The sequence below is a fragment of the Lacerta agilis genome, chromosome 17 (genome assembly GCF_009819535.1).
Source record: "Lacerta agilis isolate rLacAgi1 chromosome 17, rLacAgi1.pri, whole genome shotgun sequence".
NCBI lineage: Eukaryota > Metazoa > Chordata > Lepidosauria > Squamata > Lacertidae > Lacerta > Lacerta agilis.
This window is the reverse complement of record NC_046328.1, coordinates 26,853,168-26,922,948: the sequence shown is the minus strand read 5'-3', so window position 1 is coordinate 26,922,948 and position 69,781 is coordinate 26,853,168. Positions and strand designations below refer to the sequence as shown.

Genomic DNA, 69,781 nt, shown 5'->3' with positions numbered 1-69,781 from the left:
CTTCTTCGTACCCCCCCCGTGGTGTTTGTTTGTTTTTTTTGTAGGGGGGGGGAAATAACTGTGCCTAAAATAAAACTTGTGAAAAACAAACAGAAAGGAAGATGTCTGGTTTCCAGGCCCTAGCCTGGATTATCTACAAACTTCCCGATTTTGTCTTCAGCAGACCAGGCAGGTCACTTTGGTGCTGCTAATGCAGCGATTTGACTTCACCTCCAGAGGTGCGCTCCAGTGTCTCTTGAGACAGATGGGTGCCTATGACAAAAGACTGAAAAATAAATTTGGCGTTTTGAGAGCAGCTTTGAAAAGTCATGCAATAACCATGCCTGGCCTGCAGAGGACAGCAGAGCCCACTTTTTGACTGCTGCATGAGCTCATCTTCCCTGCCTGTCATTCTCAAGAGCAACGGATTCTTCCAATTTCTAATTAAGTTACCATGACAATTATAATTGGAGGGCAAGGGGAGGAGCTTAATCAGAACATGCACACTCCTACTTCTTTGGTAGAAATGCTTTGCCCTGTGTTTTATCCATATATATGCACCTCACACAAACAAGGGCACTGATGAGTTATTTTCCAAAATTACAAGCTTCTCCTACTCTCAAACCTTCTTCTTAATTACAGCCTCTTAGCTTAAAGCCCCGCCCAGGTAGAGACAATAAAAACAATTAAAAAATTGTTTTAAAATATATATCAAGGGCCACATTCCCTCTGGGATAATCTGTTAGGGGCCACATGCTAGCCATGGGTGGAGGCAGAGATGAAAGAGTTTTGGATTTAGTTGGATTAGCTTAACCAACTAAACCATTCTCACCAAAGCTAGCTACTTCAGATTAGAATTTCCAGGCCTACCCAGAAATAGGCTCTCCTGGGTTTGATGGGTTTACTCTCAAGTAAGTATGCAATGGATTTTGTTTTAGAACCAACAGACTGTTACCGCTAGGGATCGGGAATCAAAGAGAAAGCAATAACTTTCTGATTTTCATCAAAACATCCAATATACATAAATATATATAAATATATATTTCTATTATACAGAAGCCTAAGAATTTGCATTTCTTTTCCCTCAAGCCATATTTTTTTTATTGGGGGGTGGCGCCAATCCAATAAAACTCTGCCCCTTCCAGTTGTTGTGAAATTACACAGGAAGAGAGACATGATTAAAATACAGGAAGAATAATCCAACAGGAAAGTCTGTTGGCAGATTGGGGTGGGGCACCTATGCCACACACCCTTGTCCCATCAAGGGAATTATTTGGTGCTGAAGGAACTTTGTGCATGCTCAGAAACACTTTTTAAATGAAAACTGGGTCATCCTCCCTGCCCCCGCCCAGAAAAGCCTGGGTCCTTGTGTGACTCATTTAGAAGTTAAGCTCCGCCTCTACCACTCAGCAAGAGAAAAAAAAAGGATGTGCGTCATCAAGAATAGAAACCAAGAAGAGTTGAGACTCCTTAACCACAAGTTCGCTTTAGGGCAAAGGGATGGGGGTGGGGATTGATCTTTCAAAATGCCTTCCGGAAACTAGTCCCAGTTGAGCAATGTACAGCCATCAATAGCAACTTTCTCTTGAAAGGGTTCTGAACTTTAAAAAGGAGAGATTTGAAATATGTGAAGCTAACAGGAGTGCCTCTGAGCATGTGCAAGCTATCTCCTGTCCACAAACGCCGACAGACACCTAAAACCAAGAATGGGGAACCTGTGGCCCTCCAGATGTTGATGAACTACAACTCCCATCATTCCTAACCATCGGCCATGTCAGCAGGGGGGCTGATGGGAAGGCCGCCTTGGCTTCACCACCCCTGGTCTAAAATGAACACTTGATGGCAGATATTTAACATGCTCATCTCTTACAAATCCCAGTTACCGACAGGTATAAAAGCAACAAAATAAAACCCCCAAGTCATTTCTGCCCTTAAACATCGTACAAATTGCAAGCACTTAGAAACCAGTGCTGCCAGATCAGGCCAAAGGCCCGGCATCCTGTTCTCACAGTGGCCATTCAGATGCCTCTGGGAAGCGTGCAAGAGGCAGGCAAACTCCCAGGCTTCAGTGCCAGAGAGGTAGAAAACCGCCTCGTCGTGAAATTTGCTTTAAAATGAAACTAAAACAAACCACGGTCAGGAGGTGGTGCCGTCAAGGTGGGACTCTGGGCCCGGCGACCAGTGCCTCCCTCAAGAGAGGATCAAGATGTGGCGACATTTTGAAAGAAGTGAAGCAAACCACATCCCCAGCTAATAAAAGGGTGGAAAGGCCATTACAACCGGCCTCTAATAACCATTGCGCCAGTGAGGTGTGACGCTGAGTGCCAGGCTAAGATGGCCCTGGGCCCCACACACTTTCAGACCAGCCACATTCCTCATGGGCCTGCTGTGGGGAATGAAGGACAGAATTTCTCTGGAACATCAGGAAGCTGTTACAGAGCCCAACCACTGGTTCCTCCAGCTCAGGACTGACCAGCAGCCGTTCCACAGAGGCTCAGGTGGGGGACGATGCACACCCCTACTTGGAAATGTCAGGGATCGAACCTGGAGCTTTGTGTAGGCCAGGGGTCAGCAAACTATTTCAGCAGGGGGCCGGTCCACTGTCCCTCAGACCTTGTGGGGGGCCGGACTATATTTTTTTTTGGGGGGGAATGAACGAATTCCTATGCCCCACAAATAACCCAGAGGTGCGTTTTAAATAAAAGGGCACATTCTCCGCCGATTCCCAGACCGTCCGCGGGCCAGATTTGGAAGGCAATTGGGCCGGATCCGGGCCTTAGTTTGCCTACCCATGATGTAGGCCAAGGGGTGCTCTTCCACTGAGCTACAGCCTTTCCCCAGCATTTGAGCAGGAGGCAAAGGAGAATCTTGCACCCGTTCCCCCATGAAGCTTGGGTGCTGTGCTGCCTTTCTGAACCGTGCCCCAAACATCTTTTGGCTGACGCCCAGCTGGGAAGGAGAGACTGAGCAGTGCCAGTATGACTCAGCTTCAGGGATGCTGGAGGCACCGGTGACGGCAGTGAAAGCTGCGAACCCCACCCAGGACTTTGGTCTGCCTTGGCGGAGAGCAGGTAACTGGGCCAGCCACACCCCAAGGCGAGAGCTCTAAGCAGGCAGGTAGGCAGCTGGGCCTGCACTGCAGACAGGGCCTGGAGGCAGCACACACCGAGTTCATACCCCAACAGCAACGTCAGGGAAAGTAAAGGAACTGGGGAGACTCTTCCAGGAGTCTCAATTACTGCAATGTGTTTCAGTGTGCAAAGGGCTTAGGTGGGCACAAAGCCAGAATCCTGCCTCTTAGTGGGATTGGTGCTGTCAAGTGCATACTGCACTAGCCCCACAGGCAGGGGCTGATGGGAGTTGTAGTCGAAAACATCTGGAAGGTATCAGGTTGGGAGAGGCTGCCCTCAAGAGCCAGCAATGGAATTATATAGAGTTGGAAGTGACTACAAGCATCATCTAATCCAACCCCCATAATGCAGGAATATTTTGCCCAATCAGGGACTCGAACCCATGACCCTAAGATTAAGGGTCTCATGCTCTACCAATCAAAAAGAACAAAAAATACCTGCCTGGGGCCAAGTCACAATTTTAGGCAATCCGCTTCGTACAAATCTGATTACCACCAGGAGTTGAAAGGGATCCAAAAGGTCATGGAGCACAACTGGTTGACAATGGAGGCGATCTGCTCCTAGTGTGTGTAGCAGGTGAATATGCACTCTGCATAAAAACACTAAGCAAACAGCCCATCTCCCAATGCAATTCCCCCTCCCCAGAAATAACTACGTAATACCCTCCTGCAAGTTCTTCCCCAAGTTTAGGCAAAATCCCTTCTTGTAACTTGGGTTTGGGGCCTATATAATTCACTTTCCTCCATGAATAGCACCTTCCTGGTGTTATCATTTCTGCATCAGACTCGTCACAAAGCTAGTCCAGTGTGCTTTCACCACACCCTACGGACGGACCAAAGTCCAAGCATCAGACTATTTCAAAAGCCTTCTAGGATAGGCCTATTATAAATGAGGAAGTGCCTGTTTTCTATTCAGCTTCTGTGCAATACACACACACACACACAGAATACTTCCAGCAGGCAAGAAGTTCTGTGAAACGTGATAGAGCATATTTTGAAGGTTACAAGGAGGAGGTTTAAACATTGAAAGTTTCCCCAGCAGTGCTCGGTAAGCTATTAACTTTTTAAGCCAGCAGTGAGGCAAGTCACAAGGAGAGGCGAACATTTCCTTCATTAATTTTTCTCCCATTTCCTCAAGAGAGACTTTGGAAGGAAAGGCGATGTTCCATCCATTCTGCTTTAGGAGTCTTAGATGAGACAGAACCTTTAAGCCAGGGCTGTGTTTGTTCTAGATTCATGATCATCGGGTTTTATTTAAAATGAAACCCAGGTTTCTAGCTCTTGTGGCTAGAGAGATGGGGCGGAAATCATGTGGGCATCACCTGGCTAATGCTGGAAGCAAACAGGTGGTTGAAGGTTTCTAGTACAGATGGGAGGAAAAGGAGGAGGGGTTCTGTCTGTCCTCTGGCAGAGGTAGAATTTTGTCAGAACAACAACAAGCAGATTTAGTGACCTGGTGCAACTCACAGGTTGAATGGGTTGCTTTTCTTGGCAGAGAATTAGGAAAGTTTTAACACCAAGTACACACAGCCTGGTGCTTAACCCCCAAGACTCAGGTGAGTGAGAAAGAAAAGGGAGAGACAGACACACACACACACACACACACACACAGGAGGTAGCATTATTTAATTTTTTTATTGAAGATCATTGGTGCTGCTTCCATATTTTGTTAATTCCACCCCCAACATTGAGATGGGTGCAACTTTCTCCACAATATCTCATTTATACACAGTACTACGGACAAGCACAAAGCCACTATGGCGGTAAAGAGGGAGGGGTTGTGGGTCACTGGGAGGGGGGGCCGGGAACACAGCTGCCATTCCACATTTGTTTTCCAAAAACACACATACAGAGACCAAAAAAGGGGGGAAATTACACATTGGGAATGATGGACTAATTTTGGAATGAGGGGCCCTGGAGACCCCGGCCTTTAGGTGCCCCCTTCCTTTTGCCCTCCCTCCCACACCATATTCAAGCCTTGGCCAGGAGTGGAATCCTGCTTGAGAGTGGTCCCAAAGCTGGAATGGAGGAAACCAATGGTCCCATGGGGTGAAGGAAGCAGCCAAGAAGTGGGGGCCTCAGGGAATGCCACCTTAAGAGTCTAGGCTTGGTGGGGGGGGGAGGATAGAGGAAGGTTTGGGGGGCCAGGGAACAGGGAGAAGGAGTTGGAGCTGGTTTGGCAAGTTTTAACAGCAGCCGCAAGGTTGTGATGCAGCTGCTTTCATGAGAAGGGAGCACCAGAGGGGGTAAAAAGGTGAGAAGGCAGAAAACCGGAACCTAACTAAAACGGAGAACCCACCCCACATCCCACCCACCGAACCCCCCAAAAAATGATAGCACAGGGCCAATAATATGGAAGCTCCGAAGACGCTGGCACGGGGGAGGGGGTGGCTCACAAGGGCTTGCCCTCCAAGCTGATGACAGCACTGCCACCCAATTTCTCCGCAAGGGTGCAGCGATCCTTCACTTCCTCGTAGCAGTTTGCTTGCACCTCGTGCTTGATCCCTGCAAGGGAAGAGGTGGGGACATGAGTGGCTCTTGCCGACATCCATCATGTACTCCTGCCCAGCCAACAGGCCGATCCCCAGATCAGAGAAAACACTACCCCTTCCCCACTAGCAGCTACTAGAGATAGAACAAAAGCTGAACAACAATGCCTCCCCCCACACACTGTGGATAGGAAGGCATTAGACCTGCAGAACAGCAGTTATCTACCCCTTTAATGCCAATCTCTGTATTTGGTCCACCACAACAGCTCCCCAGTCTCAACAACCCACCACCTCTGCAATTTGTAGCAGGCACAAATTGCACTGGCAATTTGCACAGCCAAAGTCATTGGCAGGTGGCAGCTGGCAAAAGCTCCCAAGAACAGCCTCCACCAATGGTACCCTCCAGAAGATTGGAGACGACAGTCCCTGGCCATGCAAGCTGGGGCTGTTGAGAGCTGCAATCCTGAAACGTCTGTGGGATGCCAGGCTAGCAAAGGCTGCCAAAGAAACTTATGAAGAGATAGATTTCCAGTATACCTGAAGGAGCGTCTCCACCCCCATCGTTCTGCCCGGACTGCCGAGGGCCTTCTGGCGGTTCCCTCGCTACAAGAAACCAAGTTACAGGGAACCAGGCAGAGGGCCTTCTCGGTAGTGGCACCTGCCCTGTGGAACACCCTCCCACCAGATGTCAAAGAGGAAACCAACTACCAGACTTTTAGGAGACATCTGAAAGCAGCCCTGTTTAGGGAAGTTTTTAATGTTTAATAGTTATTGTATTTTAACTTTCTGTTGGAAGCCGCCCAGCGTGGCTGAGGAAATCCAGCCAGATGGGTGGGGTATAAATAATAATAATTATTGTCTCAACGCTCCATTTGTAGCATCTGAAAAGTCATTCAGCCTGCTTAGCTGCTATTCAGATGCAGGGAGGGGGGGTCAGATTGGGGAGAGCAGTCAAGTCAACCTCAGGTGGAGGTAAGTGTGGGCCTGTTGCCGGTACAAAGTTGGGAGACAGTTGTGAGAATTAGCATGCTGCTTTCTGACAATGAGAGGGCAACATGGAAGTAGGGTTTCGGCCCAATCAACTGTTTATTCAGGAAGCAAAGGCAGCTCTGTTTAGGGAAGTTTTTAACGTTTAATGCTGTATCTTGTTTTTAATATTTGGTTGGGGAAACCCAGCCAGATGGGCGGGGTATAAATAAATTAGTATTATTAAATTAGTATTTCACCACTACATTGTTAACAGCCACTTTAAGGGCATTTCAAAGATGCATAGGGCTGAATCAATGTCTAAATCTGTCCCACTGATTTCAATGCCAACTTAACTGGATTCAACCCACAATGTTATAACTGAAACATTGCTGGGGAGGCTTAAACCTCTAAATGAAGGATGGAACCTGTTCCTGGACAACTCCCAGCATACCTGACTGTGCTGGCTGGGGCAACGTATTGTGAGGGCCATATCCTGGGCCATCCCTGCTCTATGAGCCTCTGAGCACAGCACTACCAAGCCTTAAACTTTGGGCCCTACCATTTGCCACTTCTGATCATGTGAAGGCCTTGTCTCCATTTTGGGAGAGGGGGGAGCCTTCTTGCAGATGGGACCATGGCACAGGACAGCAGGGGCCAGTGTCCATTTGCTTCTCGCAAGGGCAGTTTCTGCCCCTCCAAGATGGTTGCAGAGAGGCAAGCACAAGACAAAAGCATCTTGCAAAACTAATCGCTACACAGACAGTAAATTACTTGGGAGTTCAAGGCATCACACTGCCCTCTTTTATACTTCTGACTAAGCCAAGGACTGGTTCTCTTAAGTGATGGAGATGCACAGTATGCAAATTGACAGCGGTCAGTGAGCAACGTGAGTATCACATGCTTCTGAGGTGAGCATCAGCTTCAGAACTAAGACACAGACTGGCCTAGGAATAAGCTGCCATATGCAGGGTCAGACTAACTCAATATGGGCTTCACTGACTTGCCGCTCTCCAGTATTTCAGACATGGCTCCCCTCCCAGCTGTACCTGCAGATGCCAGGGATCTAGCGTGGGGCCATCTGCGTAAGAGGCATGTGCTCTACTGCCTAGCTACAGCCCTTCCCCCAGCAGACCAGCCCCCAACTCCTATCCCCCTGGTGTGAAAGAGGCAACCGCACAAGCTCTCACCTGTGAATTTTTTCTTGATGGCATCCTTAGAACTGGCATAGATCATCTTGCTCTTCAGGGGGGCACACTCGGGCGCCCTGCGGGGAGACAAAACAGCAACCTCAACACCAGGAGCGTGACCAGTCCCAATCCCCATGGGAATAACAAATATATATCCTCCCTTCTTAGTCTGAACAGGGTGAAAACAGCTCAAGGAGCGGACAAAGATAGAGAAGGAGGGAAGATGCCTGAGGGCATAGCAGCAGCCACGTCATCCATGTGCCTAATGGAGTCACTTCCTCAAACGGAATCCTGGGACAAAAGTATTTCCCCCCTCACCTGCTGGAACAGAGGGTGGGGGAACTTGTGGTCCTCCAGATGTTGTTGGACTGCCTTTGGTCTCAGCCAGCATGGCCAATGGTGAGGGATGAGTTGAGCCCAGGAACATCATGAGGGCCCAGGGTTCCCCAGTTCTGTGCTACAGATTCCATGACCTACAGCCTTTTAAATTGAAGACTACAACAGGACAGCCCAAATTTCCTTGTGCACTGTGTAGAGCAAGAATTGCCTCTCATTCCTGGGTTGTTTATACCCCCCCCATTACCTGGGATATACAGGGTATTTAAAATGGTTGTGCTGTTGCCATGCCACAATATGATATTGGCACAAACTGAACTGCTTGGCAATGGATTTCTATTCTCCGCATCCCAGGTATATGGGAGGGGAAGGACTTTAACCCCATTTTATCATGCCAACAGTGCCAGGAAGCATTGAAGGTGCCTGAGGTGGCAATCTATCCCTACCCCTAGGATTTCCAGGCAAGCCACATCAAAGCAGCTCTGCCCCCATTGTCAACTCTGAAGAGAACTAAGGTGCCCGGAGTGAAACCAGAGTTCTGCCATGAAAATCCTAGAGCCCTTAGCCAGATTCAGTTTCTTGCTATCTTCTCCAGCGGGTTGTTCTCAACTCTTTCCAAGGCATCAACAGCCCTTGGTTTGACACCCGGGAGGGAGAGTGGCAAGACAGGTCCTGAATAAACCTTTTCATGAGATCTGGAAGCAAGGCTAGACTGGGGGAGGGGGAAGGCTGGAGCAGATAGAATCCGTGTCCAGCTCAGAAATAGTAGCCAGGCTTTTCTGTCACCCAGGAAAGTAGCCTCCAACAAAGGGTTCCAAACACACCAGACTCTTTGCTCTGATCGCATTTGCTTGGTAGCGTTTTTTTCTGGCCAAAGGAACTACTCTTCAACATGATTCTCAGAGTGTGGGAAGGGGGGGGGAGCCTGGGGGCAGGGGATGAGGGGTGGCCTGGCAGTAGCCCCAGAGTGGGCTTTAGTTTGTTTTGTTTTTAGGAGGGAGTCCTCACCAGAAGATGAAGACAAGGTCCTCCTTTTTGCTTTCCTTTGTCTCATAGGTGGCATCGTAAAGGGCATAGCGGCAGTCACGGTCCGGCAGCATCTTGACAAAGTGGAGGTAAGGGTCATCAATTTTGTCCCCCACATCCCCCACGAGGATCTCCTTCCCCTCTTCCAGGATGATGTTCTTCTTATCTTCGCTCAAGCAGAAGAGCACAGCTTTCTTGCGCTTCTTCACCTCTTCTGGGGTGGATGCTTTGCGCACCTTCATGTCATTGAAGACACTGATAACTCCATCGGAGACGGCTACGCCAGATGCCTGCCCAGGGAGGGAGGGAGAAAGGAGTCAGCCAATAGCCACACCAAAGCCTCCACATGTGGGAGAGAGAATAAGATGCATTCCCTCCCACTTTCAAAGTACCGGATCTCTGGGTTATCCAACGAACCAGATGGCAGGAGAATCAGGACGGATAAAGAAAATACTTATTCGTGTGAAGCATAATTCATTTACAGAATTCGCTGCCACTTGATGTGGTGATGTGCACTAGCCCAGATGGCTTTGAAAGGGATTAGACAAGATTACTAGCTTCCCACACATGATGACTATGTGGACCCGCCCATGTTCAGAGGTGCAACTGTGCCTGAATATCAGTTGCTGGAGAGAAACGCCAGGTTGCCCTCATGGCTGATTGGCATGTGGCAACTGCTGAAAAAACAGGATGCTGGGCTGACTGGGCCTTTGGCCTGATCCATAGAATCAGATTTGGAAGGGACCCTGAGGACCATATAGTCTAACCCTCTGCTATGCAGGAATATGCTGGTGTCCCATACGGCATCTGAAACCTGCAATCTTGGCTTTATCAGTACCACGATCTAACCAACTAAACTATCGAGAACAACATCCAGGCTGATCCAGAAGAACTCTTACATTCACCCATGCTAATTTGCAAGGGCTCAAAAAATGGACCCGGCAAACTCACTTGCCATAAGGAAGAATCCTTTCAAACTCTGTAAAGCATGGGCCATCGCTGCCCTCCCCCCTTCTGAGTGCTTCAGAAGTAGAGCATGACACAGACCAGCCCCCACCCTGAGCTCCTGAGCTCAGAACTGGGGAGCAGAGATTTTATCCCAAGCTCAGTGCAATAGAGATAAGCCTCAAACTCCCCATCCCTACAGGAAATGAAGAGGAAAAGATTTAAGGCAACCACAAATTTTGGCTGCCTACTGAGGCCAGGCAGTTACAGACATGATCCCAGAGCCTAAACCTAGGTGCCTTTCCCTATCCTGGTCAAAGCAGGTTCTGTGGAGAAACTGACTCCAACACATTAAGCCGCATAACAACTTTTTTTTTTTACAAGTACTACTTCAAATGACTAGACAGTGAATTTGGGGCAGACCCCCCCTCTCTCTCTCACACACACACAAACAAACACACAAACAGACACAAAGAGGGGCCCCTCCAATTGACCTTTAAAACAGTGTCAGAAATCCCCATCGCTAAAATGAAGACATAGAAGGAAATGGATTCAGGTTAAGGTTAGGATGATGATGGAAGGCAGGATTGGGAGTGGTATGTATGGGCGATTTTAACAGCCAGAATTGAAAATAAACCAACTAGGGAGTGTGTTTTTTTTTAAAGAAAAATCTCCTGCCTGCCCCCAGGAGAGGCCAGGAACAGAGATGCTGGGAATCTGGCACTAGCTTTCTGGGTTGGGAAAAGCACAGAATGCAAGAGCAGAGACAGCAGGTGCCCCAAAGCCGCCAGTCTGGAGGGAGGTGCTTGGCTTCTTGCCTCCAGAACCAGAAAAGGAAGTAGACTTGTGTCGCAGGGGATTGGGGGGGGGGAGGGGGGAAGAGGAGAGAAGGTTAAGTGGCAGCAACCTGGAGGTGTGTGCTCAGGACTGTGGTTTTTCTTAAGAGAGGGAGAGATCTATTGTCACCAGCAGAAGCTGGGAAACAGCACAGGATCTCTTAGGAGGGTTGCAAATCCCAGGCAAGGGAAGCAGCCCGTCCAGTTCAGAGTTTGGGAAGTGAAAAAGGAGGTGCGTTTTTACAACCGGCAATAGAGAGCAATTTTGGCAGGGGGGGGAGGAGAAGAGGAGAAAAAGGTGAGAGGATCAAGAGCCCAGGAATTTCTCGCCAGCACTATTAAGGAGTCTCTTGGCAGGCCAGCTCTTTGCTGCGGGAATAAACCACAAGTCTGAGAGTGTCATTTGATAGACATTTGAGGAGAGGTGCCACATTCAGCCAGTATTTAGAACCTGCTCTTTGGAGAGGGAACAGTTTTATCCAGGCCTTTTGGGTGGGGTGGGGGATGAAAGTGCTGCAATGCCACAGCTACGTGAAAGTCTTGACTCCCTCCCCCCTCCCCGCGCCGGGACCTACACACAATAGGCTCCTCTATATATCCCTCTTCCCTCTCAACCTGCATCTCTGTAGAGGGAAGCTGCTGGGGGGGAAGGGAGGGAGAGAGGGGGGGACGGAGGCGGCAGGGAAAGAACTGAGGTCCGGGAAAGGAAGAGGACAGCGAGTTCCCTCTGCGCAGGTCTTTCAAATTAAGTAATTTTAAGAAGCGAGAAAGAGCAAAGCAGCTTCGGAAGGCACACCCCACACTTATGGGGCTCCTGGGTTCTATCCTCTCCCATCCAGCTCTACAAAATTGGGGGGGGGGAGTAAAAGGAAAAAGAGGATTGCATCCAGCATCACATCCCGTCAGAAGGGTGAAATATAGGTCGAGCGTGGTGGTGGGGTGAGGAGGTTGGGAGGATGAGGGGGTTCCCTTCCCCCTCCCACTACAGAAAATAGCTCCTCCCCATGTGACTGGCCATGTGACTTGCCAGAATGCGACGAGGGGGGAGGACGGCGAGGGGATAAGCAGTAGGGGGGCCCGTTACACAGAGCCACAGAGGCACCTTCGCCGCCAAAGCCAGGTGGGGTTGGGGGGAAAGGGGCCCCCGGGAGCCCCCTCAAAATGGCGGCCGGGAGACAAGATGGCGGCCCGGTGGGGGGGGCGGTGGAGGCGAGGGGCCGCGCCGGGTCTTACCATGGTGCTGCAGGCGACGAAGGGAAAGGTGGAGAGAAGGTGTGCGGGGCGTCGGCGGTGTTCTTCGCGCTCGGAGCTGCTGCTGTTTTTGCGGCGGCGGCGTCGAGTGCTGCTTCCTTCTCCGAGGCGGCGGCTCCAACTCCGTCTGCGCGTCAAGCGAGGCCCGAAAGGAACTGCAGCCCCGCCCCGGCACGCTTCCGCTTTAAGGCGCCTCCCGAGGAGGAGCCGCTTCCGGTCCGGCGGCGCGGTGCGCCATGGGAAACCGAGTCCTCCCCCATTCTCTCACTCTCTTCACTCTCTCCCCAAGAAAGGCCTCATGTCCTTTCCACTGGCCTTTCCCTTTCCCGACACCCCCCACAAGAATCCTGGGAAACGTAGTTCATTGTGACAGGCTGGAGTGGGGAAACCTGCGACCGCCGGCTTCTGTTTGGACTCCAGCTTCCATCATCCATGCCAGCCAGCCTGGGCTGATTGCCGGGGATGCTGGCAGCTGGAGTCTAGTCAACCTCTGGAGGGCCACATTCCGCAAGCAGGTGGCGTTTTGAGCAGGAACTCGCGGGAACTGAGTTCCCTTGCCTTTTAAAAATTAAATATATATTTTTTGTCTGGGGGTGCAGGAACAGATACACACCCAATGGCTATAAAGTTGGGTATCTATAAAGTTGTGGCCATTTCAAATCCAGATCATTGTCTGCTTGACTTTATTAATCACATTTTACATTTAGCCACTGCCTGTGTTGGGGGGTGGGAAATAAATACAGTAAATGGACAAAAGTACAAAGATTCACAAAATGTTTAGGGATATCCATACCCCTGTGTGCTCTGGTCCATGGGGTCACGAAGAGTCTGACACGACTGAACGACTGAACAACAACATACCCCTGCATCCCCCCCCCCCCGAAAAAAAGCACTGAGTAATAATAATAATAATAATAATAAGCAACAGTAAGAGTGTAAAGAAGGAGTGGGGAACCTGTGGCCTTCCAGATGTTACTAAACTCTCACCAGCCCTAGCCACTGTAAGCCAATGCCAGGAATGATGGGAGATTTAGTTCAACAACATATGGAGGCCAACATGCACCCCTTTCTTGGTGTCATAATATTATCTTCAGGTGGCCAACCATGTTAGTCTCCTGTGGCAAAACCAGCAAAGATCATGTGATGTGTTAAATACCAATAAATACACCATGGCACAAACTATTGTGAAGTCCACTGCACCAGGTCGCGTTGAGTGTAATCCTGAGCTACCCATGTGTGCTTAGGTGTGCTTCTATTGCAAACAGTGAGGTCAGAGACACAGATGTAGCTGAAAGGGTGGTGGCTGACCAACTGCAAACATGTCTAGATGAAACAGATTATCTAGACCTGTTTCAATTCGGCTTCAGGCCTGGTTATGGCACTGGAAAACCCTTGGTCACCCTGCCTGATGACCTTTATTGTGAGACTGGAGAGAGCGAGATCCCTGTTGGCTCTCCTCAATCTCTCAGTGCCTTTCAACACCATTGGCTGCACTTTCTTTCTGGAACGATTTGGGGTTGCGACTTGGAGGCCCTGCTCTACAGTGGCTCTGCTCCTACCAGAAAGTAGAGCTCGAATAACTGCAACTTGGCTGCATGGTTTGGGGGCATTGGGATCCCTCAGGGGGTCTGTCTATGCTGCCTCCTATGTTACCGTTGGGAGCAGTCTTCCAGGAACCTGGGAGCTCTATATCTCCATCTAAATCAGGGGAGGCTGTACAAGTGCTGGACCACTTTCTGAAGGTCAACAAACTGCAACTGAATGCCAGCAATAGTGCTAATGACAGGCAATTCCTATATTTGGGAATGAGGAAGACAATAGCTTGGGAATAATCCTGGATCCATTGCTGTCACTGGTGGCTTCAACAGCAAGTGTTTATTTCCAGCTCTGGCTGGTTTGCCTGCTATCCCCATTCCTGGACCAGGACAGCTCCTGTTTCAGCAAGCCTTTCATGACTGGACTACTGCAGTGCATTCTACATGGGGCTACCCTTGAAGATGCCGCTACTAGTCCCACAAGTGGCTACGCTTTAAGTCTTGCCTGGAGGGCCATATTTGCTCCTAAGCCTGAAGTGACTCACCCATACTATCGCTTATGTTTGTCCTTCGCACTGTCAGTATTTTGGCATGCGTTTAAGACACATTTGTTTATCTTGGCCTTTGGAGGACAATTGTTGTCTTTAGCCTGCTATTCCTTTCCTGCTGGAGTAGCAGTTTGACTGATTTAGTTTTAACTTATTTTGTTTTCGGTTATATCTGTTTTCTAATATGTGCTTCCTAGAACTCTTTCAGGAGAAAGGGGAGGGAAGAAATAAGAATTAAAAAGTAATATACAGTGGTAATTCTCAAAACATTTGTTGCTGGATGACCATCTGTCATGGGTGCTCTAGTTGCGATGCCTGCATTGCAACGGGGGGGGGGGGGCACTAGTCAGTGTTGCCCAAACTTGGCTTTCCTGCTGTTTTTGGACTACATTTCCCATTATCCCTAGATAGCAAGACCAGTGGTCAGGGATGATGGGAACTGTAGTCCAAAAGCAGCTGGAGACCCAAGTTTGGGAAACACCAGACTAGCTGATGCTCAGGGCCTCATTCAACTCTACAATTCTATGCTTTTATGGTAACAGAGTCCAACATTGGCAAGCCAATAAAGACATGTAGTGGGATTTTAAAACCGCTTTGTCTCCTCCCCATTCAACCCACATGATAGCATTGAACCTCTTGCAGTTTAATGGTTGCAGTTTCCCTTCAAATTGTTTTAAGTTTAAAAAATGGAAGTTAAGGGCTTTCCCCCCCCAGCCACACTAGGACAGGCTCATAGGTCTCTCACAGGGGTGGATAGGAGATGGAGTCCAAGTGGTCGAATAAAAAAAAAAAGGTGCGTTTGAAAGGATGTTTGGGGGTTTAATAGAATTCAAGGCTTCTTGAACAGTCAAAGATTCTTTTCGAGGCAAATGTCTAGAGATTGTGCACACCTAATCCCTGGCCTCACCCTTCAAGCAACATGTGGCTAGAGTGACTCTGAGCAAGTAGAGAGGGCATTTATTGATTAAAACATTTTCTTGCTACCATTTGGTCCTAACAGGGGCCCCCAAGGAAATTTAACAAAAGCAAAAAAAATTAAAAAATCCATTTAAACAGTAAGAAAATTAAAGCAAAATAAAAAAATTAAAACAAAACAAAACGAGGGGTACAGGAGCATTAAAATCCAGGTGGTAGAGACCTTCCTATTAAATTTTGGAGAGCTGCTGCCGGTCAGTGTAGATAATGCTGGGCTAGATGGACCAATGGGTCTGACTCAGTTCAAGTCTGCTTCCTGTGTTCCTGTTTGACTTGGAAGAGTTGCGGGTCACCGCAGAGCATCTGCTGTGCAGGCAGAAGGCCCCAGAATTTCCTAGAAGGGTCTCTACCAACCCTAACAGGAGATGCAGGGGTTTGAACCCAGGAACTTCAACAGATGCTCTACCACTGAGCTAAGGGACTGGCTGTGAGGTGCCGTGTGTTGATGGGATCAAGACACCCATGGTCAAATTACTTGGCAGCACTAGAATGTGCATAACTCAACCAGCCTCCCACCACAGCAGAGATCCTAGCCACACGCTGAGGCAGGGGGTGTGAGGGAATGAAAGGCTGAGGGAAGCTAAAAGGAACACATTTGTACTGTGCTTTGATTTCCAACCACCCCCACCTCAGCATCTCCAGTTTTAATTTCCCATGGTTTGGTATAAAGAATAAGGGGAAAAGAGAGAGGAGAAAACCGAACTGGAAATTCTGAAGAGATTTTTTGCTCTAGAAATAGAAGGCGAGGGAAATTCTTTGGTCCCCGACGATTGCCGAGCGAGTGAGACAGAGTAGGCACTCATAAATTATATGCCCATTTTAGGAAAACATAAAAAGCCTGGAGAAAAAAGATCCACGTCTGCCAGCAGGAAAACAGCTCAGCTTAAAGAGGAGGTAGTTTGAAGGGCACAACAGCATCAGTGCTGGGGGGGCGGGGGAGAGAGATTCACACAGTTAGATAAACCTGCCTGAAGCACACCCTCCAAAACAATATGGGGGTAAAGTGTGCATGAATTAGTGAAAACAGCGCACAAAAATGCATTGCCTAAAAGGAAAATTCCTTTGTAAAAATTGGGCAAAATTGCCTAGGGCTTGCTGATCAGAAGGTTGGCGGTTTGAATCCCCGCAACGGGGTGAGCTCCCGTTGCTCGGTCCCAGCTCCTGCCCACCTAGCAGTTCGAAAGCATGTCAAAAGTGCAAGTAGATAAATAGGTACCGCTCCGGCAGGAAGGTAAACGGCGTTTCCGTGCGCTGCTCTGGTTCGCCAGAAGCAGCTTAGTCATGCTGGCCACATTACCCAGAAGCGGTACGCCAGCTCCCGCAGCCAGTAACACGAGATGAGCACCACAACACCAGAGTCAGACACGACTGGACATAATGGCCAGGGGTACCTTTACCTTTATGTGTATGTATGGCGCTGTGGGTTAAACCACAGAGCCTACGGCTTGCTGATCAGAAGGTCAGAGGTTCAAATCCCCATTACGGGGTGAGCTCCCGTTGCTCGGTCCCTGCTCCTGCCAACCTAGCAGTTCGAAAGCACGTCAAAGTGCAAGTAGATAAATAGGTACCGCTCTGGCAGGAAGGTAAATGGCGTTTCAATGCGCTGCTCTGGTTTGCCAGAAGTGGCTTAGTCATGCTGGCCACATGACCTGGAAGCTGGACACTAGCTCCCTCAGTCAATAAAGCGAGATGAGCGCCGCAACCCCAGAGTCGTCCGCGACTGGACCTAATGGTCAGGGGTCCCTTTACCTTTATGTGTATGTTAGGAGAAATTCAAACTAAAACATTGTTGAATTTCCATGAGGACTTCAGTAGCCAACAAAATGCTCTGAAGGTGTTGCTGGGACTCCAACTCCCCCCACAGCCAGCATGGCCAGTGGTTAGGGATAATGCTTTCCCCCAGCGAGGCTGGAAATGGCACGGCAGGCCTAATGAGGCCTGGGGGGTGGGGGTGGGGCGCAAAGAGGTTCCCCAGTCCTGCCCTACAATGTACAGGAAATTTTCTTCTTTACAGTCCCATGAACAAAGGGCTCACTTGCACAAAGCTTAGGAAAGTTGTCCCTGGAAAAAGAAATTACATTAAAATGGTAGATTTCGAGCAGATCCACCCCATACATTGAAAGCACATCCAATACACATTGAAAGCAATGGCCTCCACCAAAGAATGGTAGGAACTGTAATTTCTTACAGTTCCTGGGAATTGTAGCTCTGTGAGGCAGGCCCCCAGGATTCTCTGGGGGAAGTGATGTGCTTTATACCTTATTTTCCTATAACATACCTACGGTGTGGGTCTGCCCTATGGTAACTAGACCCTCTCCACAGGATTGCTGACGGAGTAGAGATACTGCTCATTTTACTGCTTCCTGTTCCTGTTTTTACAGTCATTTGATCTGAAAATATTTTGATTTCTGCTTATAAAACCTAATGGCCCATTTTATTTTCTGATCGATTGGCAATCCTACTACAGTGCACAGATGGTGGTGGTTTTAATGCATCATTCATTTATTACTTTGCAGTTTAATCGCTGTTTCTTACTCTGAGAGCCGGTATTTTGGGGCTGGTTGGCAGAATGTTTTGAACCTGTGGTGGGGACAGGCTGTGGGCCTCCAATGATGTAGCTGGACTACACATCCCATCATACCTTACCAACTGACCATGCTGGTTGGGGCTAATGGAAGTTGGGAGCCCAACGACCTACAAAGAGCAAGAGTTTTCCGAATCCTTCCCTTTAAGAGAGGCCCATAGCACTTAATGGGTCTTAATCCCAGGAAATTGCATATTAGTAGGAGCAGAGTGGGTGGTGCTGTGGTCTAAACCACTGAGCCTAGGGCTTGCTGATTGGAAGGTCGGCAGTTTGAATCCCCGCGACGGGGTGAGCTCCTGTTGCTCGGTCCCTGCTCCTGCCCACCTAGCAGTTCGAAAGCACCCCAAAAAGTGCTAGCTGATAAATAGGTACCGCTCTGGCAGGAAGGTAAACGGCGTTTCTGTGTGCTGCTCTGGTTCGCCAGAAGCGGCTTAGTCATGCTGGCCACATGACCCGGAAGCTGTCTGCGGACAAATGCCAGCTCCCTCGGCCTATAGAGCGAGATGAGCGCGCAACCCCCGAGTCATCCGTGACTGGACCTAACAGTCAGGGGTACTTTTACCTTTAGGGGCAGAGAAATCTACTTCAGTTTAAGGGCCACTCCATTGTATACAACCTTCCCAGGGCCAGAAGCAATAATAATAAATAAATATAATAATAATAATAGTAATAATAATAGTAATAATAATAGTAATAATAATAGTAATAATAATAGTAATAATAATAATAATAATAATAATAATAATAATAATAATAATAAACTTTATTCACATAGCCAGCAGCCATTGCGACAAAAGATACACAATGTACAGTTAAAAACAATAATGGATAAAAAGATTGATCAAGTGGTTACGATTGTCGTTCAAATAGTGGCCCTTAATCTCAATGTGCAATGTTTGTTGTTGTCAGCGCATTTTGATCCAATAAGAGAAGGGCCAGAAGCAAAAGTGGTTGCGCAATGGACTCCCATTCTGTTGTTGGCATCCGTCTGTGCTTCCAGGGGTGAAGCCAAGCCGATGCATTAGCAGCATTGATGTGACCCCCCTGGGGCGCAAGCCTTGGCAGTGTGTATGTAGATCCGACAAGACCCTCCTCTCGGCATCACCGATGTGGTTCAAAGGAAAGCAGAGCACTGCATTCCAACCACAGAAGAAGAGTTTGGCTTGGATTTGATATCCCGCTTTTCACTACCCGAAGGAGTCTCAAAGCGGCTAATATTCTCCTTTCCCTTCCTCCCCCACAACAAACACTCTGTGAGGTGAGTGGGGCTGAGAGACTTCAGAGAAGTGTGACTAGCCCAAGGTCACCCAGCAGCTGCATGTGGAGGAGTGGAGACGCGAACCCGGTTCACCAGATAACGAGTCTACCGCTCACACCTCTCCATCCAGGCCAGCAAGAGGCACTGCCACTCTTCACAAGCACATTCCAGGGGTGAAGAAGCAGTCAAAAGATGGGCTAAGGCAGGACTGATAAGGGGTGGGGCCTGGAGAGAGGGTGTGGCTTGGGGAGAGTCCTGAGGGCCAGACAAAGATGCTGGGAGGCACCCATTCCTTTTGCTGGGATTGAGCCTTTTGGGGACTCACATACCCTGGAAGTAAGCCCCATTGGCTTTACTTCTGAGTAGACACATTTGGACACGGACACACACCCAGATCATGTTGCAGCATCTTCATCGCTCTTTCCCCCTATTTCCAAAAAAGGCCTTTAAAAAAGAATCTCAAAGAGAAAGGCGGTTGATTCATTCCGCGTTGCACATTGGAATCAACTTGCCTGGGGTTAAAGCTCACTGAACACGAATAGGCCTTACTTACTTCATAGTAGGCATGCCTCAGTTTGCACTGCCAGAGAGAAGTTTGCTTCCTTATCCTTTGCAAAAATTAATTAAAAAGAGAGAGGTTCTTCATTGAGGGAGAGAGGGCTACAAGGCCTCCCCCACCCGCAGCTATTGACACCACCTTGTTTGTGCCAAAATTGTGTTTTAAGTAGAACCCCCAAGATGAGGCACAGGGACACACAGGGCAGATGCACGCCATACATAAAGTACATGCAAAAAATACAACACACACACAGAATCCCGGGGAAATTTTCTGCCTCAAAGAAATACAATTCCCAGTATCCTTTAACTATCGCAGGATTCTTGGAGGCGGGGGGGTGGGTGGGTAGGCAGGCACTTTAGATGTGCATTGGATGTAGAGCGTGGATCAGATCGCCAGTGCAGCAGCTACCCCTTTCTTGCTGTTTGGGGGGGTGGGGTGGGGGGCGAAGGCACTTGAAACAGAGATCTCAAGGAAGGCTTGGAGGGGGTGAGGAGAGAGAGAAATGAGAGGTACCCCTCCGCATTGCAGCATATCTCCTTCACCCCCACCCTCCATCTCTAGGAAAGAAAGAAGGCTTCAGCATCTTTTGATGGATGCAATTCTAAGCCTCTGCAAAGATGCACCAGAAAGGGACAAAGGGGGACTTGTGTAGCGGCGAGCCGCGCGCGCGTCCCTCCCTCCCCCCACTCCTTTTCCTCTCTGCAACACACACAGGCGCGTGCACGTTGCTGCTGTTGCAGCTTGTCCCTCCGCGCGAACGCGCACCCTGCCAGGGCCGCTCGTTGCTCCCCCGCCCCCTCCTTCCCTTCTCCTCCGCTTCTCTCGCTTCCAAATAAGGCGTCGCGCGAGCCAAACCCTCAAGCGCCTCCCTGATTCTCACAACCTGATTTGCCCTTATTTGGGCATGTGGAGCGGCGGCGAGGAGGGCGCAGCGCCTGGCACGCGGGCGCCCCCCTGCCGCCGTGGCTGGGCATTGCAGGGCTTCCTTTGCCTTCCTCTCCTGGGGAGGAAAAGCCGTGCAAAGAAAAGGAGGGGAGAGGAAGGGAAAGGGAAAGTGGGGGAGGGGAAAGCCCCGGGAGGTTTTCCACACGTGTGTGCGCGCGTGTGTTACCTTCACAATAGGCAACACCCAACAGGGAGATGCAGATAGGATCCCAGTCATTACATCGTCCTCTCCTGTGCCCTATTATTTCCACTGATGTAAGATAAACAGCGGGATTGCTGGCTGGGCTCTGCTAATTGCTGCCATCTGGCTTTCCTTCATTAATTAAATTTACAGCCTCATTCCCACTCACCTGGTGGAAGGACAAATTCTCTGATTGGCACATGTGACGCAAACATCAAGAGGGCTAACTGATCTTCCCAAGCGGCCTAGTAATGTCAAATCATGCAGCTAGTGGTGTGTCGTCCCAACTGCCAAATTTTCTATCTGGAATCCAGCAATTGCTGAACAAGCAACCCATTTATAATATCATAGCATTGTAGAGTTGAGAGGCACCACCCAAGGGTTTTCTGGCCCAGCCTTCTGCAATGCAGGAATTCATTAACATCTTTTGAAGTACTGGTGTGATAGAGGTGGAAGGGTTGCATAAGGGTTCTTCCCAAATGTATACAGTATTAGGTACTTTTGAGAGCCTGCGTTTTGTCCCTATCTGTACTGAAAATGAGGGAGAAGGAGCCTGGAACTTACGCAGGCCCCACTGGTGCTATAAAGCAGTACTGGACCACTTTTAAGCAGGCTTCCCCCAAAGAATCCTGGGAACTGTAGGTGCTTAGATTTGCTAGGAGACCCTATTCCCATCACAGAGCTACAGTTCCCAGAATTCCCTGGGAAGAGGGATTGAAGCTCAGAGGATTTTTAGAAGGTAGTATTCAAATAAATTAGTGGCACCATAGGCCAATGAAGTGGTACATGATACTATTCTGTGTTTGCTACCTGTGTTCTCAGGGGGCAAATCTAATTTACCTTCAAGGGAATTCATTATATTTTGTTAGTAGCAGCCAGACAGGTAATCCCTCAGGGTTGGAAAGATGCAAACATTACCAATAGATTATTACTGCAGTACATATATGTATATTTAATTACCCTGCCAGAAAAATGAATGCATCAGTTGACATTATGTAGGGGGTCAGTGGACCCAGAGTCATTTGTTTTAGTGTGGTGGGATTTTATTTTGTATGAGAACATTAAACGGTAAAATCACTACATTCCAGCCCAATACAAAAATGGTAGGTGGTTTTTTTGGGGGGTGGGGGAGGTTAAGGACTAAAGCAGGGGTAGGTAACCCAAGGCCCAGGGGCTGGATGCGGCCCAATCGCCTTCTAAATCCGGCCTGCAGATGGTCCGGGAATCAGCGTGTTTTTACATCAGTAGAATGTGTCCTTTGTTTAAAATACATCTCTGGGTTATTTGTGGGGCACAGGAATTCGTTCATTTTTATTTTTATTTTCAAAATATAGTTTGGCCTGCCACATGGTCTGAGGGATGGTGGACCGGCCCACGGCTGAAAAAGGCTGCTGACCCCTGGACTAAAGTATGACAATTAGTTTTTTATTTTTTAAAAAAACCTCTCTTCTCTCTCAATTTATGCACCTGTAATGACAGACGCAGGTGGTTTTGTGGGTTAAACCACAGAGCCGAGGGCTTGCTGAGGTCAGCGGTTTGAATCCCCACGATGGGGTGAGCTCCCATTGCTCAGTCCCTGCTCCTGCCAACCTAGCAGTTTGAAAGCACCCTAAAAAGTACAAGTTGATTAATACAGTGTTTTTCAACCTTTTTTGGGCAAAGGCACACTTGTTTCATGAAAAAAATCACGAGGCACACCACCATTAGAAAATGTTAAAAAAATTAACTCTGTGCCTATATTGACTATATATAAAGTAATTCTCTTGAATAGGAATCAAATAAACACAAAGAAAGTATTTTATAATTACTCTATTATGAAATAGTAAGTAAACAGAAATTCTTCTCTCCGCTGCTGCGCACACTGTGCTTTGGCGGGAAGGAAGTCGGAAGATGATGTCAAAAAAACCCCATACCCCCCATACCCAGGACACAGTCCGGTGCCCGCAAAAGAAAAAAGATTTTTTATGGAAAATTCCAAGAAAATACACGTCCTTAATAGTCTTAAGCCAATTTCAGGCTATGTTCACTTCACTTGCCAAACTGCACTCCCACTGAACCGCAAAAGGAGGGCTGCAACCATTATAAACGCAAGTTTCCAGCATCCATGCTGGCAGCTTATGGAGGGGGCGGGGAAGGGCCCACGTCAAAGCGACGGCAAGGAGGAAAATAATACTATTATACCGACACCCTGTATCAACGCAAAAGATTTCGCCTAGTTTTTCTGTCAATCTAATTGGATGTTATAGCCGAGATACTCAAAGCAATTAATTAAAAAAAACCCGCATAGGAAGCGCACTTCACATACTTCGGGGCACAAAAGTTTAAGCAGGCGCGTGTAGAAGGAGAAAGGGGGAGGCCGCCGCTCCCTTTATTAGAGGCTCCTGGAAAGCGCGCCAACGAGCAGGCAGCCGGCAGAGGAAGAGCAAGCAGCGGTAACTGCCCTTCACGCCCTCCGGCGCCGCTTCTCCACCCTCGCACCGCCCTCCCTCCGCCGACGGCTCCGCCAAACGCACCGCCGCGGTGCCGCCCTCGCGGCTTCTTCCCTCGACCAGCCCGCCCATCTCATCGCTGCCGAAGGCGAGCGAAGCAGCCCTGGGCGCCGCCATCTTTGGCGCCGCCTCCATTTTGCCCGCGCAGCGTCAGTAGCGCCGAAGGGCGGGAAAACAAACCCCGCCAGGTCCGGCCACAAGCCCCGTCTGCCGTTACCCCGAGGGGAGTCCCCTCCTAGGCGCCGCGAATTTAGCTAAGCGGGGCCTCGAAAAGAGCCAAAGAGAGGCGTCGCTGCGGTCTCTTCTCCACCCGCGCCACTCACCTCCACCGTAATGGCCATACCGCGACATCTTCACCCGAGTAGGGGGGGAAATCCCAACCGTCTCCACGGCACACTAGGCAACATCTCGCGGCACACTAGTGTGCCGCGGAACAGTGGTTGAAAAACACTGGATTAATAAGTACCACTCTGGCGGGAAGGTAAACGGCGTTTCTGTGCGCTGCTCTGGTTCGCCAGAAGCAGCTTAGTCATGCTGTCTGCGGATAAACGCTGGCTCCCTCAGCCAGTAAAGCGAGATAAGCGCCACAACCTCAATCATCCACAACTGGCCCTAATGGTCTGGGGTTCCTTTACCTTTAATGACAGAAGACGGCTTGGAATGTTACCATTTAATGTTGTTTTGTTCTTGTTACTTATCTGTGAAAATGCAAGAGTAATAATAGAAACCTCAAGTGTTTAACCACATGGGCGTAGCCAAGGGGGGCAGCTGCCTCCCCTAAATCAATAAAAGTACCGGTACTTGAGGTCCTACCCCACTTACAGAAGGTTGCCCCCCAACAAAAATCCTAGCTACGCCCATGTTTCACCATAGTGGGGAACAAGTTTGAAATTGCAGGGGGGGGCAACTTGTGTGCCTGCTCTGATGGGCAACTTCATGCCCCCCCCCGCACTTCTGGTGGTTCTTTCTCTTTAACCAGACTTCGATCAGACAGTCCTACAAACATTAAATTGAGGGAGTGTCCTCTAAAATAGGGCACATGGTTACCCTCATTCCAATGGCTTTGAGGGTCTTTCCGTGCAGTGATGTCTAGATGGATTGGGCACTAGGGTTTTTCCTCCCCTGTAAACTCCCCCACCCCCGATTTTGGCTCCCGCCCCCCACCCTTTTACCATTTTTCCTGGCTAATCTGCAAGGATCTCCATCCATCCATCCGCCTGTCAACACACCAGATAAATTTACTAGCTGACAAATTCCTGGAGTTCATATAGTGGTGGCAAAATTCCTGGCAATAGCAGATTAGACTGCAAAGCAGCTGGTGAGAAGATGGCTTGAGCTTCCGGTCTTGGAAATGAGTCTCCTGTGAGTTATCAGCTGCGATAGTCGCTGGGCTGCCTGGCTTTGCAGCTGGAGGTTAGGACTAGCAAAAATTTAGCTGCAAAATAAAGCTTCTGTGTCCAGAGGCAGTAAACCTAAAGTACTGGTTGCTAGGGATCATAAAGGGGGAGAGTGGGTTATTGCCTAATTTCCTCAGTCACCTGGTTGGCTACTGTGGGGAAACACTATGATGTGAGGCTGTTAAAAGCAGCCTTGAAGAATTGCTTGGATTAAAGTTTGCAATCAGACTTTGCAATCGGTTTCAAGGACTTGGGCTTTTCGGGGGCTCTCCTTTCTGCAATTCACCCCCACACCCTGGTGACATATGAACCTAACCAAATGCCATGTTGGATCAAAAACCTTGCCTCTCTTTTATTTATTTACATTTTATTTTTTACATGCCGTTTGCCATACTGTCCTAGGACAGGTTACAACAATAAAACACACAATTATAAATAAAAACGAAACCATTGCAATAATCTCCCCCTCGGTCTTTTTCTTTTTTTCTTTTGCACAGCTCTAGCTGGGGTCCCCCCCCCCATGTTTGATCCCTACTCAGAACTCACCAGTCACTGAAGCAGGCACTCTGTCCCCCACTGGTGGTACATAATAGAGATAGACCACAGGGAACCCAGCTCTGGGACTTTTTTCAGAGCTGGAGCAATGATGTCATCTGCTGGAGCACCAGGGTGATTGGCAGATGCTCCTTGTTTTGGCAAGTGAGGTGATAACGAGGCTTTCAAGTTTCCCGAGGAGGAGTTAATTAATTTATGCACCACTTCATATTTCAACATAAACCCCCTAAGCAGTTTACACATCCCAACAAAAAGGATTTTTTCGATGTTTTAAAATTTGTCTAAAGTGAGACATAGCATTATCATTGAAAGTGTTAGTGGCATGACTTGCAGCAGCTTTATCGGGGTGATATTTTTCAACAAAACTTTGCACTTCAACCCATTTTGCACACATTTCTTTGATCAGTGCAGTAGGAACACTTTCTCTTCTCTCCTCCTCCTCCTCCGAAGACAATTCCTCAGTTGCCGCCTGTTGCTGCTCCGTCAGAATGTTTTGAAGTTCCTCTGTGGTGAGTTCCGTCTTGTGATCCTGCACTAACTCTTCGACATCATCACTACTCACTTCCAAGCCCATGGACTTTCCCAGGGACACAATATCCTCAATAACAGAAGCATCCTCTTCAACATCCTCAATTACACATTCAGGGACAGCTTCTGGCCACAATGTCTTCCATGCTGACTTCATTGTTCTGTGAGACACGTCCCTCCACGCTTTGTCTATGAGATGTAAGCAATGTAGGATATTGAAATTATTCTTCCAGAACTCTCTGAGGGTTAGCTCTGCGTCCGAGGTAACCTCAAAGCACCTTTGGAACAGTGCTCTGGTGTAAAGCTTCTTAAAATTAGATATGACCTGCTGGTCCATGGGCTGGATGAGAGAAGTTGCGTTGGGGGGCAAAAACATTACATTGATAAAACTGAACTCTTCCATCAACTCCTCCTCCAATCCTGGAGGGTGAGCTGGAGCATTATCCATAACAAGCAGGCACTTCATTGGAAGATTTCTGTTTTGGAGGTATTCTTTTACACTTGGCCCAAACACTTCATGAACCCACTCAATAAAAAACTGCCTGGTTACCCAAGCTTTGCTGTTTGCCCTCCACATCACAGGCAATTTGCTTTTTATGACACTGTTTTTCTTAAATACCCCGGGGTTCTCAGAGTGGTAGACTAGCAAAGGCTTCAACTTAAAATCTCCACTTGCATTCCCACATAATAAAAGGGTTAGCCTGTCTTTCATGGGCTTGTGTCCTGGCAATGATTTCTCCTCCTTTGTTAGGTAGGTATTCTTTGGCATTTTCTTCCAAAAGAGGCCTGTCTCATCACAGTTGAAAACTTGTTGGGGAAGGAAACCCTCTGCCTCTATATAATCTTTAAATGCCAAAACAAATCGGTCAGCGTCTCTTTTGTTGGCACTGGCAACTTCACCAAGTCTCACCACACTGCGTATGCCACTTCTCCTCTTAAAATTATCAAACCACCCTCTACTTGCCTTGAAAATATCACTCTCAGCACTTGTTCCAGGGGTGTTTTTGATGAGGTCAGCATGCAAATGTAAAGCTTTTTTACAAATTATGCTCTCAGAAATGCGGTCACCCACCAACTGTTTTTCATTTATCCATATGAAAAGCAATTTTTCCACTTCTTCAATTGTCTGTGTTCTTTGTCTTGTAAGTGTTTTAACACCTCTTGCAACGTTGGCTCCTTTAATGGCTTCTTTATTTTTTAAGATGCTAGAAACTGTAGATTTGGCAATACCAAACTCCTTTGCCAGATCACGTACACGGACACCACTTTCATGCTTGGAAATAATTTCCTTCTTCACCTCTATTGTTATTCTGTTAAGGATTCTCTTGGCTTTGCAGCTTTTATCCATTTCTCACAGCACGGGGTGACTGGCAGAGGGCTCCTGAGATGAGATGAATACAGATTTATGCACTAGGTTCCACACAGTCACAAAAACAAATTGGTTGCAAGAGAGCTCCTGGGATGAGATGAGCACAGATTGATTGCATACAGTCACCAAATAAACCCAAATATCACCTCTGTGATGCACGGGTACTCAGGACTCAACAGCCGACAGCTAGGCATCAGGATCTTGCACTCAGCGGAAGCTGCGTGGCATGTTCGACTTCCGAGGCGTGTTCGAAAACCGAAGCATTTACTTCCAGGTTTACAGCATTCATAAACCGAAACATTCGTCAATAGAAAACGTTCGAAAACTGAGGTCCCACTGTGTAAGAAACACAATACAATTTCCGCATTCAAAACCGAATACTGTACCAAATAATTAATCATGATTCCACATTCTAATTTAATTCAATAAATGTGCATGTAAGTGAAATAACCAAGTACCACAAAAAACAAATCTTATACAAAACATCCGAATACGGAAGACCCTTCGGAAGCTGCAAGCTGACATGCAGGGTGCATTAGAGCTATGACAAATTGCAGGCAGCTGACTTCACAGCACCTCTCTGTTGCTCACATGGCTTGGCTCTTATTGAATTTAGGTGTAACCACACCTTTAGCACATATAATGCCTCTCCCTGACTGTTGATGAGCAATCTTCAAAGAACACAGGATAACTACACACCTGAGAGCAGGAGCGGAAGGATGACTTCAGTCTTACTCCATCTACTCTCCCCGACCCCGTCTCTTTCATGAACCACCTTGGAGGTTCACTCCTTCAATAAATTTATTGTGCTAGCCAGAGGCCATGACAATCACCTTGGAGATCATATAAAGAGAATCTATTCTGAAAAATAGGAAGCTGCCTTAAACAGAATCAGACCCACTGGTCCATCTAGCTACATTGACTGGCAGCAGCTCTCCAGGTAGGGTTCTCTGCCAACCCTACCTGGAGATGCTGGGGATTGAGCCTCTGGGATCTCCTGAATGCAAAAACGGTGGTCAAACCACTGAGCAATGGCCCTTCCCGGTTCACAGATGTCCTTTTAAATTTGCAAAGCAGAGCAGGGCATATTAAGGTTCTCTTAATAAGGTTAGCAATCTTAATCTGTGGTATGTAAACCTGAAAATGCACTTAGGAGCAGAGTAAAGGATAGGCGTGCCTGGCGTGCTCAGGTCCATGGGGTCACGAAGAGTCGGACACGACTGAACGACTGAACAACAACAAAATATTTGGCAGCTTCAGCTATAAGAATCAAGTAACAGGTGATGGGAAAGAAAGATCCTTCTCTGGTGGAAACCTTGGAGAGTGGCTGCCAGTCAAAGCAGATGCCACTGACCTAGATGGACAAATAATTTGCAGCTTCGCCCCCTTTCATGGGAGGGACTGAAACTCGGTGACAAAGCATCAGCACTGCATGCAGAAGTCCCCACATTCAGTCCTCAGCATCTCCTGTTAGAAAAGGATCAGGCAGTTTGAATGTATCCCAGGTCCAAAGAGAGGAAAGAAGCAGCTCATAGTAAATCCATGGGAAAGCCTAATACAGGCTTCCTCAAACTCGGCCCTCCAGATGTTTTGAGACTACAATTCCCATCATCCCTGACCACTGGTCCTGCTAGCTAGGGATCATGTGAGTTGTAGGCCAAAAACCTCTGGAGGGCCAAGTTTAGGGAAGCCAAGTTTAGTATCAGAGCATCTACTCTGAGTAGGGCTAATACTGGACTGGATACAACTCTTAGTGTGTCCACACACCCCAAAAGAGATCACAGCAAAGAGAGGCGCTTCTGCTCTTTCTACCTCTTTCCTTTTTTTAAAAAAAAGTAGTTTTTCAACATACTCATAAAATAGCCCAACTAATACAAATGCACGTGCATCTCACTATTTCCATGGTGCGGGTTGGAGATTGTACAGTACAGTAGTTGGGAGTGCCTTGCGACAGCCCTGCGGTGCAGTGTCTTCTGTGTACTGCAGAACGGAGGCTTGCCTGAAGCGGAGAGAGTAGTTTGCAAGAACCCTTCAAAATGCACTCCAGTAGTAACTGGCCCTAACGACTGAAACAGCAGCTTGCAACAACCCTGCAGTGTTGCCCGCTATGACACCCCTATTACAGGAGGGGCTCCTAACATTACTAGTGGGAGGCTCAGCTGGGGCTGGTTGGCTTTTGTGAGCAAAGGCGAGCCGTATTTCTTTTTACCTTCCCCAGAGCCAAATCCAGCGCTCGGTTGCCTACGAAAGACTCATCCTCCTGCCCCACCGACTCGCGGGCAAGCCGGCTGTCATTTTTGATTTGCACAGGCGCCTCTCCCACTTTCGCCTCTGGAGGAGAAGGCTGGTTGAGAGCGGGAACGCGGAAGCGGCCGCTCTTCCCTTTTCATGCGTCTACGGTTCCGCCCTTCGGCCACAAGGGGGCGAAGTGCGCGTGCGCAGTCGCTATCTGGCGGGCCGCTCTACTTTCCCCGCTTCATCTCCCCGTCGAGTTCCGGGTCAAAAAAGAAAGGAGAAACTTTCCGGCGCCTTCGGAAGATGCCGAAGCCCGCTCAGGGGGGCCCGAACCCCTTATTTACGCGCTGGCTCCAGGAGTGGCGCGACCAGGCCGCCGAGCGCGGGCGCCTCAGGAGCCAACGCGCCTATGAACGGGTAAGCCACGCCCTTTAGTGGCAGGCAACGCCCTCCGGGGTGTTTTGCTCCGCCCATATCCCCCTTCGCGCTCGTTGGATTCCCCTCAGTACCCAATTTATATAATTTATTAATATACAGTAATACTAACACATAAATATTAAACTTCTTGGACTTTTCTCCCCAGCTGGTCATTAGGATAACTTGCATTTGAAATTGTTTGTTTCCTCCTCTCTCCCAATACATTTTCCTCTAGTGCTATGCCTTAAAACTGTAAGCCTTCGGGCAGGGACCTTATTCTTAGCTATGAGTAAAGCCGCTATGGGAGCTCTGTTTTTGGCTGAACAAGCAGGATTGATAAACGTGCATAAATGATGGGTTGGATCCTGACTTGGAGTCCACCCACATCAGTTACTGATTTCAATGTGTCTCTTCTAAGTTATCACTTACAAAGCAATCCTGTACATATATACTGAGAAATAACCCCCACTGAAATCCTATAATCAAAATAATAAACAAATCCTCTTCCTTGTGTTCAGGCGCTGAGCTCTCTCCGCAAATACCCACTCCCTTTGTGCAGCGGGCGCGAGGCTCGGATCCTCCAGTACTTTGGTGAGCACATCTGCCGCCAGCTAGACGAGCGGCTGGAGAGACACTGCCAAGCCCAGGATGGCACAGTGTTGACAGGTGAGCGGTGAGGCAGCCGTGTGAAGGTCCAGTGTGTGCTCGAGTCTGTTCCTTAAATAGAAAGTAAGATTCCAGTCCTCATGGTACTGAATAAAGGGCTGGTTTAAATAGGAACATAGGAGGCTGCTTTATGCAGAGTCAGACTATCCGTCCATGTAGCACAGTATTGTTTGCCCACGATGCTTTGCAAAAGCTCTCCAGAGTTTCACACAGTCCTACCTGAAGATGCCAGGGATTGACTCTGAGACCTTATGCATGCAAAGAAAGTACCCTTCCACTGTGTTTTGGCTCTGCTCTCTGAAACAAGTAGAGTCTTCTCTTGCCACTTAAGTCATATTCAAGGAGGAGCCTGTTGAGTATCCCCTGGAAGGAAGTTCCACATTTAGATGTTGGCAGAGTGAATGTTGTGCTTTGGGTAGCCAACTCTTGCACATCAGAGGGATGGAATAAAAATGAGGGTCTCAGGTGATGAGGGGAAATTCCAATGGATGCAGGCAGGCCTCACAGTCCAATCCTGTGCATGTCTGTGCAGAAGCCAGCCCTACACTTAACTCCCAGGTAGCTGCATATTGGATTGCAGTCTAAGGTTGCTCCGGGCTATTTAGGGCTGATATGAAAAGGGGAGCATGGGAATTGGCATTGTCTAGGTTGGGCCTTGGGAGCTGTTCATTATCAGTAAAGCAGCACAGGTTTCTAGTCCTTATGGCTATGGTGAAATGTAAACTTGAGAACTGGAAACATTTTACTAAACGAACGAAAGCTAAGCAGGACTTTGGCATTTGGAAAGCCTAGTCTTTTACTGTAATGCATTCACGGCTGCTTGCTCTTTTGCCCCCCCCCCTTCTCTGTCTCTCCCTCTGTGGGGGGGGGCAGGGGGAAGAGAGAAGTGCACATATGAGCAAATCTCCTTCATTGGACTCAGCTGTGGAATTGCATGAGTCTCCGCTAAACATCTATTAAACAGAGTTTATACTGTGAATTCCAGATCTGCATGCCACAGCTTCTTCTCAGAAGGATCAAGAGGATGGTGAGCCGCTTGGCAGCAGAGACACATCTGCTGCGCTCCAGCCTGCTCTCTGTGCCACAGGGCCAGATCAAAACAAAGGACAGCACTTAAAGGTCCGTGTAAATACCTTGCCCTTACTGGCAATTGAACTATTACGGTAGTATGGCCATGTCTCAACTCTCTCTGCCTGGGCGAGTTCCTCCTATACAGTATTCGATAGGCAGCCCAATTCCCCTCTTTTCTTCCTCCCGTCTCTTGGAGTGGGGCTGAGTGGATTTGGGGTAGGGTGACGATGCCGTGATATTTTCCCACGAATCATCCCGGCCACTGCTGTGCTAGCAGCTTACCCAAGTCTGCTCGTCCATCCCTGTGCCGAGCACTTAAAGGTGAGAATGCAACATGTGCATTATCATCAGAATGGGCTGCCAAACATTCATTGAATGATGGTGCAGGTCATAGACTAGAGCAAGGGTTGGGGAAGCTTTTCCAGCCTTCTCTCCTTGGCAACCAGCAGTGGTAGGTGCAGCCAGAGGCACAAGTGGGTGGGGCTAGAGTCAGAAGTGGGAGGACCAATGGCCAGCACTCCTAACCTTTGTATAGCAGGCTACATTCCAGCCATGCAAAAGTCAGTGGTTTCTATATAAATACAACACTTTTCTCCATCCTCCACCAGGCAAGTAAGAGACCTTATTACAGTTTAAAGACACATTCCAGCCAAACTAAAGCACTCATGCTTCTGGTTTTAATTTACACCACCCCCTGCATGGCTTGGATGCCCACCTCAAACCCACCAGGAGCTGTGCACTCAGCATTGTGACTCAAATTTTGACGACGTCTCTCCCATTTGAGATCAGGAAGGCCCCCTCTCTGCTGAATGTCCAGCACTTACTGAAAATATTTCAGCAGGGATTTTGACTGAATTCTGATTTACTTACTGTATTGGTGAGTTACTTGCACACCCCTTAGATGCTGTCATAATTCAGCAGTACAGTATATAAATTCTTTAAATAGATAGATAAATAAGGTGTCGCTTAGAGAGAGGCTCAGAGGAACACATTTGGCTCCCAAGCCTGAGTTTCTCACTCCCTCTTGGGCTACAGCTTCATGGATGGATTAATACCCATTCTTGCTGTCAACCAGAGGAAGTAAAAATTCATCTATTCATAATTTGCTTGAACACTAGCCTGAAACAGAGTCCTTGACAGCTTGCGTTGTGCATTTTAAACCACATAGTGCAAACTTAAAAAGCTAATGCCTTATGGATCTTTGCTGTCCTCCCCCCCCCAAAAAAAACCCCTTTGATTGCCACGAGCTGCTGTGCCACACCTCTGAGAGGTGTGGCTAAGGATCACGTAGTGCCCACGGACAGCTGCCTTTCATATTTCCATAGGTCCCGGGGCAGCCAGCTTTCCCAGCGGATGGTGCCGAAAGCACATTTATCCATTTCGCTTCTTAGCCTGCCCGCCAAAATGCCCTCCTACAAAGAGTGCGCTCTGCTCCTCCCCGAATGGTCAAAGGCCTTGCAGCATAAAAGACCTTTCATCGAATTTTGAAAGAGGCATTGTGGCTGGCAGGGAAGCAGTCAGGGAAGGTAGCCGGCCTGGTTTGCTCATGAAAACATGGAACAGTATTGGGTCAGTTCCCCCACCTCCCACCCCGATTTTACACTTTTATCCCATAGAAGGGCATTGAGAACTAGCTATGAATCAGGAAGGCCCCTGGTTTAACTCTTGCTTCTGTCACATGCTTACCAGGTCACTTTGGGCTAGTGATGGGGAACCTTTTTCAATGGAGAGCCACATTCCTTTCTGGTCCACCTGGCAGGGGGCACATGTTGGTGGTGGGTGGGGCCGGAGGCGAAAGTAGACGGAGCAACAAATAATTTGTACTTTTGTACAGAAGGCTAGTTTTTATACCCCCCCACACACTTCCCTATCTTTCTTTTTTAATCTTTATTTCAAAATATTTTAAAAGAATACATTCACACACAAATATACAACAAAGAAAATGCAAATCATACAATACAAACATCTAGGCAAGCGAGAAACATTATCAGAGTTCAAGGCCACGTTCTGGCCAGGGGGGGAAACCTCAAAGCTTTCAGCTGGGCTGGGGAGGGGTGTGGCCTGGGGAGAGCCCAGAGGGCCAGAGAGACAGACCTGGAGTGTCACATTTGGCCTCCAAGCCTGGAGTCCACACACACCCTGCCCTGCCTTAGGAAAGACCCTCCCACTCAGCTGTTGCGCTCAGGTCCTGCTTGCGGCCTTCCTATTGGGGCACCTGAATGACCACTGAGAACAGGATGCTGGGCTAGATGGGCCCCTTCTGGTCTGACCTAGCAGGGGTTTTCCTTGTGTTCATATGTTCTTAAGACTGGCAGAGTCCCTGAAGAAGACACACCTGGTTTTCCTTTTTCCTTTCAGAAGAAGCAACCAGTATCACGCCAGCGTGGCCGGAGGTACTTCCCGGATCCCCGTTCTGGAGCCTTTGCCATTTTGGTGGCTCTGTACCAGGACAGTGTGGTAAGTTAACAGCTGATGCAGAACACAGTAAGCTCAAAAACATAACATTTGGGGAGGGGGAGAACCTAGAGCCCACATTTCCCAGAAGGCTTGTGGGGAAACCCCAGGTGCATGATGAAGTCCTGAACATTGGGGGGTTGTGGGAGTGGTTTTTGTTTTGGAATCCTCTTTAAGAAGTCAGCAAAGGTGGGGCAGTGTTAAGAGGCGGGAATCCTGGGAGGAAATGTTAAATCTATCCTGCTTTTTTGACCCTTCTTCCAGAATCCTCTCTCCCGGGGTTTCCTGACAAAGCCGGAATTGCAGACAGCAGCTCAGCCGCTGTGCGAGAAATCTTTTTTTCTGGTGAGTTCCTGTATTATCTGTATTATTTTATTGGTACTGTTGTCACTTTGGCTAGAACAATAAACTTTGATTGATTGATTGATTGATTGATTGATGAATTCAGAAAATCTTTGGATATCTCCAGACTCTTAACTGTTTTGCAGGAGGGATTTCAGCGTGTCCCAGAAGTTTATGTTGGTGCAATTGAAATGGATTAGAACCCTTTGTCACCCTTGTACAACAATCCACTCTTTTAAGATTCAAAAGCTGACCTTTTGTGGTTAGAAAAGCGCTGAGCAAATGCATGGAAAAATGGGGGAGGGATGAACGGTTAATGGGAAGACGTATAAAAACCCTGCAAGCAAATTAGGATGAATGACGATTGTCATTTAACCTCTCCGCAAAGAGGTAGGAATGAGTGCTTCAGGATCCCTCCCACCTTGTGGGTTAGTGGGAGGGAGGGGGAAGTTCTGCTTCGGCAGGTCCTGAGGTGGTCTTCCCCAGCCTCCCTGTCTCTCCTGAGATTATGTATATTGTTGCTGCTGCTGCTGCTTCCCCTGACAGGCTGATCCTGGGAGTAAGAACACTGCCTGGTCTGCAATCAGCAATCTGCTTCGCAAGGAGCTGGTCCTCAAGACCAATATCCCAGCCAGGTAAGGATGTTGCACCAGCTACCTGGGAGTTAAGGGAGAATCCATAGATAGCACATAGCTTGTATTGGAGTGAGGTGTGTGAGCTTTTAGCATGAGCCACACATTTGCTTACAGCAGGCATAGGCAAACTCGGCCCTCCAGATGTTTTGAGACTACAATTCCCATCATCCCTGACCACTGGCCCTGTTAGCTAGGGATGATGGGAGTTGAAGTCCCAAAACATCTGGAGGGCCGAGTTTGCTTATGCCTGGCTTACAGGATCCGATCCAACTGTATGAAGTGCTCAAAAGTTTTAAGAGAAGAGAAAGACGGAAGCGGAGGACTTTGGGTCCCAGAAGGGATGCCATCTTTCACACACACACACACACACACACACAGAGAGAGAGAGAGAGAGAGAGAGAGAGATATGGCCAGGGACCCTGCTGCCTACATGCCCCATCAGTGGAAAGCCCTGCTTTGTTCTGTGGTGTCAGCCATTGTCTCTGACCAAAAGGATAACGGAGACATCCCCTGTCTGATATGCATTGGGAAGGAGTTCCAGACAGGAGGTGCTGCCACAATCAAGGCCCAATTCCTGCATTGTGGGGAACAAACCTCCTCATCAGAGGGGACCGGCAGAAGGCCTTCTCCTGCGCAGCCCAATGATCTGTCCAAGTATAGAGCGGGTGGGACCATCTTTAGCATGAACCTGCCTAGGATTGGGAACCTGCCTAGTGAAGCTGAAGCACAGCAGCCTTTTAACTCTGGAAACATCAACTGGACACGGGGATGGGAGAGAGGCTGGAGAGGCCGGGTGGAGGTCATTTTGAGTTACCCTCCTCTGCTCCAGCAGATATTCTTTGACGGACGCAGGGCTCACCTTAGCCCGGGAACTAGCAGCTTTGAACGAGCCAAAGGAGAAGGACTCCAACTCGCTGGCAGCCGAGGCAGCTGACTCTGGAGACCCCTTGCCGCTTTTGGAGGGAGACGATGAAAGCAAGCAATCTTCTGACAGGGACGCCTCACCCAAGTAAGTAACTTCCTTCCTGAGCAGCTACTTTTCTTCTCTCGGGGAGGTGAGTAGCAGAGGCAGTGAAGCTGCCCCAGGTGAGGCTTAGTGTGCAGGCTGCGCTCTGTCCTGGCATGTTTGGTTTTGTTTCACATTCTGCCCATGAGGCACCTCATGATTCCCAATCAGCACCACCGCCCCATACCCCCAAAATTTCACGTGCCAGCCCTGTTCTCTGGCACACCTTGTCAGCAGCACATACAGAGAACAAGGCACCGGAAGGAAGGGAAAGGCAGAGACCTGTCTGTTAGCAGAACCATGGAATCCACTCCCTGCTGGAGCAGGGCACAGCTCACTCCACCAGATAGGATCTTGCTGCGTTATATTATTTGTGTTTTATTGTATCATCTGCTAGAAGGAACAAAATGTAAGCTGCTTTTTATTGTTTAATATTGAATTTTTAATGCTTTGTTGTTTTAATTTTGTGAACCCACGTTAGGATGATTTACTGATTTTGCTGCCAAAGGGGTTTTTTGCTGCTGTTTAGCTGGATCTGTTATATGGGTTTTTGTTACCTTTTTAATTGCAATGTATTGGCATTTTTTGTTGTTGTTGTTACACTTATCTTTTTTAAGAAGCTCTTTTTGAACCTTTGTGAGCTGCCTTGGGGGCCTTTTCGGCTGAAGGGCAGCAAATAAACTCTACAAATAAAGTTCTGTAAGTTGCTTAGAGAATTTTTATGTAGCAAACAGCCAATACGTTGAATGATAGATAGATAGATAGATAGATAACACACGTCAAAATGTAATAACAAAATAAATTTGCTGGTTTTCCAGGTCAAGCTGCAGAGAGCCAAGGGCAGGGCTCTTAAAACCCCAGTTTACTTTTCGCCCTGGGAACTTTGATGTTATCCTTTGCGTGGATTTCATTGAGACCACGGGGTGAGTGGCAGCTGGAGCAGTGAAGCGCACACACACACACACACACACACACTTGGGGGTGGGGACTCTGTTTCTTTCATGTAGGGACGGGGCACTCTCAAGATCACACATGTCTGGATTTATTTAATAAATGCCCCTTTCCCAATTTGGTTCCAATTTGGATGTGTAAAAGACAGAGCAGCAGAGGAACCAGCCATGAGTTTGCATGACAAGAGTATGCTTTGACTGCTTTTCAGCAGGGGTGGGCAACCCCCAGCCCACTGGCAAAAGTGGTGATCCAATCTGGCCTAAGAGGCTTTAATTTCCCCAAACCACGCCAACCTGTCAATCAGCTGTCACTGGCTTGCATCCTTTGGTTCCCTTTCTGGTAACTGCCACCTGCAGCCAAAGCAGCCAGATCTCCTCCCCGTCAGCTGATGGACAGTGGGTTAAATCCTGCTCAGTCCCCTGCAGGAACCAGGCTGAACTCTTTGCTCATCAGCTGATGAGTGAGAGATCAGTCCTGCTTGGTGCTGCTGCTTTGGCTACTCTTGCCCCCACCTCCACCTCCCCAGGTCAACTTAGACAGGTGGGTAGGTCCACCCATCTATCCATCATCTAGTGTCACCTGATGATTGACAGGTGTGTCATCCTGCCCACCTGTCAAAGTTGGCCCATGGGGGCGTTGGGAAATACAGATCTGGCTCACTGGGCCTGTCAGGAAGCTTCTAGAAACCATGCAAGGTATAGGTGCCGATCAGAGGGTTACTGGTGCTGCAAAAGTGGATCTTAATAACCAGCAAATCAGCGCTTGACAGAGCAGATGAAGATGGTAGAAGCTGTCTCCTCGCCTCCGTAGACTGGAAAATCATATTTTCAATAATGAATTACGTTTATCATTAGGACTTTATCAGTAGATACGTTCATCTATTCTGTAGTGCCTTTGTGATTAAAAACAAAAAAATGTAGCTGTGGTTTTTTTTTTTTAAAGGGAAGAGTGCAGTTGAAACCAGGATTGTCATCTCAGGATAGCCACTTCCCTGATTTGTTGCTGTTGTTGTTGACAGTGTAAATGTGCTCTAAAGAGCTGTTCTCCCACCCCTCAATTTCCCCTTTAGTGGTCCCACGTCCCGGAAGCAAGATTTGGTGAGTGAGCTCCAGCGCCACAATGTTCCCTTCAGCATCCGGAAGCTTCACATCGGGGACTTCCTCTGGGTGGCCAGGGAGAGAGTCTTACCTGTGGCAGGTGAGTGTGGCAGGTGGTTTGAGCCATGCGATAAGGGGGTCCATTGGAAGAGCGTACCAGGACTTTGCCTTCCCTCTGAACCTGCCGCTTCACCGATAGCCCACTTAAGTTGATCTATTTTTTACATTTATGTGCCCCCTTTTTCCCCTCCAAGGAGCTCAAGCTGACGTACATGGTTCTCTCCCCCTCCGCATATAACCCTCACAACAACCCTGTGAGGTAGGTTAGACTGAGAGGCAGTGACTGTCCCAAGGTCACCCAGGGAGATTTGTGGCTTGGTGCCCTTGCTTCCCTGTGATGACGTCTTTAGGAAAACAGGGTCTGGTACCTTGAACACTTTTTTGATTACCTAAAACTGCACCAGGGGAGGAATTGCTCTGTTCCCCTTCCAACTCCATCCAGGCGACCATGTAAGCCTCTCAGCGCTCCCTCTGCAGTTCTATACCTCGTATCTCAGGAGCTAAGGGGCAGGTAGTGAAAGGACAGAGGCAGGGAAAGGAGTGACAGTCCTCTGATCATTACAATTCCACCTACCTACCCTTTCCTCCACCCCCACCCCCTGTTCTATTGCCAGAGGCTATGATGGGCATTAGTATAGGCGCCAATTCCTTGGCCAACACAGTGCAGCATCAGTGACAGGCTCCTCCTGAGCATGAGAGTGGAGGAGCTGCAGCCCTTGATGCCGAGTGGCCCTCGGCCCCCTCTCAACGATGTGCGCATGATGCGTGTCGTGCGTGTGAAGTCATGAAGTCACAAGACGCATGATGTGACACTGGGGGCCCCCTCAAGTCTTGTGCCCAAGCTGGCGCCTTTGGGCATTACCCATTTTTTAAAAGTCTAGAAAGTTGCCTTTCGTTGAATCGCATAATTGTCGTCCAACCCCCCCCCCACACACAAAGCAAGATGAGCTTGAGTAACTCAGCCAATGCTTCAGAGAAAGGCTGCGGCTCAGGGGCAGAGGATCTTCCTTGCTTGCAGGGGTTCCCACATTCGCTTTGCACCATTCTTGCAAGTAGGGAGCCTGAAGTCCTGGAGAGCTGCTATGAGCCCTGTATTCCTCTGGTGGGCATTGCTGGCTGATTTGCGCTGTGGGAGGGGGCTCTGGTTGTATCTCTCCCTTGGTTTATCAGGTTGAGGCTAAATCGGCATTCTTTTAAACAGTCGCCCTCCTCCCCGTTCTTTCCTTTTCCAGGACAGCCACAGCCACCTGCCGCTCGGGAGCTGGTGCTGGACTACGTGGTAGAACGGAAACGGATGCCGGATCTGTGCAGCAGCATCATTGATGGCCGCTTTCGTGAGCAGAAGGTGCTGCGCTGCTTCTGGGTGGGGAGAGTAGTTGCCTGGGGCCCCGTGAAGGGAAAGGACCGGGATCAGGCAGCAAAATGCAACGGCCGTGGTTAGGTGGCCGTGATGAGGGAGGAGAGCCACAGGTGGTGGCAGTCTCAGCACAGCTGTAGCAATAGCCCTGTTTGCCTTCTCTGATCTGCAGCCTAATGGAACCGGCCATTGCTCAGTGGCAGATGAGGGAGGAGGAGAGCCCAAGGGAGCTGGTTGCTCAGCAGAGCAAGGTGGAGATGCCCTGCTTCCCTTTCCTCCCTCTGCAACTCTGTGACATTTCAAAAAGTGATTGCACTAGTTCCTCTGAGCATGTGTTGAGAGCCCTGGAAAGCAGCCATTTTGTGTGTGAGAGAGAGCGGGAGAGAGAACATGCACTTGGGGAGCTCTGAAGGCTTCTCCACTCCACACCTGCAGCACCCCCAGCGCATAACTAACCGCTTGCTTCCCCCCAGTTCCGTCTGCGGCAATGTGGCATTTCCCACCCCATCTACCTGGTGGAAGATTCGGGCACCACACAACACCTCAGCTTGCCTGAAAAGACTCTCCAGCAAGCCATGACCAACACCCAGGTAGGGGCTCCCCAGGAGAGTCAGTACTTCAGTCTACCTGGCTGTGTTACCTCGAGCCCAGGTAGGGCTCCCGCTGTGCATGCTTCCCCCAGGCTCTGCTGGCACTCAGCCACCCTGGATCCTGCCTCCATCCCTAACTTGTCCCCTGCCATGGCAACCGCTTCAGGGTTGCATATTTGGGGGGTTAGGGAAGGCTTTAGCTGCCTGCACCTGGGAAGGGGACTGGCAGTTTCCAGCAGCCATAATAACCATCGTCTTTCCAATATGGTTTAACAGAAAGCAGAGAGGATGGACCAAGTGTCTCAATAACCCTTTTCTAATGTAACCAGCGGACAGAAAATCAGAAGTTTCTTTCCCTTTTATTTCTAACATTTCTTATCCCTTTGTTCTTTCCCTCCCTCTTCTTTCCTTTTTTGCTTTCTTTCTTGTCTTTTCGATTCTCTCTGTTATAGATAATATTTTACTGGATTGTGAAAACGAATAAAAATCGATTTTTATTTTTATTTTAAAAGATAACTGTTGTCTTTCCCAGGTGGTGGATGACTTCTTCGTTAAACGCACTCGGGACCTACGGGAATCCGCAGCGTATTTGACCCTGATGACGCGTCAGCTGACCAGACTGTACGAGGCGAGTTTGGAGCGGGGTGAAATGTTGGGGGGGGGGGCTGCTCACCCAGGACAGTGGCACATTTAGTTTGTTTCTCTGCTGTAACTGCCTGCCTCTTCTGTGTATTTTTATCCTTTGGTTTTAAAAGATTTGACTTAAGCTCTTGCCCTGCTTCTTTTCTCCCAAGATGTGCCAAGACTGCTTGGGAGTTACTTAGTGCAGGAACACTTATTATTACTGATTTACTGTTGTGATTGGTTCTTATTTATCCAGGCCTAGGCCTGGCCTCTAGCATGCAGATAATCGGGGCGCAATGTTAAATCATCTAAGGTTAGATTAATTGCTTTTAAATACCTTTCTAACTGAGTGGCAGTTAAAAACAACAACCTCCACTCAGTTAATGGTCAGTTTTTTAAAAAAAAATGCAAGCATTTGGAATCACACAAGTAGGTTGTACCTCTTTTGGGAGGGAGCATCGGCCTCCACATGTACTTGTGCATCACCAGGAAGCAAAGATGAGGCTGGTTTGCCCACCCCCACCCCCTTTAGAACGATTGATCTGTTCTATGGAGATTCAGTTAACTGGTGAAACCTTGTCATATTAAAGTTTCTTTCAAGGAAGGGTCATAGCTCAGTGGTCGAGCATCAGCTTTGCTCACAGATGTCCCCAGGTTCAGTCTCCAGCATCTCTGGGTAGGGCTGGGAAAGAAAGACCCTGTCTGAAACCCTCATAGTTTATTGACAGAGGACATTATTTGCACGGAGAAGGTCCCAGGTTCAATCCCTACAGCAGGACTGCGAGAGAGCACCCTGCCTTAAACCCGGAAAATCCGCTGCTGGTGGTCAGTGTGTAAACCAGCCTTTCTCAGCTTTGGGCCCCCAGATATTTTTTGGACTACAACTCCCATCATCCCTGATCACTGCTGCTAGCCATGGATGATGGGGGTTATAGTCCAAGGTTGGTGTAGGCAGGGTTTTCCAAACTTGGGTTGCCTGCTGTTTTTGGACTACAACTCCCATCACCCCTAGCTAGCAGGACCAGTGGTCAAGGATGATGGGAACTGTAGTCCAAAAGCAGCTGGAGGCCCAAGTTTGTAGACAACGTAGGGCTAAGAGGACCATTGATGTGACTCAGTAAAATAGAGATTCCTCTTAATCCGGCGACAACTTCAGCAGGCAAGTCCATTTAGCTGTCGTGTGAATGAAATGGAAGTTGCTCACTTGAGCTTACTTGGGTTTTCCAGGACCGAAACAAATAGTCTGTGAGTTTATAACAAAAAAGGTGGCCATCCATTCAAGGGTGCTGGAGGCAGGGAGAAGGAGAAAAAAGGTGGTGCTGTGATTCTGAAAGGGGAGAGTGGAGGAGAACGAGGTTGTGAGCCCTGCAGCTGCTAAGGACTGTTCCTCCTTTGTCTTCCCTAGGACAAAACCCTTCTGAGCTGTACCAAGGAGGAACTGGAGCAGGAGCGCCCTCTGCAGCCCAGCGCTGGCTCCTGCCGGCTCCTGACCTTTGCTGAGTTTAACGAAGGGGCCATGAAGAACAAGGTAGTTTCTAATGAACTCCACATACTGCATAAAGCAATGATAGCTTAGTCGGCAGAGCACAAGACTCTTAATCTTAGGGCCATGGGTTTGAGCCCCACGTTAGGGCAAAAGATTCCTGCACTGCAGGGGGTTGGACTAGATGATCTCCATGCCCCCTTCCAACTCTGCAATCCTATGATTCCTCATGTGGTTAAAGGCCACTGCCGTGTCTCCCCTTCATTTTCTCTCCTCGCGGGTTTGATTTGCAAAGTTCTCTCTCATTTGCACCCCCAACAATCCTGAAAGGGTGCTTCTTCTTCCCTTTTCTCTCTGGCTTTCCTTCTTTTAACCTGTGTGTGTGTGTGTGTGTGTGTGTGTGTGGCAGGGGCACCTTTCTTGATCAGCCCAGACACTGAGGTCCAGCTCCAAGGGCCTTCTGGCGGTTCCCTCACTGCGAGAAGTGAGTTTACAGGGAACCAGGCAGAGGGCCTTCTCGGTAGTGGCTTCCCATCAGATGTCAAGGAAATAAACTATCACCTGACTTTTAGAAGACATTTGAAGGCAGCCCTGTTTAGGGAAGTTTTTAATAGTTGATGTTTTATTGTGTTTTTAATATTCTGTTGGGAGCCGCCCAATAAAATTATTATTATTATTATTATTATTATTATTATTATTATTATTATTATTATTATTAATACCCCACCCATCTGGCTTGGTTTCCCCAGCCACTCTGGGCAACTTCCAACATAATATTAAAATACAGTAAATATTAAAAGCTTCCCTAAACAGGGCTGCCTTCAGATGTCTTCTAAAAGTCTGGTAGTTGTTTTTCTCTTTGACATCTGGTGGGAGGGCGTTCCATAGGGCAGGTGCCACTACCGAGAAGGTCCTCTGCCTGGTTCCCTACTACTACTACTATCACCGGTACTACTACTACTACTAATACTATTATTATCAACTCTCTTACCCCTACCTCTCCCAGGCCCAAACAGTGAGTGAGGTCTTTGCACGGCAACTCATGCAGATCAGCGGCATCAGCGGAGACAAGGCAGCTGCCATCCTGGAGAGATACAAAACACCAGCAAGGTGCGGAGACAGGTTATGAAAGACACAAGGTCATTGGCTGGTTGGGGTGGTGGAGGAGGCTGTCCTCTACTCGATTGCCTAGCTCGCCATTTCCCAAACTTGGGTCCCCAGCTGTTTTTGGACTACAACTCCCATCATCCTCAGCTAGCAGGTCCAGTGGTCAGGGATGGTGGGAATTGTAGTCTAAAAGCAGCCAGAGACCCAAGTTTGGGAAACCCTGGCCTAGCTTAATATAGAAACCTAGGAGCCCATCTGGGTCAGCCTAAAGGCCCATCAAGCAGCCTATTCTCACGGGGCAAACCAGATGCCCCAATGGGGAGCCCTAAAGAAGGTCCTGAGCTCAGCGGCAGTCTTCTCACTTGTGTTTCCCAGGTCCTGGAGGGTACAATATAGCCGCTACAACTCATAACTATTGATAGCCTTTTCTTCCTTGAAGCAGCCTACCATCTAATGCCATCCAAGGGGGTGGCCATCACTACCTCTTGTGGGAGCCGGTTCCACAGTTGAACTATGCACTGCGCAAATAAAGCCTTTCTTTTGCCGTTCCTGAATCTCCCACAATGCAGCTGGGCTGATCCAAGTTCTAGTATTACGAGAGAGGCATTCCCCCTATCCATGCACTGCACACTTCTGTGTACCTCCGTCGTGTGTCCCTTCCCCCAGATTCAAGTGGCAGGGGTTGGGGAAGACCTTTTACCATCTGAGACCCCGGAAAGCTTCTGCCAATCAGAGTAAGACAAGGCAGGCTTCTTCGCTCTGAGCCAGGGGATAGCCTACAGCATGGGTAGGCAACCTAATGCCCGGGGGCCGGATCCGGCCCAATTGCCCTCTAAATCTGGCACACGGATAGTCCAGGAATTAGTGTGTTTTTACATGAGTAGAATGTGTCCTTTTATTTAAAATGCATCTCTGGGTTATTTGTGGGGCCTGCCTGGTGCATAGCTGTCAACTTTTCCCTTTTCTTGCAAGGAATCCTATTTGGAATAAGGGAATTTCCCTTAAAAAGGGGAAAAGTTGACAACTATGGCCTGGTGTTTTTACATGAGTAGAATGTGTGCTTTTATTTAAAATGCGTTTCTGGGTTATTTGTGGGGCATAGGAATTTGTTCATATTTTTTTTTTCAAAATATAGTCTAGCCCCCCACAAGGTCAGAGGGACAGTGGACCGGCCCCCTGCTGAAAACGTTTGCTGACCCCTGGCCTACAGCTTTGCAACAGCTGTTGGACTCCACCTCCCATCAGCCCCAGCCAACATGGCTAGTTGTGAGGGGTGATGGGAGTTGTAGTCCAGCACCATCCAGAGGACCTCAAGTTCCCCATCCCTGCTGCAAGCCATCTGAATAGGTTTCAGTTTGCCATCCATGACCCCCTTCACCCGCTTTCTCTCTTTCCCTTCAGCCTCCTGGCTGCTTATGCCGCTTGCCCAACGCCACAGTGCCAAGAGCAGCTGCTGAGCGACGTCAAATGTGGCAAACTGCAGAGGTGAGCAACGGAGCTGCATGTTTCCCCTCCCTCCCCTCCCCAGGCTTGGAGCTTTGGCGTGCAAAAGGCATCTTGTGCAAGAACCACACAGGATGTGGGTTTGGGAGCTCAGGCAACGGACAGAGATCTAGCAGAGAAGGGAGTCAGCAGCCTAGAACGGGCTTTTCGCTGTGGGATTTTGGGAAACGAGGCCAGAAAAAGCACCGAGGGAGGGGCCGGTCGGTCTTAACCACACCCTGAGGGTCCAACCCTGTAGCCTGAACCTCAGAGAGCCCCGTTGCCTTGACATTTGTCCTGCTGTTGGCTTTGCCACATCCTAACCTCTGTCCTTCTGCTCTCTTCCTTCCTCTTTTTGCTTCAGGAACTTGGGCCCTGCCTTGAGCAAGACTTTGGCTCAGTTGTACTGCACATCAGGACCTCTGCCTTGAAATAGCGGGAGGCTGTGGGGGCGCCTGCGTGCCAACGATTCACCAGCCACCGTGGAATACGCCTCCCCACTTCCACCAGAGTTAGAGGAAGGCCTGTTGTGTGATCACAATTACCCTATTTCAGCAGCCAGCAGCTGTGGGATGCTGGCCCCAGAGACACCCAGCACTGTTGTTCCTTGTAAAACACAGGTGCCAAGGAAAGGATGGGTTTGTCCTATTGCCTTATCACAGGGACAGGGAACCCAAGGCTCTCCGGGCCAGTGAGTTTTTTCATTCCGCAACATCTGGTGGGCTGCAGGTTCTCCACCCCTGCTCTAGCGTTATGTGCCAGATGTTTACTAGCCCGAAATGCACTTCCTTGCCACAAGTTTATGAGGGGTCCATGTTGACTCTGTCTGTTACACCACTCTCAAGACTGTTTGAGGAAGAGCACCCCGACTGGGTATTTTGGGCCCCTTTTAGCTGCTAAATTAGGGCCTGCCAAGTCTCATACTTCTTGATTTTTTCTTCCTTTTTTAAAAAAAAAAAAATCTGTTGATATTCTAATAAAATTGTAACATTTCGTTTTGCAAAGGGTCTTCTTATGTCTTCAACCCCTGAGGTGCCCAGAAAAGTACTTTTTCACACCGCACACCTTATTACGGAATTGGCGAGGGACAGCTTTAAAAGGAAATTATAGACAAATCCACAGCTATGTAGGGCAGGGCTGCAACCAGTTAGGAATTGCCGAGAAGCAGAGACCTGCTTAGGAACGTTAGGAGAAGCTTCGTAATGGCAGGAACTCTTCGGAGAGTGGAACCACAGACTGCTCTGCGCAGTGCTGGGCTCTCTCCGGCTGGAGGTATGTAAGCAGAGCCTGACAGGATTGAGTTGCAAGCTGTATTGCGGGTCATGTGCTAATCACTGAGTTGGGGCTTCCAAAATCCCATGATGTCCTATCACACCTAAGGCTGCGTATGCACCAACATGGCTCCCCCCCCAAAGAATCATGGGAACTGTTGTCTGAAGGTGCTGGGAATTTCAGCTTTGTAAACTCCCAGGATCCTTTGGGGAAGGCCCTGTGCTTTAAATATATGGTGTGTATGCAGGCTAAATGGAACCTCGGATCCTAGAAGCAATTAAACTGTTTGCCATTGGAAGTAGGATTTGGTCTTAAGGACTCGTCTTAATTTGTTTCAAGACACGGGTGGGCTCTTGTTTTTTGCTGTAGGTGAGTAAATTGGAAGCAACTGAAAAGGTTTTAAAAGAGATGCTGGGCAAATATTTAAAATGCTCATCCACCCCCCCCTCCCCCAAAATGCCCTGAAAGTGCTCTGTGTGGAAATTAATGGGAGAAAAAGGGGGAAAGAAGCAGTCTCCAGTATTTCCCCTCAGCACAATCATTGGAAGAATTTGTAATATTTAAATACAAATATTATGATTTTCCCTCTTCCAAAGTTCAGAGTCAGAAACAGTCCATTTTTAGACTGCCTGTTCTAATTAAACACAGGGGAGAGGAAATAACATGCGTGTTTTTTGCAGTCTTTGGGTGAATTGCCAAGTTGTGCCCAGTGGCTGGTTTTGCCTGCCTGATAGGAAGGAGCAACATGTCCTGTGGTTCTTTTTTTTGGGGGGGGGGGAGATGGACAGCCATTTGGTTTTAGGAAATTCAGCCTTCGAGACTGCAGTTTGAAGCAGAAGACCAGCATTGGGGGGGGGGGGAGAGGTGCTTTGGCTTTTCTTCTTGTGCCATTTCCCCACTGAAAATTGCCCCACCTTCCAGCTTCTTTATGCCCCCTTATGCCTGCTGCGAGGAGCAGGGAGCCTCCGATGAAGCTGAATATGCTGGAGGATTCAGGAAAGACAAACGAAAGCCCTTCTTTCTGCAGGGCATAGTTTCAACCATGGAATTTGCTCCCACGATATCGGGTAGCTTTAAAAGAGGATTAGAGAAACTCAATGATAAGCCTAGCAATGGCTACGAGCCATTGCAGGTGAGAAAACTGCTGTTGCACTTAGATCCTGTTTGTGTGTTTCCCATCGGGAATGATGCTGAGCTAGACGGGCCTTCGGCCTGATTCACCAGTGTTCTTGTCTTCTTTTACAAGGAAAATATTAAAAAAGACTTGCATACTTCCCAAAGGATGCAGGTGGTTCTGTGGTCTAAACCACTGAGCCTCTTGGGCTTGCTGATCAGTCTGTGGACAAACACCGGCTCCCTCGGCCTGAAAGTGAGATGAGTGCCGCAACCCCATAGTCGCCTTTGACTGGACTTAACTGTCCAGGAGTCCTTTACCTTTTACTTCCCAAAGGTAATTTAAATGTGTGTTTTGGAGGTTGGGGGCAGGTTCAGCAGGGTGCGAAAGCCTTGAAGAAGTCCTTATCCCACTGCAATCTTCTCCTTCCAATTGCACTCCCAGCAGCTATTTCTTCATTTCCAGTGTTGACAGAATACTGTCCACTCACAGAATTCCTTGGGGCGGTTTACGAGTACAAATTTTAACTATAAAATGCAAAAATAACAGGAGCGTCACTTCGCCCGAGCCTCAGTGCCCATAAAGCACAGGGCAAGGCATGTTTGTGTAAAAGCTCCCACGTTGTCGGCCTCTTCACCAAGCGCCTTGTGAGAGGCTCCCACCTGGCAAGTCTGTGGCCGAGGGGAGATTTGAGCCAAATACATGCCAGGTCAAGCTCTTGGCTATTTCACCTTACTTGTGGGGCTTCTCAGTCTGGGTCACCTGGCCTGCCCCCTTCAGAGTTGCAAAGCTGGCCTGATGGGCCCTTGGTTCAGATCAGGAGAGGGGAACCCCAACTTTCTGAGTGGTGGCGTTTCTCCAGGGTCTTAGACTGGGGGTGCTCCCTGCCCTGACTGGAGATGCTGGTGATGGAACCAGGGGGCCTACAAAACAGATGCTCTATCACTCAGCTGCAGTCCTTCCCAACAGCTGTGGCCCATCTAGATGTTCTTGGGTTGCCACCATCCACAACCAGCATAGCCAGTGGTCCAGCAGGGCAGAAGCAGGAAGTCCAACAGCATCAGGAGGGCTACAGGTCACCTGCCCCTGGTTCAAATCCACCCCTGCCCTTTTTGGTGGGAATACAGCTACATAAGAGCCTGACTGCAGGACGAAGCAATAGTCCACCATCCTGTTCTCACAATGGCCAACTAAACATCTCTGGAAAAAGACCTGAGCACAACAGGTGCGCACATTCGCATTTCGCCTGGTTTCTCGGCACATAACTGTATGGAATGTGTGGTCCCTGCTGAAAATTCACGGTGCCTTGAGAGTCACAGAACATTAAGGGTGACAGGTTCCCCAAGGGTCATCTATAGTTCAACCCCCTGCAATGCAGGAATCACAGCTAAGTTGCTACGATTGAGGCTCCAGTTATAGCTCTTTGGCTGCGAGGACTCATTCAGTAGCGCTCTCTCCTGCTTGTGAGAAATGCTGCCTTATGATCTTGGATGGACAGTACAGTCTTGTCCATGAATTTCTCTGATCCCCCCCTCCCTTTTTTTAAAAAAAAGTCTGTGGCCATCACTAGTACTTGTGTAGGCAAATTCCATTGTTTAACTACAGGGTATGTCCATTGCAAAGGACAGCCTTTTGTCTGTCCTAATTCTTGCAACATTCAGCTTCCCTGGATGACCCCCCCATTGGGTTCTAGTATCATGAGAGAATGAGAAAAAACATCTCCCTATTCACTTGCCCAACACCAGGCGTTAAGTATGTGTCTCCAATTACTCACCTTTCTTCTAAGCTAAGAAGCCCAGAATGTTCTAGCCTTTCCTCGTATGGGAGCTGCTCCAACCTTTCCTAGCAGTACAATATCCTTTCGGAGGTGGGGTTAGACCAGCTCCAGCATCTAGGATGGGTGTCAGGCTGGGAAAGCCTTCCTACCTGCTGGGGAGCCTTGAAGAGACTGAAAGGACAAGGCTTATTCCCCAAAGGTTCTGGAGCGCTTGGTCCATTTGGGAAGCACCCAGACACACATTTGAATCATTTCCTTTTTCACACACATAAAAAATCATTTTACTAATTTTTGTTTTGTCTTTCTCTCCCTCACTCTGTTAAGCAGAAAACAAACAAGGAGCCTTGCTGCGAGGTTCTGGAGGCCCCTCTGTGCTCTGAGATGCAGGGAGCAGTGGGAGAAGGGGGCATGAGTTCCACTGCCGGGCAGGGTGGTGGCCCAAAGGGCGGTTCTGGAGGGGGTGGTGCTCATCTTTGAAGCCACAGCTATGGCCCCCCCAGTCGCAGCTCTGGTCCCTCTTCATCCAGTTGTGATGATGGGTGCTTCTTGGGGATCGGGGAAGATGCAAAAGGCCACGACAGATCCCTTCCCTGGCCGCTGCGGTCGTGGCTTCTTGCCTCTTGGTTCCTCTCTTACATACCCCAACCCAGCAGGTGTTTCTGCAATGGAGAGTGGAAGAAGAGAGTGTAACCTTGCATTGCACCTTTCCCTGCAATATAGAAGATCCCAGGGGTGCGGGAGCTGTTTGCCCTCCCCGCCCCCAATGAGAACTGGTTGTTGCTGTGAGCTGGACCCAGCTCTGAACTTTAAAGTACAGAATTTCCTTGCTATTACTGGCTCACATCTGGAATCTCTGAAGTATTATGAAGAGTGCTTTTAAGCAGCAGCTCTGCAGGGTTTCAGGAAGGGGTTAAGACCAGAGAGCTGGGTTCCTAGACTCACTTAAGCTACACACCCTCACCTCTGATGAGGGAAGAAGTGAAGCTTCTTTTCCTTTCCTCACTCTCTTCGTGCCATGTAACCAACCAGGAAGGATGTGCTCCAAGCTCAGACCGCATGCTTGGAAACTATCTTCTGCATTTTGTACGCAACAGTATTCTACATGTGTGTTCCTTGCTGTTGCATGGAACAACACATGAATCAGACCTTTGGATTTTGTAAGTAAAACATTTTAAACTTACTTAGCAGTGTGCGGTCTGTTCATTGCCAGAGGGGTAAAGAGAAGGGCTGTTAGCAAACTGAACAGAATATATAAAAGGGTCTAACAGCCCATTATTCCCATGCTGTACTCCTGATTAATTTTGCGACTCTTCTAAACTCTGCTGGTGGCTCCCTCCCACTAGAGTGTGTGTAAAGCCCCACATTTTTGATTCTAGGGGTCCAGCCGATTATTTCATTACTTACCCACACATGGGCCAGCTCTCTTTCTCCCTACCCTCCCCATTCCTAGGATGGAGGAAGATTCATTCGCCCACTCCAAAAGCCAGACTTACCCCTCCCCTCCTCAGCCAGGCAAGGGGAAGTGCTGCTGCTTAGCTAGAACGAATAGGCTCCCACAAAGACGGTGAGCCTCAACACGGAGCTGGAACGGTAGCTCATCAGGGTGTTCATGGTAACCATCTCCAAGTCCAGGACAAACTCGTGGGGCCCTGTCACTGGCCGGGCCAAGACCAGCATGGCGCTTATGTTGTTGATTTGCTGTGGGGGAGAAAAGGAGGGTGAGCCTTAGGGGGAGAGGGAGGGAGAATGCTGGGCCAGAGTTGGGAGTTTTTTTGAAACGGACATTGCCTTCCCACATACAGGGTCCAGGGCAGGGGTGAGGGACCTCGGGCCCAGGGGCCAAATGGCACTTGTCGTCAGTTTGCATTTCTAGGTACAGAAAGCATTGATCTGATGTGCAGAGATCTTTCCCATTCTACTTCATTCAAGAGGGTTCTGGAAGCTTCTCTGTGTGAAAGAAACAAGCATGATGTTTGGGTTATTCCTTCAGAGAAGCTGAGTACCGCCGGCTTAAACTGGTTCTTTTATCTCTTCTGTCAAGGTCATGCTGACTATAAAAACAGGTGACCTTATGGTGTTGTGTTCTGTATATAGTATGCTTAGTGTTAACGTTTTAGACTTATTGTAAGTTTAAGCTAAGTCTGCTGCAACTGGATTTCTTATGAACAGTGCCAATCCTGAATGTATTGGATCTGTGACCATTATGCTCATTTGCCTTCAGTAGCAGTAAAGTTCTGCTGGATGAAATACAATTGCCTCTGGTCTATTTTGGGGGAATCCTGCAATGAGTTTAGTTTTTTACTCTGCTAACTATACATTGGAATCTACTCTGGATCAATACTGAGTGGAATTTCAGTGGCACTTCTGTCTGCCCCTCTGGACTCTTTCATTGACCACATCCTTCACAAACCGTGATCCAAACCCTCCTTGGGTGGAATGTGCCCATAAATTCTGATCTTCCCACTTGTTTCCCTGGACAGAGAGATTTGTGTGGAGGTGCTGGCTTACTGCACAAAGGAAATGTTGGAATATATATGTAATAACATATCAACGGTTAAGATGGCGGCTGTGGGCAGGGGCCGCTCTGATTGGCTGCTGATGGGAAGCGGGACTCACCCGGATATAGAACTCTCCTTGTTCGTTGCCCGAGCGGATCTGGAACGTGTTATAGGCGCCAGGGTAGACGCTTGTGGCCTGGATCTGGAATATGTCAGAGGGCACAGTTCGGTCAGCCGTGATACTCATGTATCGGTGGACGATGGAGGACGGATTATCGCGGCAGAGTGGGTTCGTGGCTGGGCAGAGGCAGCGGCTACAGCGGAAACAAATTGGGTTATGGGAGGGTGGGTAGAGGACAGTGAGGTGGCCAAGCTTGCTGATGGCACTGAAAACAAGGAGATTGTGAAGAGCTCCAAAAGCACCTCTCCAAACTAAGCGAATGGGCGGTGAAACGACAGGCACAATTCAGTATAAGCAAGTGTAAATTGACGCATGGCAGGGCAAAAAAAAAAATTTAATTTCACATATACATTCATGGGGGTTGAATTGGCAGAGCCACAGAATTGTAGAGTTGGGAGGGACCATGAAGGTCATCCAGTCCAACCCCCTGCAATGCAGGAATCTTTCGCCCAAAATTGGGACTCGAACTCACAGCCCTGAGATTAAGAATCTTACGCTCTTCCCGACTGAGCTACTGTTTGGGAATGGTTCAGAAAAGCGAAAGCAGAATGGTGAAACGGGGAAGGAGCAGCTCCACCAAGAGGAAAAGGTTGCTGCATTTCTGACTTTAGAGAAATGGCAAGTAAGAGTAGACACGGTGGAAGTTTTATGCACGGCATGGAGAAAGCAGATAGAGAAACATTTTCCTCCTCTCGGAACACTTGTGGACCTCCAGGGGAACCAAATGTTGAAAGATTCGGGAGAGACCAAAGGAAGTCCTTCACACACCACATCACTAAACTGTGGAACCTGCTCCACGGGCAGTGATGGCCACCAGCTTGGATAGCTTTAAAAGAGCATCAGAAGAACATTCACAGAGGGTTTCAATGGCTATTGGCTGTGGTGGAGGCTATGCCGCACGGGGGGGGCACTCCATGCCGCTGCAACTTCTTGTCGCAGGCTCCACTTGTGCAAATAAGGAATCCTGCTTTGTTCCTAAGAAAGCAGAGTACAGAAAAATCCCCTCAGTTGCATCCGGGTGGTGACGCTAACCCTGATCTCCTATTTATGGTATGAGGCCAACAGCCTAGCCTTGTAAATTTACCCATACATCTGGTAGACTGCCTCTAGACGTGGAGGCTTAATTTCGCTTTCAAAACCAATAGCTTTTTTTTTTTTTTAAGTATGATACATAATACTTCTTCCCCTCGAACTATACAAGCAAGGGCCGTTTCCCAGGACTTGCTACAGAAGTACATGTTGATTTTCGCTGTTGTTCAGGTCCGGGATGGTCACTATAGCTTTCTCTCTCACTCCCCTCTCCGCCCCACCCCACACACCCCCGCTGACCTGCCCAGACTCACTTTTCAGAGACTTGAACATACGGTTCCTGGCAGCTGTTCTTCTCCACGCAGCGGTACCCACCGTGAAAGTTGATGCAATTCTGGGACTCTGTGCATTCAAAGGCCCCTGTCTCACACTCATTAATGTCTAGGGTTGTAGAGGGGAAGGAGGAGAGAGGGAGCAAATAAATGAATAAGATGGCGCCAGGCATGCTTCTCTAGGGAAATCATTCCACTAGCGGAGAGCCACCGTGGAAAACACGACCAGTTTATCAGTTAACATGTTTTCAATCGAGTGGCACCCCTAGCTAAAGGCACGCAAGGGGCCTGACCAGTGTCTAACATCCTCGCACACACAACTTAGGATTCTATATACAACTGCTCAGGCGCCAGAGGGTGTCCCCACCCCGACCCCGAGGCAGCTATGCCTGCCCCACACTTACCTTGGCAAAGGCGTGTGCTCAGCTGTTGGTAGCCCTGGGGGCAGGCGCAAGAGAAGTGCCCTGGCTCATTGACACACTGGAATTGGCACAGGTAGGTGGAGTAGCTACACTCGTCAATGTCTGGGAAGGAAGGAGAAGATTTAGGACAGGTTCTGGCGTCGCTGGGCTCGTTTTTGCTTTCAGGATTTCTGATGCTGCTACTATATATACCCCCCCCCCCACACACACACACAGGACGCGGGTGGCGCTGTGGTCTAAACCACTGAGCCTAGGGCTTTGCCTATCAGAAGGTCGGCGGTTCAAATCCCCGCAATGGGGTGAGCTCCCGTTGCTTGGTCCCAGCTCCTGCCCACCTAGCAGTTTGAAAGCACGTCAAAGTGCAAGTAGATAAATAGGTACCACTCTGGCGGGAAGGTAAACGGCGTTTCCGTGCGCTGCTCTGGTTCGCCAGAAGCGGCCTTGTCATGCTGGCCACATGACCCAGAAGCTGTACGCCTGCTCCCTCGGCCAGTAAAGCGAGATGAGCGCCGCAACCCCAGAGTCAGACACGACTGGACCTAATGGTCAGGGGTCCCTTTACCTTTACCTTTACACACACACACACACACACACAGAAAATTTAATAAAAATTGTGTGTGTGTGTGTGTGTGTGTGTGTGTGTGTGTGTGTACATATATATATACTGTATATATATATGGATATGGACACACACATATATAATTTTTATTAAATTTTCTGTTTTACAATTTAAAGTACTCATTTTTACATCTTTTAAGATTATCAATGACTTCCCTTCTTCTCTTTCCATGGTTCATTTTACATAACATAAATCCCTGCATATTTTACAAAAACTATACCAATCAGTATTCCATTATTGCCTCCATCAAAACTGATTTACACTGTCGAATTTAACTTAACGCCACGAGCATTTTCAGCTGTACACAGTTATTTCCCATACATTCAAAATAAACATTTTCCAATCTTCTCTCAAAGTATGTTCTTCATGTTCTCTTATTCTATATGTTAAGTCTGCAAGCTGCGCTGCGCATATTCTGTCAACTTTTTAAGTTGCCATTCTTCTTTGGTTGGCACCTCACTTGTTTTCCATTTAGGGGCTAACAAAACACAGGCCGCAGGAGTGGCATACATAAATAACCTTTTCTGACACCTGGGAATTTCAGTCTGAATTATCCCGAACAGAAAGAATTTTTGCTGCCACCTTGTTGCCCTCTTCCTTATCTGCTCTTAATGACGTTCCATAACTGGGCAGTGTGTCAAGTCTCAGGATTTGGGAATCCCTCCTGTGCCAAGATCACTTTGGGTTTCACGCCATCGGAAGCCCAAGACCTAAGACGGCTGTGGATGATGGGAGTTGTAGTCCAACAACATCCGTGGAACCCGAGGTTGGAGAACTCCGGAGCAGAGGGGCAGAGGCGGAGCTAGGGAGAAATGGGGCAGAGAAATGGGGCGGAGACAGAGCCACCTACCTTTGCAGGTGAAGCCATCCTGGTCCAGCTCGTAGCCCTGGTTGCAGCGGCAGATGAACGTCCCGTACGTGTTGAAGCAACGCTGCTTGCAGGGGGCCCCCATCTCACACTCGTTCACATCTGGAGGAGAGGTTTCAAAAGCTTAAGCAGGGTTGAGATGGCATTGTCAGATGGAAACAGTTGGTTGTGCATTTATGGGGCTTACGGGGAACACACACCTTATCCCTGGGATAAGCGTTTTCCTCTTACGGCTCGTCGACAAGCAAGCCCCAGCTATCAGGAGGCCTCCTGTTCCCTTCAAGGGTTCCAGGCCATCTCCCTCACTTCCCTTTTTTACCCCTCAGTCCTGAAACTTCCTCCCAAAACACTGCCTCCTTCAAATCCTTCCTAAAAATCCAGCTTTTCCAAGAAGCCTTTGGCTGACTGCTGGTGCTTGCAAAGAAGAAGAAGAAGAAGAGTTTGGATTTGATATCCCGCTTTATCACTACCCAAAGGAGTCTCAAAGCGGCTAACATTCTCCTTTCCCTTCCTCCCCCACAACAAACACTCTGTGAGGTGAGTGGGGCTGAGAGACTTCAGAGAAGTGTGACTAGCCCAAGGTCACCCAGCAGCTGCATGTGGAGGAGCGGAGACGCGAACCCGGTTCACCAGATTACAAGTCTACCGCTCTTAACCACTACACCACACTGGTGATGCAACCCATGGCAAGTGCCTGCAGAGACCCCTCACGAGGAAGAGGGGTAGCAAGGGGGTAGAACAACTGCTTTGCATGCAGAAGGTCCAGCATTTTTTGGGGGGGTGGACTAGATGACGCTTGAGGACCCCTTCCAACTTTGCGTATCTATTGTTCTGTGACCTTGGAAGGTGGTGGGCTTTCCTTCCTTGGAGGGCTGGGTGACCACCTGCCAGAGCTTCTTGAGCTGCAATTCCTGCATTGCAAGGGGTTGGACTAGAGGGAGAACCTTTGGAAGTCACTTCCAACTCTACAATTCTGTGGTTTTATGGTTCTGTTTCAATCCCCTGCAGCATCTCCAAGAATAGCGGGGTGGGGCGGGGGGAGAGAAGCCCTGCTTGAAATTCTGGAGAGCTGCTGCCAGTCAGTGCAGAGAATACTGAGCTAAATGGAAAAGCTGACTGGATTCCATATAAAGCAATTTGTTTTCTTCTGGCCCTGCTTCATCTTTACCTGCGCAGGTAAGCAGAGCTTGGTCAAAATGATCTGGCAGGCGAAATGGGGAGTCCTAGCAGGCGTAATTCGGTCCTCCACCTTTGCTTAACTCCTTAGCCTGACTGTAGCCAAGGTTAAGCAGTTGGTATAGCCACATTCATTCACATTCATTCCCTCCTTTGCCACTGCCGTTTCCTCTTAGGAACACAGGGAAGATGCCTTTTACCAGGACAGGCAATGTGTCTGTCCAACCCTTATACTGTCTACTCTGACTGGCAGCAGATCTCAAGGTCCCAGGGAGAGAGAGGTCATTCCCATCAGCTGGGTCCTGATCCTTTCTAACTGAATAAGCTGGAGAATGAACTCATCCTTCTGCCAGTGAGCAAAGGCCTTAATCCTTGGAACGTAGAGAGTTGCCTTACACAGAATCAGGCTCTTTGTCCATCTAGCCCAGTGTTTTCTACACCGACTGGCAGCAGCACGCCAGAGTTTCAAGCAAGAGCGTCTCTCAGTCCTACCCGAAGATGCCAAGCAGGTATTGAACCTTCTGAATGCAAAGCAGATCTTTGACTTCCGAGCCACAGCCCAGATCAGGCTAGCAGTCCACCTAGCCCAATATCACCTGCTCTGACTGGCAACAGCTCCCCAGGGTCTCAAGCAAGGAAGGGTCTTACACATCATGTGCTGCCTGGTCCTTTGAACAGGGGACCTTCTGTACATGAAGCTTGTGTTCTTTAACCCCCCCCCCCCACATTTGGCAGGATTTGCAAGGAACGGCAACTCTCCAATAGGGTAAGTGGCCATCGCTACCAGGGTTTATATGGCATCAAAGACCTGAGAGGGACCAGGGCAGGACAAGGACATTCCCCGCTTACCGACACACGAGCGGTTGTTGCTGGCCAGCTGGAAACCAGGTTCGCACTGGCAGGAGAACGAGCCTGGGGAGTTGACGCAGCGGTGTTGGCAATAGCGATAGCGGCATTCGTCAATGTCTGCAAGTGGGAGAAAGGAGAGGGAATCCTCAGCAGCTCTGACCCCCTCCTGCCACCTCTCTGCTGTGCCTCTGAGCATGAACAGAGTCCTGACCCGGAAGAACTGCAAGAAATCTTTTTCGTCCGGAAGAAACTCAAAGGGGGAGGATGAGGACTGAGCAGGCTGATTGGCTCTGGAAGGCCCAATGAGTGTTGGTGCAGAGGGGGAATAGAAAACAAGACAGGGGCAGAGGGAATGACATGGAATATACAAGAAGAGGCTGGCCGGCCCTCTGCACTGCAATATTTTGTTGCAGAGCCCACATGTTTCATTCCTTTCGGAGCCCCATTGCAATGCACGCAGCCCAAGATGAAGGCACACTCCCTAGCAGAAACCGAGGACCACCCCACGGGCGTCCTCAAGCGCACTGACCCACACACTCTGTGCCGATCTTCCGATAGCCGTCCGGGCACTGGCAATGGAAGCCCCCAGGCGTGTTGATGCATTGCTGGCTTGGCTGGCAGTCATGGGAATCGTATTCACATTCGTCCACGTCTGAATGGGACAAAAAGAAAAACACAGCTGGGGCTCCAGCATCGCAGCAAGGGAAGGGGAGAGGGAGAGAAGGGGTCTCGAGAAGAGAGAGACAAACACAGAGGGAGGGGTTTGAGAGGCAGGGGGTGCCCAGCCACTCTGCTTGCACTTCCTGGAATCGATCCCATTCACCAAAGACCCTACAGCACCCAAGAAACACCCAGCCCAACTTGGTTCTTTTTTATAAAAAAAATATGCGTGTCAGATACAGGCCGAATCACTGCAATAACTTCAAATTAAGTTGCACACCATCTTTTTCCTGCTCAAAGAGCCCCAGCCTGTGTAGAATCATAAGATTGTAAAGTCGGAAGGGATTCCCCCAAGGTCCATCTGGCCCAAACACCTGCAATGAAGGAATCGCAACTAAAGCACCCTTGACAGGTGGCCCTATCCATCTAACCTCTGATTAAAAACCTCCAAGGAAGGAGAGCCCACCACTTAAAAATGGAAAGCGTAATACTGGTGGTCAACAAAAGAGGTTTAAAGACTCTCTCTAGGCAAATCTTAAAAAAATGTTGTACAAACACCAACAATTGGGGAACTCTGGCCTGCGAGCGCTCCAGTTGGAGAAGAGCCTTTACCAAAGGTGTCATGGACTTTGAAGACACTCGAACTCAGGACGCAAGGGAGAAACTTTCCAAGAGGAAGGAACACTTGGCAAATCCACACTGTGGTCAACTCCCGCCCGGAAACCAATGTCCCCACCGTGGAAGGACTTGTGTATCCAGAATTGTCCTCCACAGTCACTTACGGACTCACTGTTAAAACCATGTTTATGGAAGACAATCTTACTCAGCTACGAGTGATCGACAAAGAAAGAAAAATCCAACCTCCGATAAAAATGTTTAGTCGGAATCCCCGTTCTTTTATTTTGAATCCATTGGTTTGGGTCTTGCCCACCGGAGGAGCGGAAAACAAGCCTGCTCCACCTTCCATGATATCTGAAGATGGCCATCATGTCCCCCTCTCAAGTCTCCTCTCCTCCAGGCTAAACATCCCCAATGATGCCCTGAGATCTCCCTCTTCCCTCACCCTCCGGGTAGCTGCTGCCACCCTACTCACCCATGCAGGATCCTTGCCTGTCCGGCTCGTAGCCCTGGGGGCAGTTGTTCTGTACGAAGTACTGGGCCTGCTGGGGGGGCCTGGGCCTGGGGGGGCTGGGGGGAGGGGCCCTTTCGGCGTTCACGTCGTTGATCACAGAGGCCGAGCGGGGGAGGCACAGGTACCCCCCATAATGGTTGATGCACTTCATCTCCCCTTTGCAGGCATGGGGGATGGTCTCGCACTCGTTCACATCTGGCAGGCGGGTGGCGTGGGAGGAAGAGGAAGGAAGCAGAGTCAGGTGGGGGCAGGATAAGGGGGGGGACGGGTGGAGGTGGGCACCCAGGCTCCCTCCTTCCTCTTGTCCGTTCCAGCTCATTGTAGGATACATCCTAGCCAACGCTGTCTCCAAGTTCCGCGGAGGCCTTAGACCAAGACAACCCCAGTGATGCCTGAACTCCTTGCCACTGTAACTACTTAGGAACCAGTGTTCGAAATTAGCCAGGCGCAGGGCGCATTTTGCACCTAGCTTCCGACCATCTTGCGACCAAGTGATGATGCCTGGCTGCCAGGATGGCACTTGGCATCTCTACCATCTGGTGATCATTGGATCTGGAGTGTTTTCACACACTAATACCGCACCCTGTAGAATTCTATCAGTTATATTTTATCTGCACAATAGGAGTGAATTTCAGGAACCCAAATCCTTTTTCTGTGCAGCCAGAGCAGGAGCAGGAGCCGTTAAGAAAAAGAGGTCGGAAGAGGGCAATAAAGTGGACTGTCCTCGGATCAAGGGACTTTTCTTTAAGTTCTCAAAATTCTTAACCTAAGCTCAAGGCTGTCATCTGAACCAGCCAGATGTTTAACTGAGAAATCAATCACAGCCAGCCCATCATTTGAAAAATAAGACTTTCAAGAGCCATCTTTATAAGACTTCAGACATTCCGTTTTGGTGATTGAAACCTTGGTTTAAGGAGCCATTAGGTGCCTGGCTGATATATCTGAGCTTTTATCAATGCTGCTTACCCAGCCTGTACCACAACCTGAGGGCCACATTCCCTTCTGGGCAATCTCCTGAGGGCCGCAGAACAGCAATGGTTGGACAGAGGTAAAAGTGGGCAGGGCTACAGATGTAAATTTTGCCTCAGCACAGTAGGCTGGTTTCTACAGACTCTCTCTAGCTTCCACCCAGGCCAGAAAGAGGCTTTGTCAGCATGCAAGGAGGACACATTATGGCCAGAGAAAAACGCTCAAGAAAGGTGGGCAGTTAGGCGATGTGGCTGGGAAGAGACCCAAGGGCCAGCCAAGAGAGCACTGCAGGACCACATTTGGTCCCTGGGCCCAAGGTTCCCCATCCTTGGTCTCCAGGCCCTAGGATGCCAACAAAGACATGCAAGAGGATGGGAGGCTCACCCCCCAGGTTGACCTACAGCCTTCCTCCCACAATGCATATTATTCCCCCAACCAGGTACGGGGGAAGAGATTTGCTCTGATCGCATGTTAACGCGGGTACCACTGTACTTCCATTTCCTGAGCCAATATGCGAACCGAAACCAAATTGTCCCTCAAAATTCACAGTCTCCCCTCCCCTTTTTTTTAACCAATACGGTTCTCCAACCGAGGAATGCACACAAAAACGTGAGGAAATTGCGCACCCAAGTGGGGGTAGCATGCAAAAAATTATGATAATTTTTGGGGAAATTATGATAATTTTTGGGAAAACAACATATATGAAGGCAAACTATAAAAAAATTCATGTGCGTTTATCCTGATATAAACATTTCGGTCTACAGTTTGGCCTCATGCATGTGCACAAATTTTCAAGAGGGATTTATTTTTTTTAAAAAAACAACTTAAAATGGGAAGAATAAGGAACAAAAAGAAACCCAAACTGCCCAATTTCCCCATTCCTGTCCTCAATATGATAGCTATATGGAATGCCAGGCTGTACCTTTGCAATGTTGACTCTCCGCATCCCACTGGTAGCCGTCAGTGCATTCCTAGGACAGAGGGAGGACATATATGAAAGAGTTAAGGATATCAGTCAGGCCCCCAGACTTGGGGACTACCATCCCCTTTGCCACACTGCAGGACTACCGGTGGAGGATACCACCTTCTATCTTGCAAGTCCTCTTCCTTTTCGGCCTACCCATGAATATTTAGTGGCCACTAAGAGCCAACGTATTACAGAACATATCGAAAATGTATTCTGGGGCTAAGGCCTGGCATGTGTGCAACTCTAACCCAGAAACAACCCTGACCTAGAAACCACCATTGGCCACTGCTAATGCAAAATAGGGTGGAGCTCCTGCCCCTTTAATTGTAGTGTAGAACAGGGCATTTCAGCGAGTGCACTATTAAAGGGGCAGGAGCCCCTTTCTATTTTTCAGCCTACGCTTGCTCAGAGGCATTATCGTATATCCGGAGTTTTGTGCACCCCAGCCCTGTGCCCCAAAAAAGGTTTGGAGGAGGGGGGGCATAGCCCCCACCCCTTCTATGAGACTGTTGGGCCATCTTCGTTTGCGCCAAATTATTATATCATCCTATACACTAATAAGGGCTCCTAGTGTGTAGCCCTTATGCAGCCAAAACAGCCCCACCCACACCCAAGAGGGAGGGACCAGCAGGCTGGGGGGCGGGGTGTGACCTCCAAGGCTTGCAGAACTACAAAAGCATATTTAGAAAACAAAAACCGGAAAGGGTTGGAATGAGGGGCCTCCAAAGCAGTCCAGATTCCCAGATAGCACGGAATGCCTATTGAGGGTTTATGGGAACTCTGTTGGGGGGTGGGAGGGAGATGGAATGGAGTATCCTGCAAGAAGGCATGGCTGGCTTGGCAGCCGGCACCCTAAGCACAAGCACTCCACATTGTGGCATGTGACGTTTGTAGCCCACCTTTCCTCCAAGATGCTCAAGGCAGCATCCTCCTTCCATATTACCCAAATAACAACCCTCATAGGGATAAAGTCTGTGCCAGATGATGCAGTGAGCTTCAAGGCCAAGTAGGGATTTGAACTCAGGTTTCCTCTGTTCTCCTAGTCAGCCACTTTCACCGCCACGCCGGCTCTCTCCAGCCCCTGTCATGCTCCACCCCAGATGAGGATGCATCTCTTGCATCTAAGTTGAGCAGTACTAAGAACAACCTCCTGGGCACAACTCTGTGTGTGTATCTGCACGCCTCTGTTGCAGCTTGAACCCCTCCTGCCCTACAGCATGTACCCCGGCATGGTGGGAGGCCCAGGCCATTTACCGTGTAAGTGTCGGGTTCCTCCAGTTCCTGTGAAACTGCAGCTCTCAGAAGCGTTGCCAAGAGGAGACATGAAACAGACCTCATTGTTCTGCCTGAGGAAAAGGAGGCCGGTTAGGGGTTAAGGGCAGTGACAGCACACAGCAGTTATTTGCCCGAATGGTCGACAAGACGCAAAGTGGGGTGCGAAGTGACCGCCTTTCTATGTCCCAAAAGGGCGGCTGCATTTTGGCTGCTCTCCATAGTACTGAGACACTAAGAGCCTCTGTGCATGTGCAGAGCACATCTCTCCCTCTGAGAAAACATTTACAGGGCTGAGCGGGACTGGAAAGCAGAAGAATGGATGGATATTATGCCTAGGTAGCAACTCAAGGTGCGTGTACCTGAGATGGGGATAGGCAGGCTTCTGAGTTCTCAGGAGCTGTTCATAAGGTAGAGTAGAAAAGGGGGCGGGGGGAATTGAAATATGGGATTTTAAAGGAAAAGATCTGCAGAGTTCAGCGGCCAAGCACCTGCTTTGCATGCAATGCCAGAGAGGGCTAGGAAAGACCAGCTTCTGCACACAGACCTCGCTCTTTCCTTCCTCCAATGCAAGCAAGAGGCAGAATTAATATTTCAGCTAGGCTAGGAAAAAGCAGGGGTTGGAACTAAAGGAGGGTGCAAAGCAGGGGCAGTGAGGGGTGTGGCCTGCAGAGAGGGGGTGTGGCTAGGTGTGTCTCCAGAAAACCATGAGCTCTTAGCCACTATACTACATCAGCCAGTGTATGATGCAATGCCCACTGTAATCCCCCTTGCAGCTTCCAGTGGAGGTCCAACATATAGGTACCGCTAGGAGCTGTGGATCCATAACTACCCCAGAAAAGTAAGTACAGGGAGCTCCCAGCCATCAGGGATTAGAAGAACAAGCTTCCTGATCCAGACTTAGCTTCAGAATCTGCAGATCAACATTTTATATGCATGGGCAACAATAAATCACTGCGATTTAAAACAGAAATCCAATATATCTTACTGTAGAAGCAAGGAGGGCTGCGACTAGGGTTGCTTCCAGAGGGATGTTTATTGCAGGAGAGGTGGCCTCTTCATTCATGCTAGCTGTTCACAGTGCCAACATTGATGCATTGGCATCAAAATGCCAGTCTCTACTTCCCTCCCCCATTTAATTCAAATTTACCATTTCTGTGGAAAATCCAGAACCTTGTGGGGTTTTTTAATAAAAAAGTCACCTGTTGCCAATGGTCTGCTTGCGATAACTGACAGACCCATTTGAAATATTAATCCCCTGCCTAGGAGCACCCTAGGGTGAAATGTGGGCTGCCTAATTTGCAGTTCAGGTGCTACTAACCATAGAAGGGCAATGGCGAGGCCCTCGCATGATCCCCCTTCTTTATTACTGTAGTGGAATTGGAGCAGACAACTCCTTTAATTTGTTTTGTTTCTTTATCGGGCTAACCACAACGACAACAGCAAATAGACACATCAGGCTGGTACCATGAGAATACAGTAAAAGGCTGGGTATATTTTTAAAGATAAAATAAAATAAAACCCACTGCTGTCAGGGGTGGGATTAATCTTAAAAGAGGAAAAATATATTTTTGACTCAACCCAACCCATTGATAGTAAGCAGAGGGAGGTTACAGACTGTGACATATTTAATAAAATCAAACCAAACCAAACCCATGAAAATCTATCCTTTTCCCATTGTCCCCTAGAAATGCATAGTTTGTTGGTCAACTTTTCTAAATGAAGTTATGTTCCCAAACTTCAGAATACCAAAAAGGAGTATTGGCTCCATTTGGATCTCTCCAGAAACGAGTCATTGTGCCATCCCAAACAGAACAATCAGCTATTTATTATGTACTTTAAGATCAGCTTCCTCAAAAACAGATAACACTGCAAAGTGGGCAGGAGGAATAACATAGCAATTCAAAATTGTATTGATTTCTTTAAAAACCGTAGACCAAAAGGTTTGTCCCTTTTCATGTTGCAGGTATCAGGCCTGTCACCTCCCCGACTCGGATCAGGCCCCTGACTCCCTGCCAGGCCCTGACTCCAATCCAGCTCTGCCTCCTCCTCCTCTTCCTCCGGCCTTTCATTAAAAACAGAACAAAACCTGGCAAGGCAGAGATAACATTCCATCAGAGAGGTGATGGGGAACCTAGCACAAGAAGAGAAGCCGTGCTGGATGAGACCCATCATTGATTGATTGACTGATATACCACCCTTCATCAAAAAGACCTCAAAAATAAAAATACAAGGAAAAAGGAACAAAAAAAACCAGTTAAAACAACATAGCAATACCCCTCTCCCACAAACACATTTAAAAGGCTGTCGAATATTAATCAGCCCAAGGCCTGGTTGAAGAGGAACGTTTTTTGCCTGGTACCTAAAAACATGTAACTAAGACGCCAGTATCTAGCCCAGCACAGGGGCCAATCACATGCCCCCCCCCCCCGCAAACAGGATCCGTGGGCAAGAACAGCTTTCCTCCCCACTCGCAACTGAAACGTCCCCTAAGCGCTAGAATTGAGTCAGTATCAAAGGAGTAGTTGGGAATAAATGCAGGTCTGGGTCTTGGCTTGTTATTGCAGGAATGCAACTCTTTCAGGAGATGAAAGGGCCCCGTGTGTTGAATGTTGCTTCAAGGCAGGAATGGTCTCCAGGCAGTGCTAAATATAACCCTTGTTTGGGCTAATGTATATATACCTAAATAAAACACAGCCAACTCGCTGAGTTTTGCCTCAGGCACGGCTAAACCCCATCATCAAGCACCCTCCGGGTCTCGCAGGAAGAGTGGACGAGGTGACAGCCAGCCTCTCGGAGGAAAGCAGGGGTGCCGGTGGTTGGAGAGGGCACCTCCATGGGTGCCAACAGAGAGACGAGGCCTTGGGAGTTCCAGGCCACCAGAAACAGTCTCCTTGGGGGCAAATGAGGACAGAGGGCGAGCGAGTTCCTGCCACCGTCAAGTCGAAGGCTGCACATTTGTCTGGGACAAATGCGCCTAGCTGGGGTCACCGAGATGGCGCCCATGGGTGCAGGACTTTTCCTGGTGCCCATGAAGCCTCTTCCTCACCCACTGCCAACTTCACCCTGGTGAGAACGGTTACTCACTCACCCCTCAAAATGTACATAGAGCTGAAGTCCAAAGAGCTTTGCGTTTTTGCAAAACTCAGGTCAGCAGGTGGGAGACAAAGAGCAAAGAGAGTCATATGGGACATTGCAGGCAGGGGGGAAGAGAGCGAGGGTGACCTAGAAGTCAGGAGCGAGAGGAAAAGGTGGACATTGTGCACACGCAAAAACACACTGTGATTGCTCTGGTGTGATGTCTTCTGCACATAAACAGAGATTATTACTTCACATTTTCAGGACTGAGCCCCACTGGGTCAGATGAAACAATCATTTTCATTGGTTGGAATACGTTGTTCTTTTAATTTAGAAAAGGAAATGTTTCGGATAATGAAAAAATAAAACTGATTTTTGCAGTGAGGAAAACTGCATGCGACTGGAAGCAAGTGTTCCTCACATTTTCAAAAGCTTTCATGTGTTTAGTTTTCTGGCAATGGATGTGTAGGAGTAATTCAATACATCAATTCCCCCTACTCGGTTTAGGATTTGGCAGAAAAAACATTAATCCATTTCCCTTTGATGAAAAATCTCTGAGAATCGGGGGGAGGAGGGATTGGTTTATTGTTTGGTTAGATGGATGGGATTTACCTAATTTACAGCTATATATTTTTTTGGCTAGCCAGCTGAGACACATCCTCTCTTTGATTAATGAGGGTGGTACTAAGTTGTGGACACCCCAAAAATCTGAGCAGGTAAATGGCATTCCCTTTAGTGCATTCTTGGTTTTTATCATCCAATCTTATGAATAAAACTCACTTTCATAATAGGCTCTTACAAGTGACGTATCAGTGTTGGTCCTGGTGGTTTGGAGTCCTTGTCCAGAATCTTCCCCTAACTCCTTTGGCCTTCCAGAACCACACATTTGATCTGGGTGAGTGGAGGGTTAGGAGACTTTACTGCCTCTGTGATTTTTTTAAAATAAAAAATAGCAAACCTATAATGAAGATGGAAATGGAGAAGAAACTGGGGCCTACCTCTATCCCACGGTTGTCATGGCATCAAATGTTTGCATTTTTAAACAACGGCTCGATGAAAATGCACTGCGACCCATAAGTCGAACAATTCTGAGAGCTTAAATTGTATCCACTTCTAATGGCTCGAAGGGTTTGGTTTCTGGGTTATGTAAACTTTCACTGAAACAGGAACCGAATAAGCAGCTTGGTTTAAGATTAGCATGGAGCCAAGACATGGGTTGGGACACAGAGGACAGCACCTGGCAGAGAATGTGAGCTAAGCCCCGTCTCCAATCTGTTTCAGCAAAATGTAAGGAATTGTTCTTACAAGTGATTCATAAATGGTATATAACTCCCCAATGTCTGTTGTACATCAACCTTTCTCTTTTCCCCAAGATGCTGGCCCAGTTACTGCATCATATATATAATTATTTTTTTTTGGGGGGGGGGAGGAATAAAAGAAATGAGTTTGAAAAGAAATGCAGTTTTAAAAGCAATCAATACAATTTTGATTTGCTATATTATCTCTTCTGCCCCACTTGCAGTGTTATCTATTTTTGAGGAAGCTGATCTTAATATACATGTGGCACACATTCCTAAATAAGTGCTATACGAAGTCCTCCTATTGTGATGAAAACAGCAGGGTTAAAAACTGCAGCCCTACCATGTCGAATGTTACCAGGCACCACTGGCAGCAAACTTTCTTATTTAAGTCTAATTCTAAATATGTGGACCTAACACTGTTTTGCACCGACGTAGTTATGATTAGTTAAACCATAGCTGGGAATTTAAGCTCCATGACGGGAACAGGAACCTCTTATCAACTCTCTTAGAAAACTACAATTCCCAGGTTTATTTGGGGGAAAGCCCTGGTTGTTAAGGAGGCATCGCTTTAAATAGAGATATATAGTATGGGTAAGACATTGGTTAGCACAGGCTACAGATCAGAGGCCAACCTTCCCCACCAGTTGAGCAGAGAGCATTTTGGACTTTTTCACATGTGCAACTGACACAGAGCCCTTCAGCTTTTCTCTCCGTAACCCCCAAGAAACTGTGGTTTCCGAAGCTGGACTGGACAGCCCTGGAAGGCTGGCTGGCTGGCCCTGGGCATAAGAAAACTAACTTCAGAAGCAATTCAGGAGGGCAAAGCAAGCCTAGACGGAGCCGCCACCTTCACCCAACGAGAGAAGGGCACAGGGTGGCGGGGGTGGAGGCAAGCAAGGCAGTCCCGGGAGATCTGGAGAAGCCGAGATCCTACACTGTCGCCGATGCCCACCAGGCAGGAAGGCACCTTGAAACTTTTCACTTAGTTCAAAGGAAGCATCAGTTCTCTCTCTCCCCCTCCTCAAACATCTTTGGCTTGGCACAGTGAGAGGGGGACTGCCTGCCACCTCCCATGGCAATGAATCTGGGCTCTCCCCATGATGGGATCACCAACTTTGGGAGATTGCGCAGGGATGTTTTCCTCTGGCGCTCTCTCTCTCCCTCTATCTTTCAGGCCCAGGCCTTCTCCTTCTTCCTCCAGCCCCTTTTCCCTCCCCACCCCCAAACCCCACATCCCGTCACTCACCACGCTGGCAGCCGCCTGGCACCCCCCGGCACCCTCTCTTGCCTTCTCCAAACGCGCCCCGATCCCGGCTGCGTGCAGAACGCGAAGTGTTAGGCGCGGGCTCCCTGGGAGACTGTGCGCTGGCTCCCCTCTCCAGCCCCCCACGCTGAATTCCTGGCCCCCCGCCAAGCAGCCGGAGTTGCCAAAAGGATTCCACCCAACATCTGGTTCCACTTAGCTCCCAGCGAACACCCTTTCCTGGCCAGCTGTTCGCAGCCATCATCGCGAAAACCCGCCAAGCCTCCCCTGCAAACGGCAGCAGGGTCGATTCCCAAAGGCGCTGCGCACGCCCGTGCAGAAAGCGCGCGTGAAGGTCGGCTCTCCGGCGCCCCGGTGCTATGGGACCATCTGGCTTGGGCCAGGGTATCTCGCCTTCCTCTTGCCAATTGCCCCACGGGCGCAGGAATCGGCCCAGGGCAGCGTTGGAAGCCTGAGCACCGTCTTCGCAAAAGCATGTTTCTAGTCCTCATGGAGCAATAGCGGGCTTCGATGGGAGGAGCGGAAGAACTGTAGAGAAATCTGTGAACAACGACAGAAAGAGGACATCTTCGCTCTAGGAATGGCTTCTACTGCATTTCAAGGGAACTGCAGGAAGGGAAATGTTTGATGCCATTGTACTTGATTTTTAAAAACCATGCAATGGGGAATTTTTTTTCCACAAATGAAATGAAATAAATATTAAGTGGTGGTTTTTGGTTTGTTTGTTTTTAAATCCCAGTCTGTATTTATATTGAATTGGAAATTGTTTTTATTGTCATTGATTTTATCACATTTCATTGCTCACTTAGAATCACAGAATTGTAGAGCTGGAAGGCACCATGAGGTGAGGGTCATCTAGTCCAACCCCCTGTAGTGCAGGAATCCTTTGCCCAATGTGGGGCTTGAACCCACAACCCTGAGGTTAAGAGTCTCATTCTTTACTGACTGAGTCATTCCAGCATTACTGGTTGCTTCAGCGTGTTTCCTGGAAAGCAATTAATAATTAATAAATGAAATAAATAAATAATCCCACCTGACAACAGCCATTTGCTGACTCCATTAAATTCTAGCCTTTTAAAAGGAGAAACCATTTTCTTTGCCTCATTCTTAGTTTCGTACATTACTGTCATACCCTTCTCCTTACAATTTTTCTAAGCAAAAAAGTCCCAGATATTGTAACCTTCCCCAAGCCTTTTAAACTGAGCTGTATATCAGCCTTTCTCAACCTTGGGTCCCCAGATGTTGTTGGACTACAATTCCCATCATCCCTGACCACTGGTCCTGCTAGCTAGGAATTATGGGAGTTGTAGGCCAAAAACATCTGGGGACCCAAGGTTGAGAACCACTGCTGTATATCATAGCTCTGGATTTTTATCCCTTAATTCTTTAATTGATCTGGCTCTGTGCTTTTTATTTCTTCCTTTCAACTGACTATTTCGATGGTATTATTGTGTGTGCATGTATGGAGAGAGAGAGAGAGAGAATAATGCATTTATTTTAAGGCTATAAGCCATACAGGTGATTTTTGTTGTATAGCAGCATGTGTGTGTGTGTGTGTGTGTGTGTGTATATATATGTGTGTGTGTGTGTGTGTGTGTGTGTTATAAGTGTTTTGCTTGGGGACTTATTTGTTAATTAAATCTATAGCCCACCCTTCGTCCGAAAGGAGCACAGGGCGGCAAATCCACCTGTAATTTCTCCTCATATATATAAAGTTAAAAACTGTTAAAAACAACAAAACACATCAAAATCTCTAAAACAAATTTAAGAACAGATATAACGAAATAATGTGTCTGAATAGGACCTCCAAAGAGAAAAAGTTTTCCGCAGGCACTCAAAAGGGTACGGGGCAGATGGCCACCTAGGATCTATTAGCTGAAGGCTGCTGCCAAGGCTGAGATGAGACTTAAACGAGAATTTCCTGGTTCACAGCTCATATCTGGGATGGCCCAATATATTTTGGCACTTGCGGCGAACCCCAAATGCCTCCCCCCGCCAGGGAAGAAGGGGTTAGTGATGGAGAACAAGTGGGGAATAAAGATTTACATCGGGATCAAGGGTGGGAGACCAGCAGTGTTTCCTATTCAGGCTGATGCAGAGGCGGGCATTGGGGGGGCTTCTGAGGAGGCGGCAGACACAGCCTCCAAGCATTGCGACACAACTATCGCTGCCACCACAGCAGCAGCAGCAGGTGATGGATTCTGGGAAGCCAGATCTGCTGCCTCCATAGATTATGCTACCTGAGGCGGTCACCTCACTTTGCCTCATGGGTGGGCCGGCCCTGGCAACACAACCTACAGGCGCAAAGATATACACTGTCAGTTTGCATTTCTTAGTGCAGAAAGTATTGATC

General features: G+C 48.6%; 3 protein-coding genes across 5 annotated transcripts; 1 reads left to right on the top strand and 2 right to left on the bottom strand.

The window, feature by feature from the left end:
* Positions 1-4,725: 4,725 nt before the first annotated feature.
* On the bottom strand, positions 4,726-12,232 carry CFL1 (cofilin 1). The gene is made up of 4 exons (XM_033174511.1): positions 12,131-12,232; positions 9,099-9,406; positions 7,755-7,831; positions 4,726-5,614 (listed from the first exon to the last, which is right to left on the bottom strand). The coding sequence occupies exons 1-4, from the start codon at positions 12,131-12,133 to the stop codon at positions 5,502-5,504; spliced, it is 501 nt and encodes a 166-aa protein (XP_033030402.1). The 5' UTR covers positions 12,134-12,232; the 3' UTR covers positions 4,726-5,501.
* Positions 12,233-29,527: 17,295 nt separating this feature from the next.
* MUS81 (MUS81 structure-specific endonuclease subunit) lies at positions 29,528-45,591 on the top strand. 2 transcript variants are annotated; one of them, XM_033174631.1, is made up of 16 exons: positions 29,528-29,723; positions 30,242-30,389; positions 31,375-31,508; positions 33,819-33,917; positions 34,179-34,259; positions 34,803-34,891; positions 35,724-35,900; positions 36,716-36,820; positions 37,918-38,045; positions 39,238-39,350; positions 39,836-39,952; positions 40,485-40,580; positions 41,982-42,104; positions 43,066-43,169; positions 44,568-44,651; positions 45,013-45,591. In XM_033174631.1, exons 1-16 carry the CDS (start codon positions 29,610-29,612, stop codon positions 45,077-45,079), a joined length of 1,779 nt encoding a protein of 592 aa, XP_033030522.1. In that variant the 5' UTR covers positions 29,528-29,609; the 3' UTR covers positions 45,080-45,591. The 2 variants fall into 2 exon arrangements, with proteins under 2 accessions (XP_033030522.1, XP_033030521.1); XM_033174630.1 differs by having other exon boundaries at positions 31,375-31,514.
* A 3,468-nt stretch (positions 45,592-49,059) lies between these two features.
* EFEMP2 (EGF containing fibulin extracellular matrix protein 2) lies at positions 49,060-67,669 on the bottom strand. Of its 2 annotated transcripts, none has more exons than XM_033174885.1 (12): positions 67,411-67,669; positions 61,768-61,859; positions 60,469-60,517; positions 58,539-58,772; positions 57,315-57,437; positions 56,786-56,902; positions 54,743-54,862; positions 53,256-53,375; positions 52,834-52,960; positions 51,428-51,623; positions 50,305-50,509; positions 49,060-49,470 (listed from the first exon to the last, which is right to left on the bottom strand). In XM_033174885.1, exons 1-11 carry the CDS (start codon positions 67,667-67,669, stop codon positions 50,348-50,350), a joined length of 1,599 nt encoding a protein of 532 aa, XP_033030776.1. In that variant the 3' UTR covers positions 49,060-49,470; positions 50,305-50,347. The 2 variants fall into 2 exon arrangements, with proteins under 2 accessions (XP_033030776.1, XP_033030777.1); XM_033174886.1 differs by having other exon boundaries at positions 61,768-61,855; positions 67,411-67,544.
* Between the last annotated feature and the right edge of the window lie 2,112 nt (positions 67,670-69,781).

Excerpts from the sequence above, each read along its gene's own strand:
- MUS81 (XM_033174630.1), top strand. The coding sequence starts at position 29,610 with ATGCCGAAGCCCGCTCAGGGGGGCCCGAACCCCTTATTTACGCGCTGG. Across the intron at positions 30,390-31,374 it reads GGATGGCACAGTGTTGACAG|ATCTGCATGCCACAGCTTCT; the intron begins GTGAGCGGTGAG and ends TGTGAATTCCAG. Across the intron at positions 39,351-39,835 it reads GCCGCTTTCGTGAGCAGAAG|TTCCGTCTGCGGCAATGTGG; the intron begins GTGCTGCGCTGC and ends GCTTCCCCCCAG.
- EFEMP2 (XM_033174885.1), bottom strand. The coding sequence starts at position 67,669 with ATGGCTGCGAACAGCTGGCCAGGAAAGGGTGTTCGCTGGGAGCTAAGT. Across the intron at positions 58,773-60,468 it reads GGAGAGTCAACATTGCAAAG|ATGTGAACGAGTGCGAGACC; the intron begins GTACAGCCTGGC and ends CCCGCCTGCCAG. Across the intron at positions 51,624-52,833 it reads TATGTTCAAGTCTCTGAAAA|CCGCTGCCTCTGCCCAGCCA; the intron begins GTGAGTCTGGGC and ends TTTCCGCTGTAG.
- CFL1 (XM_033174511.1), bottom strand. Across the intron at positions 7,832-9,098 it reads GACCTTGTCTTCATCTTCTG|GGCGCCCGAGTGTGCCCCCC; the intron begins GTGAGGACTCCC and ends GTCTCCCCGCAG. Across the intron at positions 5,615-7,754 it reads CATCAAGAAAAAATTCACAG|GGATCAAGCACGAGGTGCAA; the intron begins GTGAGAGCTTGT and ends CTTCCCTTGCAG.